At 33.8% G+C, this 72,089-nt stretch overlaps 3 protein-coding genes and 1 long non-coding RNA gene across 4 annotated transcripts; 3 read left to right on the forward strand and 1 right to left on the reverse strand.

Moving 5' to 3' along the window:
- Nucleotides 1–1,440: 1,440 nt before the first annotated feature.
- Nucleotides 1,441–3,090, forward strand: LOC134694275 (uncharacterized). The gene is made up of 2 exons (XM_063555278.1): nt 1,441–2,374; nt 2,549–3,090. The coding sequence occupies exons 1-2, from the start codon at nt 1,441–1,443 to the stop codon at nt 3,088–3,090; spliced, it is 1,476 nt and encodes a 491-aa protein (XP_063411348.1).
- A 3,279-nt stretch (nt 3,091–6,369) lies between these two features.
- On the forward strand, nt 6,370–57,290 carry LOC134695396 (uncharacterized). The gene is made up of 4 exons (XR_010102746.1): nt 6,370–6,524; nt 52,514–52,611; nt 55,338–55,415; nt 57,029–57,290. It is a non-coding gene; the product is annotated as an uncharacterized LOC134695396 (long non-coding RNA).
- On the forward strand, nt 29,852–34,301 carry LOC134694948 (uncharacterized). The gene is made up of 5 exons (XM_063556064.1): nt 29,852–30,277; nt 30,821–31,300; nt 31,652–31,778; nt 32,223–32,353; nt 32,857–34,301. Exons 1-5 carry the CDS (start codon nt 29,945–29,947, stop codon nt 34,024–34,026), a joined length of 2,241 nt encoding a protein of 746 aa, XP_063412134.1. The 5' UTR covers nt 29,852–29,944; the 3' UTR covers nt 34,027–34,301.
- On the reverse strand, nt 36,104–40,357 carry LOC134695105 (probable ATP-dependent DNA helicase RecS). Its single transcript, XM_063556297.1, has 3 exons — nt 39,843–40,357; nt 38,518–38,671; nt 36,104–37,114 (listed from the first exon to the last, which is right to left on the reverse strand). The coding sequence occupies exons 1-3, from the start codon at nt 40,171–40,173 to the stop codon at nt 36,172–36,174; spliced, it is 1,428 nt and encodes a 475-aa protein (XP_063412367.1). The 5' UTR covers nt 40,174–40,357; the 3' UTR covers nt 36,104–36,171.
- Nucleotides 57,291–72,089: the final 14,799 nt, after the last annotated feature.

Raw genomic sequence — 72,089 nt, forward strand, 5'->3', positions numbered from 1 at the left:
CCGCAATTTCGAAAATAACATATAACAAGTATGTATGTTATGATTATTTGAAAATAACATGCAAAGGCATTTTGAGGTGTTTTTATTTTTAATTGAGATACTGAATTGTCTGGATTTTCTTTCTGTTTTAGCCATGGCGTTGTCTGTTTTTTTTTTTTCTTTTTTAGCCACGGCCTTGTCTATTTATTTTCTTTTTAGCCACGGCGTTGTGTGTTTATTTTCTTTTTAGCCAAGGCGTTGTCTCTTTATTTTCTTTTTAGCCACGGCGTTGTTTGCTTATTTTCTTTTTAGCCACGGCGTTGTCTTTTTTTTTAGCCACGGCGTTGTCTGTTTATTTTCTTTTTAGCCACGGCGTTGTTTGTTTATTTTCTTTTTAGCCACGGCGTTGTCTGTTAATAATCTTTTTAGCCACGGCGTTGTTTGTTTATTTTCTTTTTAGCCACGGCGTTGTCTGTTTTTTTTCTTTTTAGCCACGGCGTTGTCTGTTTATTTTCTTTTTAGCCACGGCGTTGTTTGTTTATTTTCTTTTTAGCAACGGCGTTGTCTGTTTATTTTCTTTTTAATCCACAACGTTGTCTGTTTATTTTCTATCTTTGAGTTTGAATGTTCCTCTGCACGGTATATTTCGCCCTTCATTTGTAGTATACTGACATTTTCAAGAAAGACGTTATTCGTTTCTGCATTATGATGAAAAGAGATGGGGACATTATAATGAACACGCGAACACTAAAGCTGTGTTCATATACCAATTTTTCCCTTGAATTTGCTTATACATGTAGTTACTTCACATCAAAAGTGACAGTGTTAATCTCTGATAAATACGAATCGATATTGTGTGTGACAATGTTTTTGGTATTTGTCTTGACCAAAGACGCTAATGCACGGAATCCCCTCCCGAGTCCCATTTGTTTTAATTGTTATAAGAGTTCATTATTTTCACTATTTGATGTTTTCTTACGATATTAAGATAACAGTATTATATTTCCGTACTATATTCTTTACCTTTTTACTCGTCTATTTATTCCAACTGATATTTTATTTTTTCAAAAGATTTATTCCTAGAAATACTTTCTTAATAATGTGAAATATATTTTGTAGTGTCACAGACTATCATGTTGTCTTATATAATATGGAGAACTTGATGTACTGTAATTGTGTAACATTTAGTTTTTGACCTCATTCTTGATTTCTTGTTTTTTCTTGAAAATTTGCAGTTATTCAGCTGTTATCTGATAAGTAGTTGGGACAGGTCAGAGTGATCACTCTCGCTTTAAAAGGATAAAAATGTTTTTATATCTTTTCTTCTGAAAAATGCAATAAGATAAAATACTATCTATGTTTATATTTTACAGACCATATGAGGTCAAAAAAGGCCGCAACACTTTTCATTCTTTTAGTGAATATCTTAACTGCAGAAGCTATGTTTTTTATTCTTACAGAATGGCGGACAGTAAATTCTGTGCTGGTTGTCAGCGTAGTGATGAAGACATTCCAGCTGTATCTTGGTGCAGTGACTGCAGTGAACTTGTATGCAATACGTGTTCTAGAGTTCACGAAAGGATGTCCCCGCCTCATAAGGTAATACCAACGCAAGAGATACAACAACTCAGTTCGTCACTTCTTACATTGTCCAAGAACTGCGACAATCATCCAGATCAAAAGATTGCACTGTACTGCTGTCAACATGACAAGGTAGTCTGCGTGTCATGTGTTCCGATATCACATCAAAATTGCAAGTCTATCATTTCAATTGAAAAAGCTGCTAGAGGCGTGAAAGGTGGTACCGCTATTTCTGATCTAGAGAGAAGGATTTCAAACCTATGTCAAGTTACAGAGAACAGACGGAGTCAAAGTGAGAAAACACTTGTAGATTTAGAAAAGAGTCGTACCAAAATAAAGACAAGGGTGTCTGAAATCAAACGGAAAGTCATTGTTCATTTAGATACGTTAGAAGCAGAGATACATAAAGATATTGATTCTAAGTATTCAAATTGTACTGAGAGTGTGTCCCGAAATAAAGATAGCATACAATCCAGTGCAGACTCGCTGTCTACATGGAAAAGCGATCTACATTCACTGAAGCAACATACATCAGAAGTTCATTTATTCCAGGTGGTAAAATTTCTAGATGCAAAAGCTTACCAAAAAGAATTAGAAATCAGAGAAATCCAAACAGCTACTGTTCCGATACTTAAATATCATCCGTCAGAATCTGAGTCGAAAATTAAGAAACTAGTACAAGACTTGGGTACAATAACGGTTGAAAATGTCCAAGTACCAATGCCCTTACTAGATATCGATCAACAAGGTCAATTGCTAGTGAAAGACAAAAGAAAGTTATCACTGACTCATTCATTCAAGACCACGAAATTAGGTAATGGAGTACGTATAAATAGTGGATGCTTTATTTTTGATGATTAGTTACTTCTCAAGAAAAACATTGGCAACCAACTTTTTGTTTGTAAACTTGATGGATCAAACTCCAACGTGATTAAATTGGATTATACACCACATAATATCAGCTTATATTACAAAACCCATGCTGTAGTATCTGTTGAAGATAAAGGTATCCAGATCATCGACCTGACATCTTTGACGCCTGGAAGGATAATTCAAGCTGAAGGATACTGTAGAGGAATCACCAGTTTAAAGGACAAGATCTGGGTAAATAATGAATCTTACACTCTAACCATTGTGAATATCAATGGTAAAGTTCTTAAAGAAATACAAACAACATTTGATCCTTGTGATATTTGTGCCAATCAGGATGGTGATGTGTATTGTACTGACTTAGATAGTGATAAAGTATTCCTAGTTTCTTCAGATGGAAAAGAACGTGAGATATACAACAGTACTGACCTGGAACATGCTGAGGGTGTAGCTGTAGATGACCGTGGTGATGTGTATGTAGCAGGATGTGTATCAAACAACATACATAGAATATCTAATGATGGACAGAAACATGACATCGTCTTGACAGCAGACGATGACATCTATGGACCGACTGGTTTATCTTACAACAATGAAACAAGAGAACTGTTAGTCTTAAACAACCATTGTAAATCAATCAATATCTATAAAACCAAATGAACACTGGCAAATGAACACTTATAAATGACTGTAAGAATTGGTGATCAGCGGAAATATAAACAATAAGTTTTTATATCTTAATGACAGATAGGTTTATACAACCGAGTTTTCTAATTTTGCTTTTGCTTGATATCTTTTCCGATTTAGCCGAGAGTGATACAATACCTATTTAGATATGAAGTGTAATGAATATGAGACTTTTAATAAATAATGACAACTTCAAAAATCTAGAAAAATATATTGATAGTTTGTTTGTCCTAGTCGGAAGTTACTTTTCAAACTTGCACACTGAACGGCACTATAAAGGATGGGTATGCATATTTCGGTCACACATTCTATTTAAGTTCATGAAAGACTAAAATTGTGAGTCAATAATTTGAGACTTCTATAATTAGATCAAATATTTAAAAAAAATACCTGTCAGTGAATGTTTCCTCATTGAATCGTGTCATAGACATATATCACCAGAGGTTAGAAATAGAGAACAAAGGCTGACTTTTTTTTTTCTTTCATCTATTTAGCGGAATGTAATGTATAGGTTAGCGGGCGTTCAACAATTGAAGAAAAAACGAATACTGTATAGGCACCAATAAATGGCCTAGTCTTTATAATGAATTTCCCTCGCCTTACGGCTCGCGAAATTTAACATTCTCCCGACTAGTATTTTTCGCAAATAACACTCCTTAACATGATATATCCGTTTAAAATTAGACTTTTAAATCGTAACCGATTGGTAGCCCAGAGGTTTCATGGAAATGTTGATATCATTAACATATAACAGAATTCATGGACGGGTTCGATTCCCAGAGAAGGCATATGGAAATTTCAAAATGTATAGGTAAGTTATTAAAACAATTCCACTAGTGAGCAGAAATAGTCAATTAGTCAATTCAAACTTAATGAAAGAAGGCACACAAAGGAAGCAATGTATATAACATGGTGAGCTCATTTCAGCGACTGAGTTAGGAAGCGTTGATTCTTGAAAAAGAATCCACGGTACATGAATAGGCTGACGTCACCACAATGGTTAAACAACACTCAAGAAAAACAAATATGACAGACATAGATAAATGACAACCACTGAATTACAGGATCCTGACTTAGGAGAGATACATAAACAAGTAGTTTTATTTGAAACCAGTAGTCAATAGTAAAATATAGTAAAAGTCGTGGCGATCTCATTTTGAGGGATAAAATTATTGTAAGGAACTGCAATCATAAGCAGAGAACCCATCCTTTTAAAAGAAAACATTTTATTAGAGCGCCACTGATAATTTTACTGCAGGCATAATGCGCACCTGTCTCACAAAGTAATTACATTTTATATCGGTTCAAACTTTTTCAAAATATTGACAAATAAAGACTATTTTTTGCGTTATAATACAGATTTATGACTCCGCAGTTCATATCTTTTAGACAGGTAACAGACTTTGCCAGTTGCACGTTCTGGTACACTTTCAAGTAAGAGCAACATAAAAAGTATGTATTTGAGTTCACTTCTTTAGGTAGCCCTTACTTGGCCCAGTACCAGGATGTCCAACCACAGCGAAAGTAACTTGTTGAAATGTTAAACAGTCTAATGTCAAAAGTCGGTAATACCGCAGTCCCACTACGCCACGATCGCACTACGATCTGTGAAAAAAATGCAAATTTTAATGATCGTAGTAGGATCGAGTAGATCGCAGTTAGGTCGTATCACGATCGTGGTGAGGTCTTCAATATCTTGAAGATCGTGGCCATCTTTGAACATGTTCAAAACAATCGTGGTGCGGTCGTGGCAAATTAGGTCGTAGTAGAAGCGTAGTGTGAGCGCACTAAGATCGTAGTAAGATCGCAAATGTCGCTGTACAATCGTAGCGAAAGCGTGATTCTATTTTGATTGCACTACGATCTCACAGCGACGTTATCACGACCTCACTACGACCATCACGTTCTCACCACGACCCAAGTACGTTTCCACTACAACTATACAACGCTGTTCACGACCATAGTACGATTGTAGCACGCCCTTGCCGTCCTCATCACGCTCTTCCCACGACCTGACTACGTTCACACTACGACCATCATTCTCATTTTCATGTTTTACATGAAATATATAAAAAAAAATCCCTACATTTTGTTTGTCTGAATGTTATTATCCATTTGCTCTAACGGCTCAACCATGCTTCTCTTTTTTTATATAGATTAGACCGTTTGTTTTCCCGTTTAAATAGATTTACACTAGTATTTTTTTGGGCCCTTTATAACGTGCTGTTCGGTGTGACCGAAGGCTCCGTGTTGAAGGCCGTACCTTAGACGAGAATGGTTTACTTTTATAAACTGTTACTTGAATAGAGAGTTGTCTCATTGGCACTCATACCACATCTTTCTATATCTATTGACACATCTGTGTCATCTCTGCTATCGTTCACTAACATATGGTCATTTGATCTTTATGAAATAGGTTGTAATTTAGGTTGGATTGGTCGGTCCGACATCTCTGCTTGATTAGGATTCGTTACTTAGCTCCCTCTGCCTCTACATCAACCCCTGCCACCACGCCCACGTGTTCTGGTAGATTTTGGTGGCATGACTGTATTGTTTCCGAGAAATCTACGTATTAATCAGAAATAGAAGGAATGGAACTGTATTATATTTTTAACATGGAACACGATGTTGATGTTATTGCTGAGAACTTAGTACGATCGCGGTATGAACGTAGTATAATCGTGGGAAGAACGTGATATAATCGCATTAAGATCGTGTTGCAATCGGATAACTCGTGGTATGGTCGTGGTGAGAACGTGACGAGCGTAGAAAGATCTTGATAAGCGTAGTAAGGTCGCAGATTAAGCGCGGTGAGAACGTGGTATAATCGTAGCGGGATCGTTGTAGAAGCGTAATGAGGACGTAGTGGCATCGTGAAAGCAACGAAAATTTACATTTTCATGCCGCTCATACCGCGACCTCACCACGATCTAAATTTATTTTAGATCGCGGTGAGCGTGGTGCAATCGTGGACTAGTGGGACTGGGGATTTATATGAAAATAATGAGTCTATTGAAGAGTGAAATTGTCAATTTTGAATGCTATTTTTGAATAATTATTTCTAATTATACATCTTCAATACTTGCAAGAAAAAGTAATCAAAATTTCGTTAAGATTAAAATGCAAATATTACTATCGAATTTATAAACCAATCAAAATTATCAACTTAATAAAAATTACTATCCGCGACAAGGTAGAATTGTGATAATTTCTATGTAAATATAAGTCACATATGTAGATCTGTATCAACTATATTTAATCAGTATATGACGAAGCATTTTTATCAAACTATCTACCTGTATTATACCTGTTATAAGTATAACCACAACTATCACAGGAGGATCTGTGTATCAGGAAAACTAAAAAGAAAAAATAAAGATGGGCGTCAAAGTTCACGTAGAGTACTGGTATGTTATTGTTTTTTATTCACATCTATTGTTTTAAGATTTTTTTTAAATTAAACGGATTCAGCTGTGATATTGATTTTTTCATTCAAATAGTTTCAGGTGAATTTCAATTTAGTTTAGGAAGATCGATTGATTGGTGTTTGCTAAACGTCAAACGCAAATATGTCCTTATTGTTATTGACCAAGTTTTTATAGAAAATAATTCCCTTCCTTTATACAGATAAATGAAAAAGCAATGTGCATAATACCTGGCACTGAATCTATAATTATGTCGGTCTAAAACATATAATTATGTAGGTCCCATTTCTAAAAATACATGTAAAATTATGTTTATACTGAAAGAAATCGTCTGATAGGTCAAAATGTACCACTGATAAACATGTCAGAGCTTATGTAATGGTATCTTTTGAATAAATAAAGAAAGAAGTGTGTGTTACTATTTTGATTAAGCAACACGTATAGTATCAATGCGAGTATTCATTTCTATGTTTCGGAAATAAGTGCGGCATATGTTGTCTCTTTGAAACATTACTCATTTCCATTTTCTAATAATTCTATCTATATTTTAAAAATATTATTTATCAAATTTAAGTCGTTTAACTTGAATATCAATTTATCATAGAATCAATAGCGTATTTTGCTTGTTTATAAGTACAAGCACATACAAATGGAAAACTTTCATAAATATCGATATATAATGCATGACCTAGACTTCTTTTGTAATTTAGTAATTTTTAAAGGTATATAATACATTAAACACATATTGTATGATCTATTATAAAATGGTCTGTGAACATATAAAGGATTATTCAGTTAATCATGACACAGCAAGTTTTAATTTCACAAAAAAATACCTGAATAGGAAGTAATTCTATATTTTATATTTTAAATTTATATGTTTCCCGACACGAGAACGACCTCAGGGTTGCAATCAGTTAATCGATCTTCCGACCTGCAGTGAAGAGACAACCGTATCTCCTTTATATCGGGGATTTAAAATCCGATGTCTCGTGTATAGATAGTGCATCGCTCTCTGCACGTTATGAAACTACAGAACTCCTTGGGGCCTATTGCAAGGCTGGATGTTTGTGTCTATCCAAATATATCCCCTTGTTCCAGTGGCCTTCCGAATTTTTCGCATTTTTATCCAGATCAATCTCTATCACTGGACTAAAGCATTATAACATGTATAAATATGTCTTCGTTCAGGAATATGACAGTAGTTCTGGTCCATTCGTTTTTGATGCGTTTTGTTATTTGATTTTTGCCATGTGATTATAGACTTTCCGAATAGATTTTCCTCTAAGTTCAGTATTTTTGTGATTTTACTTTTTTCTCTTCAATTTACCCCCCCCCCCCCTTTTTCCTCCTTATTAAAACAGCTGGATGCTACGAAATAGCCAATAACTGCTTAAATTGATAATAATTTTAGCAATCTTCACCCGGCAGTAAAGCAGAAATAATTGAAAGATCTTGAAAAGTTAAATCCGATGACTCTTGTATATAGTATGAACCGTTTTACAACTCTGGAGATCCTAAGGTAGCCTGTTGCGTGGCTGAATTGCTATCTCTATCCAATACAGTAAACCAACTTATTTTAACGAGCGATTTATTCTCGTGACGTTCGTCAGTAAAATCATTACTCTGATATTAATCGCCGCAAATATGTAAAAATAGGATCTTTCATTATTTGACTACATCAAGTAGTTTGAAAATTGTCAAATTAAACCGTTGCGTTGTGAACTTGAAAGATCTCAACGCGAAAAAAAAGTATCCGCGAAAATAAGTTGGTTACAAGAACACACTCTTGTTCCAGTGGTATCCAAATTTTCCGCCTTTCATCGCGATTCATGTATACTACATGACTTATTCATTGTTAATTTGCTTTCGTCCTAAACATGCACGAAATATTTGCCACTGGTGAATCAATCGTTCATTGAAATGAACCACATATTTATGGAAATGCAGAGCTGTAACTTTAAGTGTAATCTATAAAATATCTTCATTTTCTAATTTTTATTTGAGTTCACCAAAGAATGTCCCCGACTCACAAGGTAATACCAACGCAAGAGATACAACAACTGAGTTCTTCACTTCATACATTGTCCTAGAACTGCGACAATCATCCAGATCAAAAGATTGCACTGTACTGCTATCAACATGACAAGGTAGTCTGCGTGTGATGTGTTCCGGTATCACATCAGAATTGCAACTTTATCATTTCAACTGAAAAAGCTGATAGAGGCGTAAAAGATGGTACCACTATTTCTGATCTAGAGAGAAGAATTTCAAACCTATGTCAAGTTACAGAGAACAGACGGAGTCAAAGTGAGAGTACACTTGTACATTTGGAAGAAAGTCGTACAAAATTAAAGACAAGGGTGTCTGAAATCAAACGGAAAGTCATTGTTCATTTAGATACGTTAGAAGCAGAGATACATAAAGATATTGATTTTAAGTATAAAAATGGTACTGAGAGTGTGTCCCGAAACAGAAATAGCATACAATCCAGCGCAAACTCGCTGTCTACTTGGAAAAGTGATCAAATCCACTGAAGCAACACACATCAGAAGTTCTTTTATTCAAGTTGGTAAAATTTCTCGATGCAAAAATTTACCAGAAAGAATAAGAAATCAGAGAAATCGAAGCAGCTACTGTTCCGATACTAAATTTTTTTCCGTCAGAATCTCAGTCGAAAATTAAAAAACTAGTCCCAGACTTGGGTACAATAACGGTAGAAAATGTCCAAGTACCAAAACTTGTACTAAATATAGACAAACAATATCATTTTCTCGTTAGAGATGAAATAAAGTTGTCGCTGATATATTCATTCCAGACCACAAAATTAGGAAATGAAGTAGGTATCACTAGAGGATGCTTTATATCTGATGATAGGTTACTCTTCTGTAGGTACAGGGAGAAACAACTTTTTGTTTGTAAACTTGATGGATCGAATTCCAAAAGGATTGAATTGGATTATGCACCACAAAATATAAGTTTATATGACAAAAACTATGCTGTAGTAGCTGTAGGTGGTGCAGATATCCAGATCATCGACCTCACATGATTGAAGCCTGATAGGAGAATTAAAATTGAAGGAAGCTGTAGTGGAATCACCAGTGTGAAGGACAAGATATGGGTAAAAAATCAATATAATACTATAACAATTTTGGATATCAATGGTAAAGTTCTTAAAGTATTACAAACAACATTTGATCCTTATGATATATGTGCCAATCAAGATGGGGATGTATATTGTACTGACATAGCCAGTAATGAAGTATTTTTAGTTTCTTCGGATGGAAAAGAACGTGAAATATGCAGCAGTCCTGACCTGAAAGGTTCTTATGGTGTAGCCGTAGATGACCGTGGGGATGTGTTTGTAGCGGGATATACATCAAACAACATATATAAAATATATAATGATGGACAGAAACGTGACATTGTCTTATCAGCAGACGATAGAATCGATCGGCCGACCGGTTTATCTTACAACAATGAAACAAAAGAACTATTAGTCGTAAAGGACTATCGTAGATCTATCAATATTTACAAAACCCAATGCACATATGAAGACTGGCTAATGAACACTAAAATGTGAGAATTGGTGATTAGCCGAATATATAAACAATAAGTTTTTATATCTTAATGACAAATTGGTTTATATAACCAAGTTTTCTAATGTTGCTTTTGCTTGAAACTTTTTCAGATTAAACTGTTGAACCATACCGAGAGTGATACAATACCTATTAAGTTATGATGTGTAATGAATACGAAACTTTTTATAATAAATAATAACACATTAAAAAATCTAGAAACATATATTGATATGGTTTTTTGTACTAGTCGGAAGTAACTTTTCAAATTTGCTCAAAGAGGAAGAGAAGAACAATGTAAAGACGGGTATGCATATTTCGTTCACACATTCTATTTTAGTTCATAAAAGACCGAATTGTGAATCAGTAACTTGAGACTTCTACAATTAGATCAAATATTTAAAAAAAATATCTGAATGTTTCCTCATTGAAACTAAACAAATTAAAATAGTACCAGTTGTTTAAAATAAAGACAAAAGGCTGACTTTTCAAAACCAATGTTTTTTTTTATTCTTTCATCTATTTATCGGAGAGTAATGTATAAGTTACCGAATGGCCTTCAACAATTAGAAACAAGAATGTGTCCCCAGTACACGGATGCCCCATACGCACTATTATTTTCTATGTTCAGTTGACCGTGTAAATGGGGGAAAATCTCTAATTTCGCATTAAAAGTAGAAATATCATATCATAGGGAACATGTGTACCAAGTGTCAAGTTGATTAAACTTCAACTTCATAAAAAAGTACCTCCAAAATTGTTTTTTGGTTTTTAACCAAAACTTTAACCAAAACTATAATCTGAAGCGGAACAGACGAAAGAACGGACGAACGGAATATCGAGAACTGCGTCTGTTTAATCTATAGTTCTGTAATGTTGAGCACTGGGTCTGTTTAATATATAGTTCTGTAATGTTGAGCACTGCATCTGTTTAATGTATAGTTCTCTTAGGTTGAGCATTGCGTCTGTTAAATTTATAGTTCTGTAATGTTGAGCACTGCGTCTGATTAATTTATAATTCTGTAATGTTGAGCACTGCGTCTGTTTAATTTCTAGTTCTGTAATGTTGAGCACTGCGTCTGTTTAATTTATAGTTCTGCTATATCAAAAACTGCGTTTATTTAATTTATAGTTCTGTATTATCGAGAAGCGTCTGTTTGATATTTTAAAAGTTCGGTAGTGTTTAACATTGTGTTTATTCAATATTCAGTTATGTTATTGCTTAAATTGAATTTGTTTTACCTAACATAAATGTGTTTAAGTAAAATGTTGTTTGTCTTTTGTCATATTCCGTATTTTGGATTGGCGTTGTCCGTTGTCTTTGACTTGTGAGTTTTTCATTTCCCGTTTGGTCACGTTCGCCTTTCTCTTTCGTGAAATTCTCTTTTTGATACCAGAAGAACAGAAATAATAAAAGAGGGGGGATACCATAGTGCGAATGAAATACTATATGTTAAAGAAAGACAGACTTCTCAATGGACAAACAATAAAAGACGAGGAGACGGATAATTTATAAACACAAAACACTACACACTACATGGGACATTACAGATTGAGCAACACAAACTCTACACCCCCCTCCGAAAAAACAAAACAATAATTGATTGATTGATTGTTGGTTGCTAAACGTACCAAAAAAAAAAAAAAAAAAAAAAGCCAGGATGCATTTGACAGGCTGGGAACGGTTGGGAACTCTAGGTAAATTGATGATACTCCTCAAAATGACAAGTTAATGGTCAGGATTCATAAGGCTATACCAAAATGACATACCTTTCGAGAGTTAAAACAAGAATCTAACAATGCTAAGTACAATCGGAATTCTCAATATGTAATACCGATTCGCTGTCAGGACAGTGGATGGTTTTTAACTAATTTCTATCAAGAAACCAGTTCGAACACGAAAGGAGGTGTTGATTACACGTAACACGTTCTCAATTCTTTTGAATTTAAAAACAATCAATTATAGTTATCACCCCTTAATATGTCTAGATGTAATTTTCTCCATTAGTAAACAATTGAAACATCTTAAGCCAATTACACTAAAAAAGTGAATAGACTGTTAAACAACCATTTTGCAAATGATAGCAAAATAACATACAATTCCTTTATGAAGATTAAACTGCAAGTAATAAATTGGAAAAATACCACAGCAAACATAATTTTTATTGAAATAAAATGTGTCACGTCAAATCTAATGATTTACTCCTCTAATAATGAAGTCTAACTGAAGGTGAGGGTGCCGATCTTTGTCGGATATTGGTCGGCAATGATGTTCTCCTGAAAAGATGGACTTGTTCATTCATAGTCTTAACGGAGCAGAACATAAGCACTGCCTGTTCCAGACACCGCTATGATGTATCTCCTGCTCGGCTGCAAATTGCACAGGAACATATCAAGCCTGCATCAGTTTCTAAGGAGTGAAACAAAGAGTAGGTAAGCAAGAGTGGGTAAGCAAGAGTAGGTAGGCAGCAAGAGAGAGAGATAGAGAGCGAGAGTAGAACAGAGCGATTGAGAGAGTGGGAAAGACCAAGAGTAGAACAGAGCGAAGAGTAGAACAGAGCGACAGTAGAACAGAGCGGGAGTAGAACAGATCGAGAGTAGAACAGAGCAACAGTAGAACAGAGCGGGAGTAGAACAGAGCGAGAGTAGAAAAGAGCGAAAGTAGAACAGAGCGACAGTAGAACAGAGCGGGAGTAGAACAGAGCGAGAGTAGAAAAGAGCGAGAGTAGAAAAATGCGAGATAAGGAGAGAGTTGGACAGAGTGGAACAGAGCGAGTGTAGGTAAGCAAGAGAGAGTGAGCGAGAGTACAACAGAGCGAAGAGAAGAACAGAGCGATAGAGAGAGTGGGAAAGAGCGAAAGTAGAACAGAGCAAAGAGTAGAGCAGAGCGGAGAGTAGAACAGAGCGACATAGTAGAATAAAGCGGAAGTAGGAGAGTGGAAGAGCGAGAGTGGAAGATCGAGGTAGCTAGAGTGTGAAAGCGAGGTAGCGAGAGTGGGAGAGGGAGAGAGTGGTAGGGGAGAGATTGAGAGTTGGGGTGAGATTGAGCGAGAATGGGAGAGAGTGATTGTGGGCAAGAGTGCGAGATTGGTAGAGAGCGAAAGGGAGAGTCGAAAAGGGCGGATTGAGTGAAGCGAGTGGACGAGAGAGAGCGCGTGGATGAGAGAGAGTGAGGATGTGAGATTTAGAAACTGAAGGGGAGTGAAGGCGATGCTGAGTGTTAGAGTAGGAGAATTAGCGAGTGTGAGTGAATGGATGCCTGAGTGTCAAGGTGGAAGACTGGGTCAGAAACCGGGTAGATAAGTGAAAGAGCGGGTGAAACAATTAGTTAGTGGATTGAATGTTTAGTGGGTTAAAGGATGAGAGTGAGAGGCTACGCAAGAGTAGGTGAACGATAGAGTGTTATGGATGAGTGAAACGGAATGCGTGAATAAATGGGCAAGCGAAACATTGAAGTGAGTAGATGAGACAGAGACCAAGGAAATGACAGGGGTTAAGTTGATATGTGGCAACATATTGAGTAAATGGAACAGTTAGAGAATTATGAGTGAAGAGTATCTTCATGAGTCAGCGAGAGAAAACGTGAGTTGTTAGTGGATGACCAAGCGATGAGTGAGCGAGAAGCTGTGTGTATGAACAAGCTAGAGAACGGGGATAAAAGTAAGTGGTAGAATGAGCGAAAAGACAAGTGAGAGAATTAGATGGATGAGCGGGTGAACGGTCAAACAAATGTTTGAGAGTGAGTAAGTGAAGGAGTAAGAGTAAATAAAACAATTGAATACTTTAATAGTATTTAGATTAAAATAAATTCTATGAAATACAATATAAACAATAAAAGAAAACCAACATGTGAATAGATGCCGAACAGATATAATGGTTTACATTTTTCAAATTGTAACAAGGCCTTTTTAACTTTTTTTAATATGAGCGTCATACGAAAATGTGGGATGAGTGTCATTGAGACAATCTCCACACAGTTCACAATTTGTAAAAGTAAACCACCATAGATCAAAGTATGGCCTCAAAACGAAGCATTGGCTCCAACCGAACAAAAAGCTATAAAGGGCACAAAACAAAAGTTTTGATTGAACATTCTGTCCGGATAGTCTACGAGTTGTATGCCGCAAGAAGTTTTGATTGTACATATATCCGGATAGTCTCCTAGTTGTGTGCCGCAAGAAAATGTGATGGTACAATCTGTCCGGATAGTCTCCTAGTTTTGTGCCACAAGACATTTTGATTGTACATTCCGTCTGAATAGTCTCCTAGTTGTGTGCCGCAAGAAGGTTAATAGGTTATATGTTCAATTCCTAGACAGGTCAAACAATAGATTTTAATACAGTTTTTGACATTTTTTTTATAGGTTATAAATTCCCAAAAGCCAGGTCAAATCAAGCGTTAAATTAGTCCAAGATACAAAAACGTGTTAAGAGAAATGTCTTTAGGTTTAGTGCAAACTAGCATACTAGCACAAAGCAAGGTTCATAATATAACATTCTAATGCAAAGTTATATAGAATTTCCCGTCTGCTTCAGGGAAATGCTTAAAAGATATTGACGAAACTTGATTTTTACAAACGCATAACTGGTATAAAGAGTTATCGCCATGACCCAAGGTCTATCCTTAAGTAATTGTTAGTCTTTCAATTTATTTGAGGTAAATTCATCTTTGTTAAGACAATCTGGTTGTTGTCGGTTAAGAACTGTTCAGTCTATGCCTAGACTTTCAGTATCCTTTTGATTTTAGTTGCAGAAACCAACATCATACGTATTTTTTTTCTGAAAAGTATCTAATAAGTATTGGAATAATTTCAAGCGAAGTGAACATGACTGAACGACTTGATTGTTCAGACATTCACATGATTTTCAGATAAAACTTGGTTTCCTGACACAGGTACATGTATTAATGCATAGTAATCCAGGAATTGAATATAATCTACTATCGAAGATAAACATAGATTGATTTGTTGATTACTGAGTTCCCTTTAATTTCTTATCTTTTGGGTAGATGTTCTCACTATACGCCGCTCTTAAGACACCGGTAATGTATCCCTGCCCATTCCCATTCCCATGAAATCACTGTTTATTAAAGATGTGTAATTTAGTATATACAAAGCTTGCAATCAATTTAATTATGGTGCAAAAAATAATATATTTCCCTTTTCTTGTCATATGTTTCGGGTAGATGTACGCCCTATATACAGATGATCACAGATCTGAACACGCAAAAATAAGCCGCTAAACGGTATGTTGTGTAACCATTAAGGCAACTATATAAGCGACAGAACATTTGTAATGACCCATTTTCTATAACTAATTGTACTCACAAACTGGTTAGCTGCAAGGTCTTTAAATATCTTTTTCTTTTTATCAACATTAATACAAATGCGATTTAAATTTAACCACCGATTCAGTCAAATCACCTTTGGAGCATTTAAATAATCTCCCTTTAATTGAATGGGTATTTCCACTGAAAACGAAAGTAATTTTAAGTTACCTTGATTGATAAAAGCAAAAGACAAAGTTTTTGTTTTAAACAAACTGGATAGGTAAGTTAAATCAAACAATCATATTTATAATAGAAAAGTAAAACTTCTAATGATAAAGATGACAATACAAATTGTTTGTTTACGTCGGTCACCAAGGTTGTTCAAAGTAGCTTACAAACCGCAATTTCGAAAATAACATATAAAAAGTATGTATGTTATGATTATTTGAAAACTACATGCAAAGGCATTTTGAGGTGTTTTTTTTTTAATTGAGATACTGAATTGTCTGGATTTTCTTTCTGTTTTAGCCACGGCGTTGTCTGTTTTTTTTTCTTTTTTAGCCACGCCCTTGTCTATTTATTGTCTTTTTAGCCACGGCGTTGTCTATTTTTTTTAGCCACGGCGTTGTGTTTATTTTCTTTTTAGCCACGGCGTTGTCTGTTTATTTTCTTTTTAGCCACGGCGTTGTTTGTTTATTTTCTTTTTAGCCACGGCGTTGTTTGTTTATTTTCTATTTAGCCACGGCGTTGTCTGTTTGTTTTCTTTTTAGCCACGGCGTTGTTTGTTTATTTTCTTTTTAGCCACGGCGTTGTGTTTATTTTCTATTTAGCCACGGCGTTGTCTGTTTATTTTATTTTTAGCCACGGCGTTGTTTGTTTATTTTCTTTTTAGCCACGGCGTTGTTTGTTTATTTTCTATTTAGCCACGGCGTTGTCTGTTTATTTTCTTTTTAGCCACGGCGTTGTTTGTTTATTTTCTTTTTAGCCACGGCGTTATCTGTTTATTTTCTTTTTAGCCACGGCGTTGTCTGTTTATTTTCTTTTTATCCACGGCGTTGTTTGTTTATTTTCTTTTTAGCCACGTTGTTGTTTGTTTTTTTTTCTTTTTAGCCACGGCGTTGTTTGTTTATTTTCTATTTAGCAACGGCGTTGTTTGTTCATTTTCTATTTAGCCACGGCGTTGTTTGTTTATTTTCTTTTTAGCCACGGCGTTGTTTGTTTATTTTCTTTTTAGCCACGGCGTTGTTTGTTTATTTTCTTTTTAGCCACGGCGTTGTTTGTTTACTTTCTTTTTAGCCACGGCGTTGTCTGATTATTTTCTTTTTTATCCACGACGTTGTCTGTTTATTTGCTATCTTTGAGTTTGAATGTGACGTATATAATTTTTCTGACGTCAGACACTCAAATCAATCCATGTGTTCGTAGATAGTAGATGTTTTTGTGTCCTGTTAAATTGTTCCTTTTAAAAGTTTTGGATTCTCATAAATTCTATGTATAACTTTTGGACTAGTTTGAATCTAGGTCTATTTCTGTAATTTATTCTGACATACTTTTGATTTTTTAACCCTGTATGCTTACATTGCCTATGTAAATTTTAAAATTGTTTGTATGCACATTGAACGACAAATTTATGTGACGTATATAATTTTTCTGACGTCAGACACTCAAATCAATCCCTGTGTTCGTAGATAGTAGATGTTTTTGTGTCCTGTTAAATTGTTCCTTTTAAAATTGTTATACGATGATGACTGATGTACCCATATTTTGACTATTTTATTAATTGTGACTGTTTATTTAACGCATCATTTAAATGTAGCGGAATTTGATGAGACTGTTATTAAAGTGAGAGGGTTAGCGCTATAGAACCAGGTTTAATCCACCATTTTCTACATTTGAAAATGCCTGTACCAAGTCAGGAATATGACAGTTCTTGTCCATTCGTTTTTGATGCGTTTTGTTTTTTTGATTTTGCCATGTGATAATGGACTTTACAAATTGATTTTCCTCTGTGTTCAGTATTTTTGTGATTTTACTTTTTCCTCTGCACGGTATCTTTCGCCCTTCATTTGTAGTATACTGACATTTTCAAGAAAGACGTTATTCGTTTCTGCGTTATAATGAAAAGATATGGGGACATTATAATGAACACGCAAACACTAAAGCTGTGTTCATATACCAATTTTTCCCTTGAATTTGCTTATACATGTAGTTACTTCACATCAAAAGTGACAGTGTTAATCTCTGATAAATACGAATCGATATTATGTGTGACAATGTTTTAGACATTTGTCTTGACCAAAGACGCTAATGCACGGAATCCCCTCCCTAGTCCCATTTGTTTTAATTGTTATAAGAGTGCATGATTTTCACTTTTTGATGTTTTCTTACGATATTAAGATAACAGTATTATATTTCCGTACTATGTTCTTTACCTTTTTACTCGTCTATTTATTCCAACTGATATTTTATTTTTTCAAAAGATTTATTCCTAGAAATTCTTTACACTCTTAATAATGTGAAATATATTTTGTAGTCTCACAAACTATCATGTTGTCTTATATAATATGGAGAACTTGATGTACTGTAATTGTGTAACATTTATTTTTTGACCTCATTCTTGATTTCTTGTTTTTTTTATTGAAAACTTGCAGTTATTCAGCTATTATCTGATAAGTAGTTGGGACAGGTCAGAGTGATCACTCTCGCTTTAAAAGGATAAAAATGTTTTTATATCTTTTCTTCTGAAAAATGCAATAAGATAAAATACTATCTATGTTAAACTTTATATTTTACAGACCATATGAGGTCAAAGAAGGCCGCAACACTTTTCATTCTTTTAGTGAATATCTTATCTGCAGACGCTATGTCTTTTTTATTCTTACAGAATGGCGGACAGTAAATTCTGTGCTGGTTGTCAGCGTAGTGATGAAGACATTACAGCTGTATCTTGGTGCAGTGACTGCAGTGAACTTGTATGCAAGACGTGTTCTAGAGTTCACGAAAGGATGTCCCCGCCTCACAAGATAGTACCAATAAAAGAGATACAACAACTCAGTTCGTTACTTCTTACATTGTCCAAAAACTGCGACAATCATCCAGATCAAAAGATTGCACTGTACTGCTGTCAACATGACAAGATAGTCTGCGTGTCATGTGTTCCGATATCACATCAAAATTGCAAGTCTATCATTTCAATTGAAAAAGCTGCTAGAGGCGTGAAAGATGGTACCGCTATTTCTGATCTAGAGAGAAGGATTTCAAACCTTTGTCAAGTTACAGAGAACAGACGGAGTCAAAGTGAGAAAACACTTGTAGATTTGGAAAAGAGTCGTACCAAAATAAAGACAAGGGTGTCTGAAATCAAACAGAAAGTCATTGCTCATTTAGATACGTTAGAAGCAGAGATGCATAAAGATATTGATTCTAAGTATGAAAATTGTACTGAGAGTGTGTCTCGAAATAAAGATAGCATACAATCCAGTGCAGACTTGCTGTCTACATGGAAAAGTGATCTACATTCACTGAAGCAACATACATCAGAAGTTCTTTTATTCCAGGTGGTCAAATTTCTAGATGCAAAAGCTTACCAGAAAGAATTAGAAATCAGAGAAATCCAAACAGCTACTGTTCCGATACTTAAATATCATCCGACAGAATATGAGTCGAACATTAAGAAACTAGTCCCAGACTTAGGTACAATAACGGTCGAAAATGTCCAAGTCCAAATGCCTGTACTAGATATCGAACAACAAGGTCAATTTATAGTGAAAGACAAAAGAAAGTTATCACTGACACATTCATTCCCGACCACGAAATTAGGTGATGGAGTACGTATCTTAAGTGGATGCTTTATTCCTGATGATAGGTTACTTCTCTGTCAATACATACTTTTTGTTTGTAAACCTGATGGATCGGACTCCAACGTGATTAAATTGGATTATACACCACACAATATCAGCTTATATGACAAAACCCATGCTGTAGTATCTGGTGGTGATGCAGGTATCCAGATCATAGATCTTACAACATTGAAGCCTGGAAGGACAATTAAAGTTGAAGGAAACTGTTATGGAATCACCAGTGTAAATGAAAAGATATGGGTAAAAAATAAACCTTACACTCTAACCATTGTGGATATCAATGGTAAAGTTTTTAAAGTAATAAAAACAACGTTTGATGCTTATCAAATCTGTGCCAATCAGGATGGTGATGTGTATTGTACTGACGGTAGAAGTAGTAAAGTATACGTCGTTACATCAGATGGAAAAGAACGTGATATATACAACAGTCCTGACCTGAGAAGGGTTGCTGGTATAGCTGTAGATGACCGTGGTGATGTGTATGTAACAAGAAGTTTATCAAACAACATACATAGAATATCTAATGATGGACAGAAACATGACATTGTCTTGTCAGCAGACGATGGCATCTATATACCGTTAGGTATATCTTACAACAATGAAACAAGAGAACTGTTAGTCTTAAACGACTATGGTAAATCTATCAATATCTTCAAAATCCAATGAACACTGGTTAATAAACACAAAATAACTGTGAGAATGGGTGATTAGCCGAAAGATAAACAATAAGTTTTTATATCTTAAAGACAAATTGATTTATATAACCGAGTTGTCTAATTTTGCTTTTGCTTGACACTTTTTCAGATTTAGCTGTTGAACCATACCGAGAGTGATCATCTACCTATTTAAATATGAAGTGTAATGTATATTAGACTTTTAAATAAATAATAACACATTGATTAAAAAATCTTGAAAAATATATTGATAGTTTTTTTGTACTAATCGGAAGTAACTTTTCAAACTTGCACAAAGAGGAAGAGACGAGCACTATAAAGACAAAAGATGGGTATGCATATTTCGATCACACATACATTTTCATTTCATGAAAGACCAATATCGTGAGTCAGTAATTTGAGACTTCTATAATTATATCAAATATTTAAAAAAATATATATATTATTGGTGCCTATACAGTCTTCGATATGCGAGTGACATGTACTAATTATTATTGGACACGCAACCTGTCCATGGATAGAAACAGATACATGAGTGCACATGGCAAACAGGTCTCCGATGAATAACATAGCTTCCCCCCTTTACGTCCAGATACATTTAATCATGACGCAGATCAATCCTCTGATGCTTTACCATTTTTCACTTTCCGTGATCCTCAGAGACATTGGAGGAAGGAAAATATAAAAAAGCCCCCCAGGTCGTTATAATTATTTGGACTAAGCCCCTTCTTTTTGCTACATGTACAACTATAACGGCAGAAACAGAGACCAATAAGAACAGACCTGAGCTGTGATGCTTTCATGTCTTATGCCGCATAGCATTTTACATTTAGGATTCGTTGCTGAGCGTTTTTTTACTATTCCCATCTCGGAATCCTCAAAAAGAATTTTTTTCAAGCCCAACAGTAATTCAATAACTTCTAAATGTCTTTGCATGAATAAGTATGCAATGCATATTTCAAAACATATTTTTTTTCAGGACTTTTAAATGATGATTTACTATTCAATACCTCTTTTGGAAAGGAAGAGGGGTATACAAGTAACTTTATTTTGTGACACAGTATATAATATAATAAGATTTGTATCCAACAAATTGTAGGGTTGTACGTTAAGCTATTATCTAGACCCTTATAAAATGTATGTAATAAGACATAGTTTGTTTATGTACTTTATACGTTTTTCTCGTTTTTCGTTTTTGATATAGATTATACCGTTTTTTTCCCGTTTGAATGGTTTTACACAAGTTATTTTGGGGCCCTTTTAGTTTATAGCTTTTTGTTCCGTGTTGAAGGCCGTACATTGACCTATAATGGTTTACTTTTACAAATTGTTATTTGGATGGAGAGTTGTCTCATAGGGACTCACACCACATCTTCCTATATCGATGTAAGATACATTGAAAAGGGGCGGATCAAAAACCTCTCTGTCTAGGGGGATGAGGTTCAGATTTAGATATTTGTATACAGACGATTTGTGCGAGCATTGGCAGTAATGGTTATGGTGTGTGTGAGGATAGGGGGAATGGGTTCAGATCAAAGAAGGTTTCTATAATTCTATATCTGTTAGTTTGTACCATTTCACTCTATTCTGTATCCTTTGATGGTTACATCTTCTGACATCAGACTCGAACTTCTCTTGAATTGAATTTTAATGTGCGTATTGTCATGCGTTTACTTTTCTACATTGGTTAGAGGTATAGGGGGAGGGTTGAGATATCTCAAACTTGTTTAACCCCGCCGCATTTTTGCGCCTGTCCCAAGTCAGGAGCCTCTGGCCTTTGTTTGTCTTGTATTATTTTAATTTTAGTTTCTTGTGTTCAATTTGGAAATTAGTATGGCGTTCATTATCACTGAACTAGTATATATTTGTTAAGGGGCCAGCTGAAGGACGCCTCCGGGTGCGGGAATTTCTCGCTACATTGAAGACCTGTTGGTGACCTTCATCTGTTGTTTTTTTATTTGGTCGGGTTGTTGTCTCTTTGACACATGCCCCATTTCCATTCTCAATTTTATAGTTGTCCTAAACATGCCTGAAATATTTTCCACTGGACATAAGACAACCAAAACACAATCAACATATTCTTATATTTCATCATTTCTTTATCATATTATCTATAAGATTGGTCCCGCCCCTTATCTACTTTTTGCACATTATTCTTTCTTTGTAAACCCAATTCCTGTCCTGATAATTGATGACTCTGACTAAAAAACATGTTTACTCCGCACTTTTGCGCCTGCCCAAAATCATGAGCCTCTGGCCTTTGTTAATCTTGCATCATTTTTAATTTCAGTTTTTTTGTGTAGAATTTGAGGTTGAGTATGACATCCATTATTACTGAACTAGTATACATATTTGTTTAGGAGCCAGCTGAAGGACGCCTCCGGGTGCGGGCGTTTCTCGCTGCATTGAATACCCATTGATGGCCTTCGGCTCTTGTCTGCTCTATGGTTAGGTTGTTGTCTCTTTGACACATCTCCCATTTCTATTCTCAATTTAAAAAAACATATTTATATTATAATAATTTACTGTATGCTTGGACTTATAAATGGTTGTCATTAGTCCCAGATCATGTAATAAAGTAGGTCTCATCAAAATACATTTGCACTTTAATGATGATTATATTATGTGTATACTATAGTATATATATTTAACAATGCCATTTTGGAAAAAAGGGAAGGGACAAGGCTTTTTAAAAACATATTAATGGTGCGCGTTTCTTTTTTTTTTTGTTTTTCAGTAGTGAGCCAGAAAGAGTCAATTTCTTTTTTTTTGTATTGCGAAGATCTTCGGGCTCTCTTCAATCTCTTTTTTTTATCGTTTTTAGATGGCAGAGGCACAAACCAAAGATATAGCGTCGTTTAGCCTAAATGATATAAATGAATTTATGAATGCAGATATATTAGAATGTGAGCTGTGTTATACACGTTTTTATGGAATGACCGCCTTTGTAGGACAATAAGCTGGTTACATATAAAAACTAGAGCGTCGAACAATAACGATTAAGGGACGATTACTTGCTATTATAGGGAAGGAATTTGTATTGATTGGTTTGTAACACTATTGGGCTATTCCGTGGTGGTCTTAATTCATAGATGAAGGATGGAGAAGAGAAGAGAGGGCATTATTATTCATGTTTATCTGTCGCTAATCATGGCTATTTATCAGCTATTACCAAACAACCATATTCATATATGAACTCCTTCTGTCACCCACCCCAACACATAAATAAATTGTAAATGGTTTTCCACTTAATATTTAACACAAGTTTAAATTGATCGATTGTTTGTTGCTAGTGTGTAACGCCTAGTGACACATGTTTCAAGTAATATTAAAACGAAGAGATGAGATATGATTGCTTATAAGGCAATATTCACCGGAGGTGAAATAAGAAGTGATGTGCGCAATTATAGACAATAATAAGGTCTTACAAAATGACAAAACCCTGATACTGTAAAGTCGTTTACAGAGCCGACATGAAAAGTGAGCAATTCAAACGAAAAAACTAACGACCTCATTATAGTATACTTAACAAAACAATTTACAAGCAACCACTAAATTACAGGCTCCTAAACTGGGACAGGCAAGTAAAGAATATGGCAAGGTTGATGTTAAACGAAGATGTGGTATGATTGCAAATGAGACAACTCTCCTCAAGAGACCAAATTACACAGAAATCAACAGCTATAAATCACCGTACGGCTTTTGACAATTAGCAAAACCTACACCGTATAGTCAGCTATAAAAGGTCCCGAAATCACAAAATTTTAATGTAAAACATTTCAAACAAGAAACTAACGGCCGAATTAATGTGCAAAGTAATGAACGAAACAAAGTAACAAACAGCAACAATTGAATAACCAGCTCCTGGTTTTGGACAAACACATACAAAAATAATTTGGCTGGGTTACACATATTAGCGAGATCCCAATCCCCCCTAACCTGGGACACTGGTGTAACAATACAGCAACATGTTTGTGAGCACCCAATTCATCGCGAAGCTTGGACAGTGGTATAACAGTAAAATTAAAGAACAAACCTGCACTAATCAGTTGCAATTAGATTAAACCAAAAGATCGGTACGAGACACATAAAAAACTAACATTCAGACAACAGAAACAAAACATGTACACCGACAATAGAGTATTTGCAATTACTAGAAATTTGCTCAAAGCTTAAAACGACTAGTACTGAACTAAATCTTGTTCTCGCATTCAGTATTAATCAGTACACAACGCGCGGCAAATAGTTTTTACAAAAGAAAACATTATGAGAAACGTTTAGGTTATGTTGTTTATAAATATAAGAAGATGTTGTATGAGTGTCAATAAGACAACGCTCCATCCAAGTCATAATTTGTAAATATAAACCGTATTTGTCAATGTCCGGTCTTCAACACAGATCATTGGCTCATACCGAACAGTAAGCTATAAATTGCACACAAAGAATAACTAGCGTAAAAACATTCAAACGGGAAAACCAACGATGTCTAATCTATTTAAAAAAACGATATACGTGCATACAATAAAAGTTTTTGAAAAGTGGTGGTCCAAACGTTTTGACTATCGAAATTTTATATAGAAATAATAGTTAGGAACGGAAGATTTTGAACTGTCTGTGCACGAAGTTGAACGAACGCAAGATTTAGTTAGAGGGGCGATATTGATTATTCTGACGTGTTTTTAATTCTTAGTCACTCATGTTTAGGAAAAAAAAGGAAAAAATCAAAACAAATACCAACCAATCACAAACGTTGTTGCAAATTTGACATGATGTCGTCAACAAATTTCCCATCATGCAATTATTGCATATAAATAAAACAAATCCTTTACCATTGAATAAAAAATATAACATTCAAATGAAAAGATTTACCAATTGAATAAAAAATATTGCATATAAATGAAAAAATATACAATTCAAATAGAAAAATATTGCAATTAAATTATGAAATATACCAATTAAGTAAAACATATTGCATTTGAATGACAAATTACACCATTTGAATAAAAAGTATTGCATTTAGACGAAAAAAAATAATTGAAAAATATATGATTCAATCAAAAAAAAATATTGCATTTAAATGAAAAATATAATAAAAAAAATTGCATTTAAATGAAGAAATTTACCAATTGAATGACAAATATTGCATATGAATGACAAATTATACAATTTGAATAAAATTTTGCATTAAAATGAAGAAAAAAAAATGCATTTAGATTAAACAAAATTGCATTTAAATGAAAAATATACCATTCAAATAAAAAAATATTGCATTTGAATGAAGAAATGTAACAATAAAATAAAAAATATTGCATTTGAACGAAAAATTATACCATATGAACAAAATGTATTGCATATAAATGAAAAATTTATATCATTCGAATAATACATTATTACATTTAACATGTTTAAATGAATAAATATACCAATTAGATAAAAAAAAATATTGCAATTAAATGAAAAATATGGAATTTTTGCAACCAATAGCATGCAACACTCTTGCCATTTTAACATTTATACATAACTTTTAAAGTCCCTATATTAATGCTTACATTGTATATATAAACTTACGACTGGATATTATGGTGGAGGATATTGTTCACTCATATTTTACAGAGGATTTATTGTGTTTTAAATTACAGATACTGTTATTATTTATCGGTCTCATCCAAGTGCTCCTTAACAGGAGGGAATTACGAAATAAGAAGAAGAAGGTGCGCCGCGGAAGTGAAAGCTATTTATATCTGCTAAACAAAGGACCCCTTACCGAAAAATAAGCCCTGCGGCAAACATTTGCCGCAAGTTTGCAGCAAACATTGCTGCAAGCTTGCAGCAAACGTTTGCTGCAAACTTGCCGCAACCATTTTACCATGCAAATGAAGTTTGCGGCAAGCTTGCGGCAAACACAATTATGCAAATTAGATTTGCCGCAAGCTTGCGGCAATTGTTTGCTGCAAGCTTGCGGCAAATTGTTGTGGCAAACTTGCGGCAAACTTGCAGGAACTACACATATACCAATGTCATGTGTGTAGACACATTCAATTTATTCTCTTTCAAATTACACAGTAACATTTAAAAAAAGTCAATTCCTGTCCTTATAGAAACAGTCATTGAAAGAATTCTTGCAAACTCATGAGATGTGAGGAAATACATACATGCATTTGAGTTTTGAAAAAGGGACATGATATACCTGTATTAAAAACTGAAAAAGGTAAAATCTCAATATGTATTGAGTATAAAGCTAGGTATAATTGCATTACAGAATTTAACTTAACCTTAATAAACATGATCATGATGGTGCAGTACATCAGTAACAAATTCCAACATATAATAGCTTAAAGTAAGTTTTTCAATCACACATACATGTATATATAGTTGCTTACTTAATTATGTATGATGATAACATTAATTATTTTATCAAAACATGCAGTTCCATGAATCATTTGTACTTACACAGTTACATACTGATTATCCCATATTATTGAACCAAAATGCCTTCTTGATCTCTTATTTGTGAAATGCATTTCCAAACATAACCAACATGACCTAGCCACAATTTCAAATTGTTAGCATCCAGGAAGTGCCAACTAGGCATGCCCAGTCAATATTGTGTAATTCCTGCAATGTTCTGGCAAACATATAGAATGGTCAAAGTTTTCTGCAATCTTGCGGCAAACATATTGAATGGTCAAAGTTTTCTGCAATCTTGCGGCAAACATTCTTTCTTATTTTAAACTTTCTGGCAATCTTTTGGCAAACATTGATGTTTCTGCAAACTTGCCGCAAGCTTGCAGCAATGTTTGCCGGAAGTTTGCAGCTAGCGGCAAACATCTGCAAACAATTTTTTCTGTGTTCCTGCAAACTTTTTGTTTGCCGCAAGCTTGCAGCAAGTCTGCTGCAAGTTTGCGGCAAACAATTCAGTTTCATAAGGGACAGCAATCATGTCGTGAATGATAACACATGTTTTTCTAACCAAAATGCAAAGAGTTGTACTCAAGTTATATGTAGATAATACCAGGATTACCTATCGAATTTGAAATACAAAAGACAGTGACACCTTTATGGACTTGCAATTTGTCGAATGAAGATCAATGTTAACAAGAGTTCGAGATTACTCTGACGTCCAACGGCTGTTTTTCCAGACAAGCTGGGGCCGTGGGACGTCAGAGCTCGTCCCATATCAAAAAGTGGATATTTGCCCACCCAAAATAGATGCGCTGCTTCGTCGCTTCTGGTGCCGACTGACGGCCTTGGAATTATTCAAATCGGGCATCAATCTGTTCATTTTTCATTTATCTTTTCATTTCAATGTAAGTTTCACCTACCTGCCAACCTTTATTTTTTCATATTTTAACAGTTTTCACAGAGACCCATCCATTTCTGCATTTTGACTTTTACTTTCAAATAGACGTCAAGTTACGAGAGAGTTCGTGGCCTCGAGACTCAAATATGCAAATATTTATATTTTTTCATCTCCTTTGTAAGAGATCGATGTTGAACATTTAGTAGCCAACCACAATTTTTCACCTCCTTTACAGGAGATTGGTATTAAACATTTAGTTCCGACCACGAGAACAATCGGAAGCTTTCGGACATTTGATAACTTGCATTGTAAATGAACGAGGTGTTACATTATGGTCATTTGCATAAATCATCACTGTTTTTCTCGTGGTCACAGGATAATCTTTGAAAATAAAAGGCAAAATGCAGAAATCGATCGGTCTCTGTGAAACTTACATAAATGAACAGATAAATGAAAAATTAACAGATTGATGCCCGATTTATATAATTCCAAGGCCGTAAGTCTGCAGCAGAAGCGACGAAGCAGCGCATCTATTTTGGGTGGGCAAATATCCACTTTTTCATATGGGACAACCTCTGACGTCCCACGGCCCCAGCTTGTCTGGCAAAACAGCCGTTGGACGTCAGAGTAATCTCGGACTATGTTAACATGAGGCGTACAAGTTTAACCTTTCTAAAAAGGAGTGCTTCGCATGTATTACAATCACCGTTTTAGAATCTAATGCATCCTGGGTAATATTTTCAAAAGTGCACACCAACACGTCGTATTTGAATAAAAATGTCATACAATGGAAATTCCACCAATGACATGACGTTATTTTCATTTTGGGGTACGAACAATGCAATTATCTATGAATATTTAGATTTTGAAAAGGCGAATTACAGTCAGGAAATGATAACCGTTGGTCGTATTTTGATTAAATGCCCATTACTGTACTCTGAATCCTCTAATGACTATTACAATTTTGTTTTAAATAAATGCAGTGCTCCTCAATACGATTGCGCAATTTTTCTGATAATGTATTAAGTTGTTGTGAGTTGAGAGTACGTCTGATTTTGGGCATCTGTCAAATTCCTGACTTGTAAATTCATGTTCTTATATATGATGCAAAGCAAACATGATTAACAGCAAAAATAAAGGGTATATTTTAAAATACGGAAATCAAGTTAATTTGTATATCTACGAAACAGTTTACCCAGTCTTTATTTTTCCGAACTCGGTTATCATCAATTGCAAAATAATAACCTTAATTTACCAATTTCAGTGCGTATAACGTTTGTTTCTTGCTTGACTAACATCAGGTTCACTCGAAAAGAAAAAAGATCCTGCAATAAAACATACTAGAGAGGTGGGCGACATACTTTCATTTTCGTTTGGTCTAATTTAAGTTAGCTTCTAAAAAATGAGAAAATTCTTACAAGCAGTATAGTTTACAAAATCGTAATTATAGAGTGAAACAAAATTTGCTGTTGTTTTATTGTTATCCTTATATGCACCTTTTGTTAAACCAGCTTATCGGGAAACCTTAGATATTACAAATTAGAGTTGTGATCTTCAAACAATTCATAAAGGCATATGTGTCAGTTCAATAACCTCGTCGGCTGTTGTTGTTGTGGTTAGGTTGTAGATCTTTGATGGTCTCTCTTAGTTTATTTACAACTTTATTTGATTACGAGACAGCTATCATGTTTGAAAAGTGGTTACATTTGTCCCAATCTAATTGAAATTAAATCTCTCACTCGCTATTTTTTTTATTCTTGGTCGCTGCGTGGGAGATCTAACAACATCCCATTTGACAGGGCGTCAGAGCTCAAAATCGATTGTCCAATCAAAACAGTTCTCCCAAAATCTTCACTGTGAAGTAGACTGGCACAGTCAGTCGCAATTTTTATCGACTTCCGTAAAAGGGAAATAATTCATAACAACAAACTAAACAAAATGGTAGCCCCCAGTACAAATGTAACAAATGGCTTCGGGTGGATTGTCAACACCTAGACGCCTTTGATATAAACAAATAGAAAATGTCCTTAAAATAGGTACCTTAAATGTTGCAAAACTTTTTTTACTCAGTATAATTTATGTTTAAATTTAAAAATTCTGTTTTTTTGCATTTAGAATGCAGAGTGTAGAGTTGACAGTTGTCACATGCATGACATACATGTACTGTGTATCTGAATGATGTGTAACAGTTTATTGATTCAGAAAGTAGCAATCACAATCATCCAACAGATTAAGTGAAAGGATGTCATAGACAATCTGAGAAAGCATCACCATTTGCAATTTCAAAACATATAAACACACATGTACATTAAATCAATATATAGGACCTGATGATTTTTTTCGCCACAATTTTTTTCTCCGCAAAATGTGAAATGGCGCCAGTGGAAACCCTTGGGCCATACATTTTCAAAATGCATGACAATACACTTTTAGGTATATGCTTTTATATAAAAACAAAATAATTTATTAACAATAAAAATCATATTCATAGATCTCGGCTATGATGTTTATATTGATTCATGGATATATTTAAAATAATTTATGTTAAAATTATTTATTACTATATATTCTCCTTTAGGTATCGATATACTATCCAAGTGGAAAGAAAACTTCAGTTATAACAGCAGAAGCTTATAAAACCATTTGCAGAGCTCTCGTAAGAGGGACTGATAATGTTAATATTGACCGAACAATTGTACAAACTTTATGCAAGTCTAACCCAATGCAAGTTGTACATGGAACTGCAGGGTTAATACAAGAAGAATGCAAGATAATCTGCAAGAGAGGCACCCAAACTTTATTTCAAAAGAAAGGCTATGATGATTTTTTCAAATTCAACTGGGACCATATGTACAATGAGTTAAAAATGATGTGCCCATCAATGCTGGCTATAATATCATCAATAGTTAGTGATATTCCACCTAGTGTTAATACCAAGCCTTTCATGCATATAATGGTAACTGCTGCAATTGGATTACATGGACGATCACAAGAAATGTCAGCAATACAATACATGGTTGGATTTCTTTTGACTCATGGAGGCTGTACACAAAGAGTATGTTCTTCATTATTTCTTATACAAGTTAATGGTTAATGTATTCATTATTATAAGAATTGTACAATATTCACTCTCAGTTTTAGGGGCATATCATGATGTACTTGCTGCTGAACATGACATATATCCACAATTCCATCATCATTATAAAAAAAGAATCTTATATTTGGATCTGCAAAGATATATTTTTTTCTAAACACTAAGTAGCTATATCATTTGTCTAACATTCTAAAACTTTAGACATTAAAATATATAAAAACATCTACACAAGATACAGAGGTACAATGTACATGTAGTTCAATTAAAACAATGAACAAATTACATGTTTCTACTTTGTTGGGCACTTTTAAGAAAAGTGTCTTGTTACATATAAAAGTGACTGCTAATTATTGATAATAGTTACATTATTCTTGATACAAGAACATGATGGATACATTTAGTCATCAGTTTATACATGTCTTAGATGCATATATTTGTATTTAATTATTTTAGGCATCTATGCTACCTATTAACTATAATTTATTCATTTTTTTATAATTATAGGATATTGAAAGACTAGCGAAAATCGGAGTTTGTGTGCACCCACAGACAATTCATAATAAGTTAGCAAGCTGGCAAGACAAACTTGACTTAGAAATACTGTCTATTCGAGATTCATGGGCAAATGGTGGAACTACAAAATACCAATTAATTGGAGATAACTGGGATAAAAACATCCTCCCATCTTACCGCACTTCTGATCAGAAAACACTTTCCTTACACTTGTTTAACATGTATGCCATTGTAGACAGAGTTCCAGCAGAAAATAATACAAGTGAAAGTTTCCTAGATGTGTCAGACCTTGACCTGTTAACATTCATTCCATCTTTAACAGAACAAAAACAATTGATGCAGGAACTCACTTTTATTTTTGCAACATCTGTTATTCAGAATGTGCCTCAGATTGGACGACTTTTCAAGAAAATATATCCAGAACATTTAAACCATACCTACAGTGACTATGCTGGATTAAAGACAGCCCAGGTATTTGTAACTCCTATTATTTTAATTATTAAACAACATACTTCATCAAACTATATCATTTGTTAAAGTGACTTTAAAGGTCATATTTCTCTTCATCTGACTTAGACATAGGACCTCAAGATAAAAAAAATACAGATAAAAATACCTTGTGGAGGTGGGGAAATTAACTTTTTCATTTTTTGACATATATAGACTCTTGATACATGAACATGTATTTGGCAAATGAATGTGATGTTTCATGTACCATTGAAGATATATAATAGTTTGTATGGGTATTTTACATTTCAACCTGTACATGATTTGTTTTCAATTTGTTCATGCCATTCATTATAATATATATATTGTTTTCAGTATCCTCTTGGAATATATGACTGTAATGAAAACAAGACACAGGAAGTCATTCAACTTTTAAAAGAACTGTCGGACAAGTATGTGCCATTGAAGGATGGTAAAATAGTAGAACCAGTCTTTTTTGGAGGTATGCAGGTTTTATAATTCTTCTGGCACCTCCATTTCCTCAACCCTTTAAAATTGGTGCCATGATTTAGTCAATAGTGCTGAAAGTGGCATTAAACACCAACAACCAATCAACTAACTATTGACTTTTTCAGTTTCAAGGTCACATCAAATTTAACCTGTTCTTTCATCATGTCCTGAACAGTACAGTGACAATAAATTGTAAGCCAGGGATCTAAAAATTCTTATTGAAATTTTTTTTTTTTTTTAAATTATTTATGAGCACATGCTTACAAATTCTACACTGGAACAATCAATATGTCTTTTCAATATGACCTACACACAACTATTTCGCAAAACAAATGATGTTGTAACTGACAATAGGCTTTACTCTTCTCCATTACAAATGATTAAGAATATTTTATTGTAAAATCTGAAAATTAAATCAATATTTATCATTTTAAAGGAGACAGACTAACAGATGAGCGAATACAGGGTGCTCAAAGTGCCATGGGCAATGCAGACACAGCAAAAGAAAAATTGGAAGGATTCATCTCTAAAACTGAGGATTTCCATAGGCTGATGAATTTCTTAGAGGTAAATTACTAAAACATTCTATAAACTGGCATATATGTACATTTTGTATGTACTCCAACATGTTCAATTTTACTAATATGCTAATCTGTAAGCATTGCTTTGGGCATTAAAATTTACTTTTCTCTGTCTACATTAAGTAAAATATTAATTTCCATTTCTGGAAAACTAGATTTGTATAAAAATAAGGAGATATGGTATGATTGCCAATGAGACAACAATCCACAAATGTTTAAATGTGGATGAAAGCAATTATAGGCAAGCATATGGCCTTCAACAATGAGATAAACCCATACTGTATAGTAGTCTTTCCTCATGATCAATACTTTATGAAAAATCAGAAGATAAGCAGACCAGATATTTTAATGCGTACATTCAAGTATGTAATATTTAAAATGTATAGAATTCAAATAAGAACAATGACTACTACCCATAACTATTAACAGAATGTACCTTTACTGAAAAAAACCTATTTTTTTAATTTGATGATCGACCTATGTTTGCAGGCTACACACAAGTTGACATACAACAGTGGAAGTGGAAATGACCCATGTACAGCCTACTACTATCGAAACCTACTCAATATGAGAAATGTGAAAGGCAAAGTTAAAAACTCTTATAGGCCATATAAGCTACTGTATTATACAATTTTGGATGCTGTTTTATTGTTAATGTTTTTCACATACTTCAACTTAGCTGATTTAGACTCAGACATCCCTATTCCAGAGAACTTTGAAGACATGGACAAAATAAAACAAATTGATTGGCTTGATACAATCTGTAGAAATATTCTTCAGCAATTCTTTTTTGAAAATAATGAAGACATATGTCATGCTGTTAGGGAAGTTCTGTCAGATCCAGAGCATGAAGTCAATTATTGGACTGCAAACCTTGAAGATGGACATGTGAAATGTCATTTTTGTGCAAGGACATATACTTATGTTGGCTCATTAAAGTCCCATGAAATGAAAGTACACGGTGTTCAAATAAAAAAAGAAAAGAAAAAAGCTACTGTAAAAGATCAAGATCAGCTACAAGACTATATTTTGATGCTCTTTAAACTAACACTCCTTCATAAAAACCTCGACACTGCAGTTGACATGGGAGATGGTGAGAGATGTGTAAGATCAACCAAGTATGAATTGCCCATTTATAACAAAACTAACAAAGTGAAATATGTTATTGCTTCTGTACACTTAACAAGTTTAATATCAGGTGTTCTTCCTGGTGATCAGTCTCAAAGCTTGATATCAAACAGATTTGTGAATGTACAGGGTGGTAAAAATAATAATATAGCTCTTGATGAGCATTTAGAAATGCTCAATCGTGACAGCAAGATCACTTGTACTGGACACCAAACGAAAGAAAGCATCATCAAACATTCTAAGGAATATGCTCACTTAATCAACTACATAAAGTATTTCGAGCTTATCAGCGGTACTAGAAAACGCAAGGGATTTCATCACTTGCCATCTTATTGTGAGGATGTGAGAAAAGTTGCTAAGGACTTATTGGAACACAGTGCACTTAAACATACAATCAATCGTAAAGTAAAATGTAAAGACTTAAAAATTGACAGAAATCCGTTTGAAAATTGTGTGTCAGGACTGTCATCTATGATTCATCGTCATAAACCGCCAACTCCATTTCGTCGTTTACGTGACAAGCATATTTAGTAGTTGTGTGATACCGTGTCTTAGTATAGTATTTTCTCACTGGCTATATATAGCTATTAAACCATGCCTTATCCTTGTCAAACTCTACATCTAGTCTCTGGTGGAACTTTTCTCATTGGCAATCAAACCAAATCATGCAAATCTTATTTCGTATAAAGATCAATTTATATATACAAGACCTTCTCACAAGCAGACATGTGCTTAAAATGTGTGAATATCAAGTTGGCTAGGAGCTCTATAAACCTCATGTTTACTATGCTTTGTTTGTCTCTAAATAAAATTTACTTGCTTAAACTTACTTTTGAGTATTCACTATTCATGCTACATGTATTATAATTTACTGATATAATTATTGTCTTGCAAATGAATAATATGAGATCTGATGTATATGTCAACGAGACAGCAACCCAATTATAACAAGAGTGGACACACTAAAATGTCTCACCTTTTCTAGTGTTCTCAATTGAATTAATGTTGATAAGTTTTTTCTACAAGCATTGATTAAATTCAATGTTCACATGTTTAAGGTGAAATAAACAATCACAGGCTGAACAATCATTCCAAACACCAAATTCAGTTAGCCTATTGCTAAACATTTGCTAAAAGTATCTTAGAAACAAACCTAATCAAAAATTTTTAACTTTGACCAATGAACCATGAAATGAGGTCAAGGTAAGATACATCTTACTATTATTCAATACACAACTATAAATAACTTATAATATCTGAAAAACTATCCCATTTAAAACTTAATATTGACCAACCACGAAAATTAGATCAGAGTCAAATAATACCTGCCAGACAGATGTAAACATCTTACAATTATTCTATACACCAAATGAAGTTCTATCCCTATTGTATCTGGAAAACAGACTAAATCATATCAATGAACCATGAAATAAGGTCAAGGTAAGATGAAGCATACCAGACATATTTACATGTATACACATTACATTATGATTCATTCCATAGATTGTAAACCAAATAAAGTTCTTGTATTCCTAGCTTATAGTATATCAAATAAAAAAAAACCAGCATTGACCAATGAAACAATGAAAATGAGGCGTCAGGTAGGTGATCGTTGGCAGCGTAAGCTCTCAACTTAAAAGCTTAGTGTTTCAGTAGTAGAAGACCTGGATGCTTCATACTTTGTATATAGATGTTACAAACTTTTTGTCTGTCTTATGACAAACATCCTAAACTTAAGGTCTCATTATATATCAACTTATCAAGCTGTATATTGTCCTGATGTTGAGCCTCTCAAAATTGTTGATAAATTTAACACAAAACTTTCAACAAATTCTTCAAATGAAAATAAAACACAAAAACTCAACATTGGACAATGAACCATGAACATGAGGTCAAAGGAAGACGTGTGATACCGGCTAGACAGGCATTTTTAGTGGTTGTCTTTTGTTAAGTGTGTTTCATATATGTTTCTCGCTTCTTGTTTTGTAAATAGATTAGACTGTTTAGATTTTCTGTTTGAATTGTGTTACACTGGTTATTTTGGGGCCCTTTATAGCTTACTGTTCGATGTGAGCTTTTGCTCCGTGTTGAAGGCCGTACTTTGACCTATAACTGTTTTAACTTTTTATACATTGTTACTTGGATGGAGAGTTGTCTCATTGGCACTCATACCGCATCTTCTTATTTATATGTACACCTTTTGTGCTTACAATCATTCCATATTCCACATATAGTTGACCTACTGCTAAATAGTATTTAAGATATAACTTGAACCTTAAGCTTGAAGCGAGGTTCTGACAGACATGTATCTAGTCGTTTTAAGGTACCCATCTGAAATGCTGACATGAAGCTTGATACAAAATTTCAGGAAGTTGCTGAGAGTGGCACAAAATTTTATGGGACAGACATATCAGTGAACTTTCTTTTGGAAAGGTGGTTTAATTACAACAGGTGCCTAGATATGAAAAGTTGCTGGCTGTCTCATTGGTAATGATAACCATTTTCCTTTTTCCATTTAGATACAACAGAAAGGCAAATGAATTTATCTGTCTCATTGGCATTGTCACACTCATACAACTCATTTGACCAAACAGTAAATTATATGCGGTTAACTTTGGAAAAAAATGGCTTTATTTACATGATTTATTTACTACTTTTGTCAATTCATATTCTTTTTTAATCATCACAAATGTCTAGATCTGGTAGTCCCATTAGTTCAGCTTCATACTCAGCCCAGTCATAACTTTCTGTGTTGGAATCAGATTCACTTTCACTTATATTTGATGTGTCTGTGAACATTATTTCAAGTGGTAAAGATTCACATATTCCACAACTACATTTTAAAGCACAAAGATCACAACATGTGTGGCTGGTTTCTACACTTCTCAATTTATCCATGTCGGATTTCTTTAAGAAAGGTTGAAGTAAAGCTGTTCTGCGGCAATCTTTACTGCTGTACACTTGTTTAACGTCTACATCAACATGCCTACTGTTGTAAGAATTGTACAGAATTAGTCCCAAAGAAGGTTTAGCATTTCTTCCAGCTCTACCCATCTGTTGAATAAGATCAAGTGTGGTTTTCGGTGCACCATACAAAATAATGTTTTGGCAGTCACAGATGTCAACACCCATGCCCAGTGCTGAGGTGGCTACGATAATTCGTAAAGAACTATCTGGCTTTTTAAGTTCCGTTAAAATCTTGTCTTTTCTTGATGTTGTACTCTCTGAATGATACATATCAATGTATCCAATATAACTAGGGAGTTCATTTGACATATATTTATACATTTTAGAAACGTCTATAATTGATGTACAATAAATTAATGTTTTAGGAAAATTTTCCTTCTCTTTATGCAAGCCATCTATAAGCCAGCACATAGCTATCTCCAGTTCAGTGTTAACTTTATTGACCACAATCTTAATGTTTTCCTTGTTGGGTGACATTGTAATGTCAGTCACATCTGGGCTTAGGTTTAGGGCATTCATTACACGCTTTCTTATTTTTAATGTACATGTTGCACTTAATGCGAGAACACTGGCAGTGGGACATATGGATCTAATTTCTCCTATGTGCTGGAACCATTTTCTGAATGCTGGTTTCCCATCAATATCTTCTCCCCTGAAATACAAATTTAGATAATTTAGCAACAGATATGTATAGTTTGTTCTTATTTCATAATGCAGTTACAACATTGCACCAGGCTAGGGGATGGTTTTGCAACAACAAACATGTTAACTCCATCTTATTATGTATGTGTCTAGCTGTCCCAAGTCAGGAGCCTGTAATTCAGTGGTTGTTGTTTGCTGTTGATCATTATATTTTTTTTTCATTTACAAAATGTATTGTTTTGTTCTTAAACAATGTTAAATAAGGCCTATTATTGCTTTCATTGCAGTATGTTTTTGTTCATTGTTGAAGACCCATTAGTCATTAACTATGTCATTTGTTCATTGTTGAAGAGTTCTTTCATTGGCAATCAAACCACATTTTCTTATTTTTATATTATAGGGTTATTGCATGAATATTGGGGAATATTGTCCCGAGTAGAATTTTATATTGCACGAGCTTGCGAGTGCAATATATGTTCTACGAGGTACAATATTCCCCAATATTCATGCAATAACCCTTTTATTGTATAGCAATATAATATTTGAAAGTGAAAATTGGTTTAAACTAAGATTTTGTTGTTGATGACGTCATGAATTTTGAAGATTTATTGCACTAGTGCAATATTATATTGCTATGCAATAATAAGAAATATTTTAGATATGCTTTGCATCTTTTTTGGTGAATAGCATTCAATTTAGTAATCATTTCACATTGGTAGTCGAAGCCATCTCATTTTCATGTTGCTTAATATAATTAGATGGTTGTACTTGTCTTGATTAGTACATATATTGCATGTTGCAACTTAATATTTGATCCCAATTGAAATCACCCAATCAAGGGCACCTACTATGGGAGCAACCACTTAACATCAAGAGGGGGGGGGGCTATGTTTTTTGTCAGGGCCAGACATTTTTGTTCGTGGTTCGCACAAACAATTTTATTTGATTTGTCAAAGCTATCAATCAGATTAATTTTTTTTCTAAATTTAATACCATCTGGAATCTGGATTCAGAAATTTTTTTTGTCATCTCCTTGAACAGAATATTTTTTTTCATCAAATTGGGAATCAGATTATTTTTTTAGGAAAAAAACATAGCCCCCCCCCCCCCTTTTGCAGTTAAATGGTTGTTCCCCAATGAAAAGCAAAAATGAGAATTGATAATATTGTGCAACTTTAAACTTTATTTTGTTATTATTAGCACTATACAAATTTGTACATGAACTAAAAATTATAACATTGAAACAGCTGATGAAGCCCACTGGTCACAATACACCTAATTAACAAGTAGATTTTTCTGTAAGATAACCAGGTTAAGAAAGATTTGTTTACTCAATTTACCGTCATTGTAAGCTTAAGTCATGTAAGTGTACATTTTTTTGTTGATTAAAAAGCATCATTTAAATTTTCTTACCAAGTTGCAATAGTGTGAAACTCATCAATGACAATTGTGGACACATGTAAAGTCTTTAAGACTTCTCTGCAGATAGGATCTCCAACCAGTGTCTCAGGAGATGCATAGATGATGTTTACATCCTTCATGTCCTCACTGATATCAGAACTTGAGCCTTCAACAGAAAATATTCATTAAAGATACAAAAATATGTGTCCATAGGACAAGACACCATGTGTATCATTATATTTCACATTTTTTTTATTTTAGTTTCCATGTGTTTTATGCAAAATCATTCAGCCTGATGTATTTTCTCATTTGAATTGTTTTGCATTGGTCAATTAATTAATGGCCTTGTATTTAGTTTACTACATGTATGTAGTATGTGTTTGCTCATTGCTGAAGGCCATATGGTGACCTATCATTGTTAAATTCTACATCATTTGGTCTTTTTGAGAGCTGTTTAATTGGCAATAATACCACATACACGACATACATTCTTATTTTCATATTTATATAAAAAATGAATAGAATTAAGGATAAATTGGTTTAGTTACTGTATGTCAATCTAGACTAATTATAAATTAAAATCTCCACGCTTGGTCATTTTTTTAAATCTTTGTTAGTAATCTCCATGTCATGGGGTGGATACGTAACTTCCTAAAAACGGGGATGTGCCAAAAATATCAAAGGTATTGAATTGTCTTTAATAGAGACCTAAATAGACTCTGTGATTTCTTATTGGTAATAAATGTTTCATCATTGAATTAGTCCAAACTCTTTTAATACTTTGTCTGAGTTGACTTTTTAGACAAACAGAGTAGACTTATTAGCAGTCCGGTACTCCCCAAGTTGTACAATTATTCCACCCAGTGGTTTGACGGTAAATTGACCCCCTTTTTTGAGTCCAACAAAAAATTGGTACGTGCCTTTTCCCCCTACATAACATGATTACACGGCTAGTATTAAAAGCAAAGACTTGTTGACACCGAGTCAGAATAATGTGTTTGGATATGGTTGCATTAGATAAAATAAATAGTCTCATATTCATTATGTACAAGATGTAAATTAATCCCAATTATCCTGAAATACAGGAACCACATGAGGGGTCCCAATCCATATAGAGCACTTAAATAACCCTAACCCCTAACAACTAGTATTTATTAATTACTATTAACCCATTCTCTAAACTATATGGGCCACTAAAGTAAAAGCAGGCCAAAACATACAAATGTAGACCCCCAATAAATAAGCAGAATCCCAAAATAGACAAGTACAAATGTACACATGTACAGGACCCCTTCCAAATGACTGTACATTTCTAGCTGAAGCAAATTTATAGTTACCTATATACACTGCTTTAAGATTTGGTATCTTCTGGAGTCTTTCAACCTGGTCCTTCATGATTGAAACTAGCGGGCAGCACACTATTATTTTACCAATGTCATTAATATGCAATTCACGTTGTACAGGAATACACATTTGAAAAGGCAAGGATTTGCCGAATCCTGTTGGTAAAACGGCCAAGCAATCATCTCTCGATATCATACATTTCAAAATTTTCATTTGTTCTGCTTTTAACTCCTTAACTCCGAACTGAGGAAGAATTTTAATTATCGCTTCATTTATTTCACTCGAATCACTGGACGTCGCCATTTTGTATGCCGAGCCGAACATCAGTAATAAAACGATCGCTGATTGGATTGAAAGAAATCTCGGAAACGATTTTCATTGGTCAGAAAAAGGTGGCAAATTTATTCAAATTTTGAGCTCTGACGCCCTGTCAAATGGGATGTTGTTAGATCTCCCACGCAGCGACCAAGAATAAAAAAAATAGCGAGTGAGAGATTTAATTTCAATTAGATTGCATTTGTCCAAAAAATCTCTAAAAACTAATATTTAGGATGTTAGAGTAAATATACGGTGGCTGAATGTGGCGACAAACGAAAACATATATACTGCTCCCTGAAGATAATTTGTCGTTTCTTAAAAATGCTTTGTCGTTCCCATATTTTACTTAGTAATCTTAGTCGTATGTCAAATATTGATGTTGTTTTGCTTTTGATAAATTCACAACTCGTATATATAGACTGATGAAGATTCAAACGTTGACATAATGATCCATTCGTCTCAACTCGACCGATTCCGAACCTTCTAAGGAGAGTAGCGGAATTGCCGGAGGATTGCCGATTGATAATGATATATATAGACACATGTCTATTATTGGAAACCAGGACTAGTATACTTAGAACAGGTAGAGATATCCAATCGTAGTTCTTATTTATCGTAAGACATGTAGAAAAATCAGTTCGTCCGGAACAAATCTAAACTAAGTTCATGTAACTTTTTGCATATCAAACCTGTACTGTAGGTTGTCTAGATATATTTTGAAGTTTCATTATTTTCTTTATTCGATGTCATACATATTATAACGGATATGTTTCCTATGTCGCAACAATTCCCTTCCCTTTTCACGAATTCGACCTACCGAATTGGACTATTTAATAGCTTTGTTTCATGAGCAACACGACGGGTCCCATGCCTGGAGAATGATCTGCTTCCCCTTCCGGAGCACCTGAGATCACTCCTAATTTTTTGTGGGTCCGTGTTATTTTTTGTACCCCTTTTATGACATTTTGTTTACGCACCATTATCTATATAATGGAAATTGATGCGACAGTTGCAGAATTTAGAGGTTTAGCGCTAACAAATCAGACTATTCTATTGTCTACATTTGACAGTGCCTGTACCATCTAAGGAATATGACAGTTGTTGTCCATTCGTTTGCTATGTTTTATCATTTGATTTTGCTATTTGATTAGAGACTTTCCATTTTGAATTTTCCTCTGAATTCCGTATTATTTTGATTTTATTTTATGCTGCTCAATTGGAATATATCCAAATATCCTTTAATTTATCTGTGTAGGTTGTCTTGTTATATTTTCTTTATTCAGTTGCTGACTTATTGACATATATTCAAAATATCCTTTAATTTATATTTTAGATTGAAGAGAATAATCAGTGTCCTCTTTGATTTTTTTTTTATTAATATCTTGTTTCTACTTAATAGTGCAGGGAAGCACTTATCTCCTTTTGTACCAGATCCTACGCTTCTGAACTGAACACAAGATATATGCAGATTTAAAGTTCACTTGCAAGGTTGATTCTTATCGAAATATTCAGAACTTATAAATACTGCTAGATTACTTACCGAACCTCATTTTCCTTTTCTAAAGACAATGAAACTCCAATTTTTTTTAAGTTTAATTTTTCTTACAATAAGCCATGTCTACGGGAAACTGGAAAACGACGGAATTGATTTTAAAATTATCTATAAAGAAATGTTAGAATTGCGAGAAACCGTTCAGAAATTAGATAATGTCGTTCAGGAACAAAGTGCCCGGATATACGATCTTGAAACAACAGACATTATACAAAGAACCCATATTCAAAGTCTAATGAACGATAAGAAAACAGAAATAGAATATCGTCGGAAACTTGAACGTCGTTTGAAAGTGATTGAAAATAAGTGTGTAAGGCAACATTCCGATCCGAATGAATATGGCGTGAAACACAGTGATATTTTTCAACATGAACATGTGGATGACCAGGAAAATACGGATTATAAGAGTGGAATATATGGAATCGTTAAAGAAATGGTTAATCCGAAATCGAATGCTATTTCTCGGAAAGGTAAGATTTGAACTCCTTTATTTTGATAATATATTGATATAGAATATAACTGTTGATTATAGCCTTTAGCTAGTATGTTTGAAAAGTTAATAATAAAATAACATTCAACTGAAAATAAAAAGAAAAAAGAAAAGAAAATATAATGACACTTTGAACATGTTAAATTGTGTGATTAGCAATTTTTATATTAGTTTTAGTTTAAAATGTTATGTTCGTTGCACAAAGCGGCATAGCTCGGTCTTTATATTACTAGTGATTTTGTTAACTGATCTTTGTAAGTGGTCTCTCTCAGAATAATTGTAACAATTACAAAGAAGGGAAGCTTTCGGGATATTCAAAATATTTTTTATGGATAATTTCGGGCTGTTGATTGTATACTCGAATGCTTGTGATCGAGGTAAATGATCCAAATTTATGCATTTACTACACGTTTATCTTTTTCAGAACGAATACTTTTACAACCAGATAACATGGCCAGTGATGGACTTGTTGCGTTCTATTCCTACATGTCCCATTCGGAATATAACCCAAGTACCCATCATACATTGATATATGACATCTCCGTTACCAATGTAGGAAGCGGTTACAACCAAGTGACCGGAATTTTCACTGCACCAACAAGTGGGGTGTATGTGTTCATATGGGTTACCAGAGTGTATGATGGTGAACATCCTACCGAACTCATGATTAACAACGCGGTTTATGGAGTCACTTTTCTCCGAGCAAAAGGTGGCGATGATGGATCTGTAAGTGGGACCGTTGTGGCTAGCGTTACTAAAGGTGATTCGGTTTTTGTTCGCATCCATTCGTCATATGCTGGTGATGGACAAATTCATAGTAACGAACATGGTCGTCCATCATTTTCTGGCTGGCTTCTACGTTGAATTTCAAGGAATATGAATTTGTCGAAAAGAAACATTTTGAAATAAAATATTGAATTCAAGAATAGTTTCTGAAATAGTGTTTCTCAATGTATCCTTTTCTTGTGAATATATGTAGCCAATTTTCAATAGTATTGTTTTGATTCAATGAGTCCCCAATGCCCTTTTATTTTGAGTATATAATACAAATTAAATGTCAAACTTGGGTCGGCTACATAAAAGAAGAAGATGTAGTATATTTGCCATTAGGCAACCATTTTTCAAAAAAGAAAGGCGATAGATTCCGAAGTGATATTCAATCACATAAGTCAAAAACAAACTGATAATGACAAAGTAACATAGAGAAAAAACCGTCTGAAAGAAAAAAAAAAGTATACAAAACACAGCGGAATTTAAACACAGACTGGAGTAAAATAAAACAACAGTTAAACACAACATGATAATGCCAACCCACGGTGATGTGGTTCATAAATGTTTATCGTGTCTCGTTTTTTATAAAAATTAGACCGTTGGTTTTCCCGTTTGAATGGTTTTACACTAGTCACTTTCTTTACCCTTAATAGCTTGTAAGGCTACGTATTGGAGACAATAATTTGACCTATAATGGTTTACTTTAGAAAACGTAGCCGCTTGGATGGAGAGTTGTCTCATTGGAACTCATACAACATTGATTGAACAACACGAACCCAACCGAAAATCGTGATTGACATCAGGCGCTACCGAAGGGTCCGCTGATCTTGCACCGAACGTCAAAAGACCATATGACACAAATGTAAACAATAAGAGATTATTGTACGACATTCAACAATGAGCAAAGTCCATTATATAGTTGACCTTGAAAATATATATCCATTTTATTTTTCTTAAAAAAGGACAAATTCAATTGACATTGAAGAGCTATTTAATCTGTGCACAACGTGTAAAAAATTATTTCCTAAGATTCTTTGTTTAACTTGGAACTTTAAATACCGATAGTTATTTTACAGTGGAAATGGTTAAAAAATCCTTAACATGTTTATCACTTTCAACTTTTTATGCTTTGCATATGCAGAATTCCGTTTTTGAACTGTATAGAACCAGTCTTCAATTAACAAGGGAAGCAACTTGTTTCAAAAGTGGGTAATAACAGAATCAAATTGGTAATTTGCAAATGGACTATAAGATAATGAATTTTTCAACAGTATTTCTCTCCGCGTTGTAATCAGAAAAATCAGGACTGATATGCATATTACCACTTATGCAAAGATTTCCAATCGTAGTACTGATTTATCGTAGCATATGTAGAAAAATCCGTCTGTTTAGAACTAATCTTAACTAAATTAGTTCTATGCAAATCAGCCCAAAGTTAAAGCATTGGCATTGTTATCTAAAGTTACGGGCGTCGTGACACATTTAAAGTTGTATGCATGTGCACTATACATGATCAGTGTGATTAGAGTAATTGTTCATATTACATATTATTGGTGTATAATGCATTCATCAAAGTTTTAAGAGTTCATCAAAACAAATTCTTCATCGTATAATTAATTTTATGTGAAAAATCTATCCTGTTTAATGCCACTTGCACAAGTACTTGTTTGTATTTCAAATAATACAAGGAAAAAATAATAAAAAGGCCACATAAATATAGATGTCTTTTTTAGCCACGGCGTTGTCTGTTAATTTTCTTATTCATCCACGGCCTTGTCTATTTTTTTCTTTTTTAGCCACGACGTTGACTGTCTATTTTCTTTTTTATCCACGGCCTTGTCTATTTTCTTTTCTATTTTTACCACGCCGTTGTCTGTTTATGATTCTGTTTTAGCCACAGCGTTGTCTGTTTTTTTTTTTAGTCATGACCTTGTCTACTTTTTTTCTATTTTTGCCACGGCGTTGTCTATTTGTTTTTCTTTTTTAGCCACGACGTTGTCTGTTTATTTTTTTTCATCAACGGCCTTGTCTATTTTTTTTCTATTTTTGCCACGGCGTTGTCTATTTGTTTTTCTTTTTTAGCCACGACGTTGTCTGTTTATTTTTTTTCATCCACGGCCTTGTCTATTTTTTTTCTGTTTTAGCCATGGCGTTGTCTGTTTATTTTCTTTTTTATTCACGGCCTTGTCTATTTTTTCTATTTTTGCCACGGCGTTGTCTGTTTATGTTTCGGTTTTAGTCACGGCGTTGTCTGTTTATTTTCTTTTTTTATCCACGACGTTGTTTGTTTATTTTCTATCTATAAGTTTGAATGGTCCTCTGTATGGTATCTTACGCCCTTCATTTATAGTATACGGACATTTCAAACGTTACTAGTTTCTGCATTATGATGTAAAGAAATGAGGACATATAATGAACACGCAAACATTGCAGCTGTGTTCATATACACATTTTCCCTTTGAATTTGCTTATAGTTACTTCACACCAAAAGTGACAGTTTTAAAATCTTTGATAAATACGAATCGATGTAGTTTTTGGACAATATTTTTGATATTTTTCTGCAGTCCCATTTTTTTTATTCTAATTATAGCTCTTTTTTTTTTCTTTAATATTTGATGTTTTCTTACGATATGAAGATAACAGTAGTTTACTTATATTTCCGTACTATCTTCTTTACAATTTTCCAAAATTTTTTAAGACATTTTTGCTCATCTCTTCATTCCAACTGTATAATATGATATATTAAGATTCTTCCTGAATTTATTTACACTCTTTATAATGTGAAATATATTTTTAAGTGTCACATCCTATCATCCAGTTGTTTTATTTAGTGTGGAGAACTTGATGTATTGTTATTGTGTAACATTTAGTTTTTGACCTCATTCTTGATTTCTTTTTTTTTCTTGAAGAAAACTTATAGATTTAGAATTTAGTTTTTTTTCAGCAGTTATTCAGTTATAATCTAATAAGGAGTTATGACAGGTCAGAGTGATGACTCTCGCTTTAAAAGGACAACGATGTGTTTATATCATTTCTTTTGAAAAAAGAAATAAGAAAAAATACTTTCTCTGTCTAAATTTAACCAAAAACTCTTTACAGACCACATGAGATCAAAGAAAGCCACAACACTTTTCATTCTTTTAGTGAATATCTTTACTGCAGACGCTAATTTTTTTTTATTCTTACAGAATGGCGGACAGTAAATTCTGTGCTGATTGTCAGCGCAGTGATGAAGACATTACAGCTGTATGTTGGTGCAGTGACTGCTGTGAACTTGTATGTAAGGCGTGTTCCAGAGTTCACACAAGGTAATACATGTACCAACGCAAGAGATACAACAATTGAGTTCATCACTTCTTACATTGTCCAAGAACTGCGACAATCATCCAGATCAAAAGATTGCACTGAACTGCTGTCAACATGACAAGGTAGTCTGCGTATCATGTGTTCCGGTTTCACATCAGAATTGCATGTCTACAATTCAGTTGAAAAAGCTGCTAGAGGCGTGAAAGATGGTACCGCTATTTCTGATCTAGAGAGAAGAATTTCAAACCTATGTCTATTTACAGAGAACAGACGGTGTCAAAGTGAGAAAACACTTGTAGATTTGGAAGAAAGTCGTACCAAAATAAAGACAAGGGTGTCCGAAATCAAACGGAAAGTCATTGCTCATTTAGATACGTTACAAGCAGAGATACATAAAGATTTTGATTCTAAGTATAACAGTTGTACTGAGAGCGTGTCCCGAAATAAAAATAGCATACAATCCAGCGCAGACTCGCTGTCTACGTGGCAACGTGATCTAAATTTACTGAAGCAACTTACATCAGAAGTTCATTTATTCCAGGTGGTAAAATTTCTAGATGCAAAAGCTTACCAGAAAGAATTAGAAATCAGAGAAATCCAAACAGCTACTGTTCCGATACTTAAATATAATCCGTCAGAATTTGAGTCGAAAATTAAGAACCTAGTCCAAGACTTGGGTACAATAACGATAGAAAATGTCCAAGTCCAAATGCCTGTACTAGATATTGAACAACAAGGTCAATTTATAGTGAAAGACGAAAGAAAGTTATCACTGACACATTCATTCCCGACCACGAAATTAGATGATGGAGTACGTATCTTAAGTGGATGCTTTATTCCTGATGATAGGTTACTTCTCTGTCAATACAGACTTTATGTTTGTAAACCTGATGGATCGGACTCCAACGTGATTAAATTGGATTATACACCACACAATAACAGCTTATATGACAAAACCCATGCTGTAGTATCTGGTGGTGATGCAGGTATCCAGATCATAGATCTTACAACATTGAAGCCTGGAAGGATAATTAAAGTTGAAGGAAATTGTACTGGAATCACCTGTGTAAAGGATAAGATCTGGGTAAAAAATAAATCTCACACTCTAACTATAGTGGATATCAATGGTAAAGTTCTTAAAGTAATACAAACAATATTTGATACTAAGAACATCTGTACCAATCAAGATGGTGATGTCTATTGTACTGACTTTATAAGTAGTAAAGTATTCTTAGTTTCTTCGGACGGAAAAGAACGTGAGATATACAACAGTCCTGACCTACAATATGCAACTAGTGTAGCTGTAGATGACCGTTGGGATGTGTTTGTAGCAGCATGTCTATCAAACGACATACATAAAATATATAATGGTGGACAGAAACATGACATTGTCTTAACAGCAGACGATGGTATCAATGAACCGTTGGATGTATCTTTCAACAATGAAACAAAAGAACTGCTAGTCTTAAACGACCGTGGTAGATCTATCAATATCTATAAAACCCAATGAACACTGGCTATTGAACACTGACATGACTGTGATATTTGGTTATTAGCCGAAAGATAAACAATAAGTTTTTATATCTTAATGACAAACTGATTTATATAACCTAGTTTTCTAATGTTGCTTGAAACTTTGTTAGATTTAGCTTTATTGACAAGTGAAACCATACCAAGAGTGATCCAATACCTATTTAAATATGAAGTGTAATGAATATGAGACTTTTTAATAAATAATGACAACTTCAAAAGTATATTGATAGTTTTTTTGTACTAGTCGGTAGTAACTTTTCAAACTTGCACAAAGAGGAAGAGAAGAGCACTATAAAGATGGGTATGCACATTTTGATCACACTTTCTTTTTTAGTTGAAGACCAAAATTGTGAGTCAGTAGTTTGAGACTTCTATAAAAAGAACAAATATTTAAAAAACCTTGGTAATGGTAATTTTACTGCATGCATAATGCGCACCTGCCTTACAAAGTAATACATTTGATATCTTCAATGAGTCTTTTCCAAAGTTTATAGGTCAAAGCATAGTTTTTGATACGGAGCCTTGGCTCAAATCGAACAGCAAGCTATAAAGAGGCACAAAAATGACTAGTGTAAAAAAGTTCAAACGGGACTACCAACGGTCTACGCTATATATAATTGAGAAACACTTATGAACCACATCAACAAACGACAAATACTGAACATCAGATTCCTGTTATATACGAATAGAAGTTGATCAATAATTAAGAATTGAATTCTTTCTTTTTATAACTTTATTTTGGCGTAAAATCGTAAGTCAAAGCATATTTGGTATGAAAGGCGGAAACTAAAATAATGGAATCGTATGAAACGTTTTTGCAATGTTCTAATGATTTAATATAACTTATAAATAATTCTAAAATTGATTAAAATGAAAAGAGTGAACGATGTGGTTTTTTTTATTTTTGTATTTCATGTCTTTGTTTTGGAATGAAGTGTGACCTACATGTTATCTGACCTAGTTCACATTTTGGTTTAGATGCCTGCTGAAGCCCGACTATAGGTATGGATTTATTTTGCTGTATTGAAGGCCCATTTGGGACCATCTGTTTTTTTTTTATTTTGGTCGGGTTGTTGTTGTTTTTACGCATTTCCAATTCTCAATTTTATCTTGACAAATAAACTATAATAAATTTAGAATGAAGTACGAAACATTTCGATAACATGCACCACTCGAATCTGCGCATGCCTGTTATTTTTTTGATAAGCGAACTTCCAGTCTTGACAATTATAGACTATTTTTATAATACTGACTTTTGACTCCGCAGTTGATATCTTTTGAACAGGTAATCGACTTCGCCGGTTGGACATTCTGGTACTTTTTTAAGTAAGAGTAACGTAAAAATGTAAAATCAACCGTTCAATCGGTACATATTTATTAGAATTGGGTAAACAACTCAATCCCCCCTCACCCCCCCCCCCCCCCCCCCCCCAAAGAAAAAGAAATAATTAAATGAAAAAAATGTACCGATTATGTATTTGATTATACTTCTTTAGGTAGCTCTTACCTGACCGAGTATCAGGATGTCCTACCACAGCGATGGTAACCTGTCGAAAAGTCATACAATCTGATGTCAAAAGTCGGTAATATGAAAAAAATCAGTCTATTGAAGAGTGATATTGTCAATTTTGTGCTTAAAATGTTACTGAAGTTATTAAATTACTTTGAAAGCTACATTTGAATCTTTATTTCAGAGAAAGATAACCAAGTATACATCTTCAAAACTTGCCAGAAATTTTCTATCAAAATAAAATGCAAATATTACTATCATATTTATAAAACCGATCAAAATTATCAATTAAATAAATATTACGAGCCGCGACAAGGTCGAATTGTTGTAATTTCTATGTAAATATCAAGTCACATATTTAGATCTGTATCAACGATATTCAATCATTATATGACGAAGCATTTTTTCAAACTATCTACCTGTATTATACCTGTTCTAAGTGTACCCACAACTATTACAAGAAGATCTGCGTATAAGGAAAACTAAAAAGAAAGGCAAAGATGGGCGTGAGAGTTCATGTTGAATATTGGTATGTTATTGTTTTCATTCATATTTATTTTTGTAATGTAATTGGTTTTTATTCACATTTATTATTTGATTTTTTTTTAAATAAACGGAATCAGCTGTGATATCGATTTTTTCATTATTTAGTTTCAGGTGAATTTCAATTTAGTTTAGGTAGACCGCTTGCTTTGTGTTTGCTCAACGTCAAACGCAAATATTTTCTTATTCTTCTGGGCAAGGTTTTGATAGATAATACTTCCCTACACTCAAACAGATAAATAAATTAAAAACAAGCAATATACATAATCCCGGGAATTGAATCTACATCTGGGTCTTGAAAATGTACGTAGGTCCTATTGCAAAAATCAAATGATTTTTATACTTGAGGTAATCGTATGATAGGTCAAAATGTACAACTGATAAAAATGTCAAAGCTTACATGTATGTACTGGTATCATTTGAATAAATAAAGAAAGAAGTGTGTGTTACTGTTTGGATTAAGCAACAATTATAGTAACAATGCGAGTATTCATTTGTATGTTTCGGAAATAAGTGCGGCATCTGTTGTCTCTTTGAAACATTACTCATTTCCATTTTCTAATAATTCTATCTATATTTCAAAAATATTATTTATCAAATTTAAGTCGTTTAACTTGAATATCAATTTATCATAGAATCAATAGCGTATTTGGCTTGTTTATAAGTACAAGCACATACAAATGGAAAACTTTCATAAATATCGATATATAATGCATGACCTAGACTTCTTTTGTAATTAAGTAATTTTTAAAGGTACATTATACATTAAACACATAGTATATGATCTATTATAAAATGGTCTGTGAACATATAAAGGATTATTCAGTTAATCATGACACAGCAAGTTTTTAATTTCGAAAATAATACATGAATAGGAAGTAATTCTATATTTTATATTTATATGTTCCCCGACATGATAACACCCTCAGGGTTACAATCAATTAATCGATCTTCCGACCTGCAGTAAAGCGACAACAGCATCCCCTTTATATGGGGAATTGAAAATCCGATGCCTCGTGTATAGATAGTGCAACGCTCACTGCACGTATTGAAACTAAAGAACTTCTTGGGGCCTATTGTAAGGCTAGATATTTGTTTCCATCCAAATATATCCTCTTGTTCCGTTGGCCGTCCGAATTTTTCGCATTTTTATCCCAACCAACCTCTGTCACTGGGCTAAAGCATTTTAACATGTATAAATATGTCTTCGTTCCAACATACATGAATTGTTTGCTACTGGACGTAACAAAATATTAATCAATAATTCATTAACATGGGCTACTTTTACATGTAGTGACTTGGATATAGAGTTTTCTCATTGCCATTCATACCTCATCTTCTTATATCTACATAATGATTTAAATGGAAAATCCAGAACTTTAAGTTTAGTCTATAAAATATTTTCAAGTTCTAATTATTTACATAACATTTGAAACAATTATACATATTTTTAAAATTTTTACAAATAAAACCTGAATGGGAAGTCATTCTATATTTTTTATTTTAAATTTCTAATTTTATTCAAAATACATGTTAGAACATTATTAGGGGGGTTAAGACATGTTGTCATATCTGTGTCTTCTCCCGACAATCAGGCATCGTGGTGACTAAGTGGTTTAGAAGCTATACCACTAGGCTGTGAACACTCAGGTTGTGAATCCGTACATGGCAGATGTTTTCGATTCCAATTTAAATTGGCAAGAATTTTATGCTGAGGGTCCGTGGTTCTCTTCAATTTACCCCCCCCCCCTTTTTTTCCCCTTTTCTCCTTATAAAAACAGCTGGATGCTACGAAATAGCCAATAAGTGCTTAAATTGGTAATAATTTTAGCAATCTTCCGACCGGCAATAAAGCGGAAATAATTGAAAGATCTTGAAAAGTTAAATCCGATGGCTCTTGTATATAGTATGAACCGTTTTACAACTCTGAGGGATCCGAAGGTAGCCTGTTGCGTGGCTGAATTGCTGTATCTATCCAATACAGTAAACCAACTAATTTTAGCGGGCGATTTGTTCTCGTGACGTTCGTCAGTAAAATCATTACTCTGATATTAATCGCGGCAAATATGTAAAAATAGGATCTTTCATTATTTGACTACATCAAGTAGTTTGAAAATCGTCAAATTAAACCGTTGCGTTGTGAACTTGAAAGATCTAACGCGAAAAAAAAGTATCCGCGAAAATAGTTGGTTACAAGCACACCCTCTTGTTCCAGTGGAAGCCTTTCATCGCGATTCACATATGCAACATGACTTATTCATTGTTAATTTGCTTTCATCCTGAACATGTACGAAATATTTGCCACTGGTGAATCAATCGTTCATTGAAATGAACCACACATTTATGGAAAATGCAGAGCTGTAACTGTAAAGTGTAATCTATAAAATATCTTCATTTTCTAATTCTTATTTGATTTGATTTAAGATTTTTAATATCATATTTATCATGAAAACAATGTATGGAAGTAATATTTTGCGAACGCATATGAAAATATTGCCATTTTTTTCTGATTAAAAAAGTAATGATTTCCTTATTATATTTATTAACTTCATGCACTGACAACAATGAGATATTTTTATCTCCATTTTAAAAATACTTATGAAAACATGTATGTTAACATCTCATTTCATATATTTTACAGTAGCGGGTGAGGTTACGCAGGCAAGTATGAGGCGCTTCGTGGGCGCATCCTTGCCGAGGTACCTGGTGCTGACGTCGTAGGGTCAAAGGGTCGCAGAAGTACGTATAGTTTACAATATAGAAATATAGGAAAATATATATGACAAAAATTATATACAGTGAAACCTGTCTTAACCAGACTATGTTTTAAGTCAAGTCATATAAAGTTTTATTTGTAATGAACCTGATTATAAAACCAAACTTCTACCAGAACCGAACACACTCTCAAGTCCCGAAGCGGTTGGGTTCAGAAAGGTTTCACTTTCCCTTAGATTTACAATCATGCAATGTCCGGAGATGTGAAGTGCAAGACAAAATCCTAGACCTAAGCAATTATTCTTGGAATTTTACACAAAAGGTTTCTTGATATTTTTGGTTTTGTTCTGTCAAATATTGACAAATTGCTTAAAGGCGTTCTCCTTCATTTTGTTTGCAAGACGAGATATTCCGTTGGTGCAGACATAATAAACTTACTAAACTAGAATGATAACGACGTAAACTATAAAATACAACTTGCGAAGAAAACAAAATAAAACAGACACGAACCAACAACAACCACTGAACTGGAAACTCCTGGCTTGTGACATGCACTTAAAACATTATTGTGGAGTTAATATCAAAAAGAAGATGTGGTATTGTTGCCAATGAGACAACTGTCCATAACAGACCAAAATGACACAGAAATTTACAACAATAGGTCACCGTACGGCCTTCAACAATGAGCAAAGCCCATACCGCATAGTTAGCCCCGAATTGACAATGTAAAACCATTCAAACGAGAAAATTAACAGCCTTATGTATGTAAAAAAAATAATCACGTTATTGTGAGCACTCAACCCTCTCCCTAACCTGACAAATATTTCAAGTATATCTTGAACGTACATGAATTAAGTATTAGATCAATTATCAAATGTTTTGCAATTTTGCATCCGATGCTTCATGTAAAGAGAGTACCACAGTCTTTGCACGTTTAGAACCCTTGCAACAACTCTTTGAGGGGTCAGTAAGTGGCCTGTTGCAAGGCAAAATGTCTATCACTAGGCTGTCCAATATACTCTCATTTTCTAGTGCCAGTCCAAATTTCCCTGACCAGCTTCCCAGATGTGAGTAAAAGTTCATGCAAATTAAGACAAACAATTGTCTTTTCAGACTTTTAGACTTTTCTAGTGATTGTGACCTATAATTGTAAACCTCGAATTATATGTCAGTTACCTTAGTCTCTGGTGGAGAGGGGTTTTACTGGCAAACATAACACACTTTTTTTATTTCTCTAATTCTATGGAAATATATATCCCTTTCAGAACCCAATTGCAAACACAATTTAATCAATTTATTGTTGCCTGTGATCTCAGATGATGATTGGCTGAGTGAAATGGTCACAATCTAAGTATGGGCCGTAACTACATATGAGGCAGGGGAGGCAGCCTCCCCTGCCTTTTTTACACCAAAATTTATTTTTGAAGTTATAAAATGACATATTGACAATATATACCCGAAGAACTTGAAATTATATTATAAACAACACAAGTTTACAGTTTTAACAGTGTTATCACGATACGTGATATATCTGTCATTTTCCGGAATTTTTAACGAAAGTGAACCGTTTCAGTATTTTTTTCGTGTGACCGTCCGTCTGTTATTCAGTATTCATTTGAGAACACATATGAAACTTTGCTTTCGACAATTTTGAATAAAACTTAACTATTCACATTTATTTAGGGGCTCCATTAAGCAGAGGAAGTTCCCTTTGTATTGTGAATCTCCTATGATATCGGAAATTCGTTACCGGCTGAATCAGCTGTTGGGTCATTTTTTCAACGTCTCCCGGCCGATCGTACGAGAACATTATGGCCAATCCCTTAGTAGTTATAAACACTCCCATTCGTTAAAGCAGAGAATTTCTAAACTAAGTATATACTACTTTAGAAAGTCCCTGGTTGTAGCTATATACATGTCTGTTCAGCTTTCAAGTCCTTTCAACAATATTGAAATTCAAGGTCCTCGACAAAAAAAAATATCTTGCTTTCTATGATCTTGCTTTATATGTTTTTTTAGCTTTACAAGTTTGATTTCTAACAAAAATATCTTTAAATACAGATAATAATTGTTGTATAAAAATTGCTTCAAGGATCCAGCAATACTGATGTTTCTTAAAGTAAGGAAATCGAAGGTAAACGGGTGATGTTTAGCCATATTGAGAACAAAATCTGCGGTCACAATTTATTTAATGTTAAAAATTATAGGTCAAAATACGGCCTTCAAGACGGAGCCTTGGCTCACCCCGAACAGCAATTTCAGTTTGTTTTTGCATAAAAATTGTTTCCAGGTTCAAGCAATACTGGTGTTCTTAAAGTAAGTTAATCGAAGGAAAACGGGTCATTTTTAGCCATTTTATCAGCGGCCCCAAACCCCTGTCTCTCCTGAATTCGAACCGTAGTTACGGCCCTGACCTTTCTCAGCTACCTGATATTATCAAAATGTTCTAATAGCAATTGACAACTTCGTGGAAAGTACAAGGCACTCAAAGGGGATTTTTAGTTTAGAAATTTTATCTTTTAATCATTAGAGAAACTGAACATAAGATAGTAACGTGTGGATTATCGGATTTATCAAATCTCGATAGTTTTAATTTATCATAAACTTTTTAGTCCAAGGCTCGGGGAGGACTTTAAATTTGATAATTTATCTACATGTATCACGATTTGATAAATCTGATAACTCACTTTCATCAATGTAATACTCTAAATTTATACACATGATATATATATTTTTTTATTTTTCTTTAGCTTCATTTGAAATTACGATCAATGATAAAGAGTTTTTTTTCTAAACTGAAGTTGAAAGGTTGGCCAATCGAAGAGGATGTAAGTTAGATTTCTTTTATCATGTTTAGTAGTCCAAGTTTGTGTGAAATAATTTTTAGCGTTGGACTTCACTGGTCCGTATGATTAAAATATTTGGTAGCCTTAGATATAAATAAAAACTGAATATAGGTAAACCGATAGAATTAGGAACTGAAGTCATGTAAAAGAGAGTCAAAATATACCAAAGAGAATATTCAATAACGAAAAACGATGAACAGAGTGAGACTAACAGTACTTGTTATTCAAATCAGAGAGAACCGAAAACCGAGTAACACGAATACATGCAATAACAAGGATGGTCGCAAGCACTTCAGACGGGTAAGCAGATCCTGTAGCTCCACATGCAAATGTCCTGTAGATTACAGATGATTTTATGCACTAATGTCTTGGCCATTTACAGTCTTTTCATTCTATTCCCGATTTAAAAAAAATACGTAAATGTAATTGTCACCAAAAAATCTATATCAAATATTTATCTAGATTGGCCAGAATAATGAGCTAGCTTAATTGATACTTGTTAGCCATGGACATATGAATAAATATATTTAAAAAATCAGAAATAATTTTGATTGTTACAGAAAAAAAAATGGATTTCAATGTTCACTGTCTTCTAAAGGAATAGACCAATTAGAAAGCATCAGACGAAAAAAATGCCACACATAGAAAAACGTGACTAAATACATTATTTGCATACAAAAAAGACGCATAATGGCAGTTCTGCAATGTTGCTTTTCGTTTCACAAGTAACCCTCTTTAAACATATCCATCAGTCTATACACAAACAGTTGAACGGTAGTAAAAAAGACGCATAATGGCAGTTCTGCATTGTTGCTTTTCGTTTTACAAGTAACCCTCTTTAAACATATCCATCAGTCTATACACAAACAGTTGAACGGTAGCTGAACATTTAACAAGTATAAAACGTATTTACACTTTTGGTATTTAGCTGAATCTTGCCTCTGAATGACCTAAGATCTACTCCGAATCAACTTTTGACGTCAAGCAACAATAACTTTTAAATTGTGACGTCAAATATTTAAAATTATGATGTCAAAGTTTACGGGAACCTGTTTGATTTTACGTAATGGCGGACAAATTTCCATACAAGTGTATCATGTAAATACGTCTATTAGTGTATATATATAAAGATTGTATGTGAGATGATATAAAACTATTCAACTGATGCATTCATTGCAATTTGATTTTATTTTCTGTGTTTTAACACCACTTTTGTGTTATTTCGTGGAGGCCAGTTTTTATTTGTGGAGGAAGCCGGAGTGTCTAGAAAAAAACAACCGGTCTTCGATAGGAACACTGACAATCCTAGTCAGTCAATTAAGATTGAAGTGGAGTGCATCTTATTGCAATTTGAATAAAACAAAACAAAAACTCATCATTTCAGAGCACAATAAAAATATCCCTCCGTTTTTAAGGAGTTCTTGTTGTCTTTTTTTTTCTGTTTTAAAATGTTTTGTGTCCGGCCTTTGTGTTGTTTTTTGCCATAATATGGTTAATTTGTTTTTGACTTTTAAGATTAAATTTCCCTTTGACATGTTTGCCTCTCTTTATCAATAAATTGCTGAAATACGACTTATATTTTTTTTATGTTTCAGCTGATTGAGGTTATACGGCAAGCTGATCGTGGCATGGAACCAAAAGAATTATCAACGTGCAGGAAAGCTAGTTGTGTCATTTGTTAAACCGGGGTGTGATTAAAAAGACGGACATCAAAATATTTGTAAAATGTAAAACAAAAATTTTACTCGCATTTGCCATTTATGTAGCTCATTGAAGAAATAAAATGTAAAAACCAAAGACTTCAACAACCGAAATAAAAAAAGTGGAACTCTTAATAAAAAAAACAACAACAGAAAATTTAATATTTAATCGTTTTATACTAAACTGAAACTTTACGATACAAGGCAATAATTGTGTTTAAAATAAATTAGTTGAAGGCTATGGGGAAATAAATTATTTTGATAAGTGATAAAGTAGTATTTTAAAATGAAGCAGACAAAAATAGGAAAAAAATAAAATATCAATTTATCCGTGAATATCTTTTATTTACCTTAAAAATTTAAAAATATTCAGTTACTTATAGTAGAGAAATAGGTTGGTGATAATTTAAGTAAACAACCACCACATTAAACAAAACTAGAATTAGTTCAAAATCTGAGCAAGACGAAAACATTCGTCATTAAAGCTGAAAGTAAAATTAATGAAATGTTCGACAATCTTTTTGAATCGCCATGGTTAAAGTTTTTAAGGAACGTTTTTAATGATACTGGCTTTTCCTATATTTGGACAACTCAGCTTTTTCCTAGCGCAGATTGGCTTATCCCTTCGATAAAGATGCGCCTACATGATCAATTTAGACAAGAATGGCATTCACTTATGTTAAATTCACCAAAATCTATAAATTATAGATTATTTAAGGAGACATTTCAGTTTGAATGTTTTTTAAATATATTGGAAGATAAAGATATATATACGCTGTGTAAGTTTAGAACCACAAATCATAGACTTCCTATAGAAACAGGACGGTGAAATGGTATAGAAAGGGAAAATAGAAAATGTTTGAAATGTAATAACAACTGTATTGGTGATGAATATCATTATATTCTTGAATGTAAATTATTTGAAAATGACAGAAAAAAACTAATTGATAAAAATTTGTGGCAAAGGCCAAATATTTTGAAATCCAAAGAAGTAATGAGTTGTAATAACAGGTTTAAATTAGAAAAACTATGTAGATTTATACGCCAAATAAATAAATCATTTGTTCTCTAGGCAATAGCATACTCCCTATTTTGTATATTCTGTACATACTGATACATGTGTATGTGTGTATTTAACGATAGTTAGTGTATGTTTGTGTGTATGAATGTCTATGTATAAGATGTTATTATAAATAAGTTTGTTTTCATTGCTATATGTATGTATATCTCTGTACCGTTGTACCTTATGGTTTTTGAGAATAAAGATTATTCATATTAATAAAAAGTAGAGTACACCGTTCATATTTTTGATTTTTTGAAGCTATCATTTAATCAATAAATGAAAACAGTGGTAAAAAGCGATGCAGCCACAGTTTGATGTACACTTGAAGGATGATAGGTTTCTTAATCAATCACCAATAAGATCGTTCTGTATTGAAACTAAAAATTATTAAAGACATTAAAATTGAAAGTATTTGTGTTTGTTTCTTTAGTTATATTATGTTTAGCGTTGATTGCGTCTGTTCTGTAATGTTGAATAATGCGTCTGTTTAATATATGGTTCTGTAATATTGAGTACTGCGTCTGTTTGATTAAAAGTTCTGCTTTTTTTTATCATTATACCAGAAGAACATAAATGACGATAAAGGGGGGAAACACATGTACCATAGTGCAAATACAATATTAGCTGATGAATATGTTGACGAAAGACAGACTTCTACGTAGACAAACAATAACAGTCTTAAGACGAGGAGACACATAATTGTCGACAAAGCACTACAAACAACATCGTAAATAACTCCCCCCCCCCAAAAAAAATTCCAACACAACAAAACAAAACAAAAAAAACAGGGATGAACTCATGATCAGCTGCTGTGGAAAGGTTTGGGAACGGTTGGGAACTTTAGGTCAAATGATGACACTCATTAAAATGACAAGTTACCAATTAGGATTCATATGGGCATACGAAATGACATACATTCTATTGGCCTGTCGAGCTGTAAACAAGCATCTAGCAAAGCTAAGTCCAATCGGAAGACATTCTCACTATGGAAGACCGATTAGCTGTCAGGACAGTGGATGGTTTTTGACTAATTTCTATCAAGGAACCAGTTCGAACACGGTATGAGAGGTTGATTACATGTAACACGTTTTCAATTCATTTGAATTCAAAAATAAATCAAGTAAAGTTATCACCCCTTAATATGTCTAGTTGTAATTTTCTCAATTATTAAACAATTGAAACATATTAAACCAATTACACTCAAAAAGTGAATAGAATGGTTAACAACCAGTTTGCAAATGACAGCAAATTAACGTCCAGTTCCTTTATGAAGATTAAACTGCAAGTAATTAATTGGAAAAATACCACAGCATAAACAATTTGTATTGATATAATTTGATTCACGTCCAATAAAATGTTTTGCTCCTCTCCTAATGAATTGTAACTGAAGGTGAGGGTGCCCATCATATACTGGTAAGCAGTGGTGTTCTCCTGAATAGATAGATTTGTTCATTCAAAGTCTTGACGGAGCAGAACATAAGCACTGCCTGTACCAGACACCGCTATTATGTATCTCTTGTTCGGCTGTTAATTGTGCAAGGACATATCCATTACATCAGCTTCTAAGAAGGGAACCAAAGAGTAGGTAGGCAAGAGAGATTGTGAGGAAGCGAGAGTGGGAGAGAGTGGGACAAAGCTAGAGAGCAAAAAATTAGGAGAGTGGTACAGAGCTAGTGAGCCAAAATATGAGAGTGTTAGAGTGTTTGAGTGGGAGAGAGTGATAGTGCGAGAGACCGAGAGAGCGAGAGTGGGAGAGAGCGAGATTGGTAGAGAGCGATAGTGGGAGAAAGCGAGAGATTGCGCGAGAGTGGGAGAGCGGGGTAGCGAGAGTGGGAGAGTGGGAGTGTGGGGATGAGAGAATGTGAGGCTGGCTTAGAGAGCGAGGATGTAAGAGTGAAGACGAGAAGGAGAGACACAATCACTAATAACGACATCTCTTTCTTCGTTTTTGCTTTAAGAATATATTTTCATCATTTTACCCATTTTGAAACACAAAACGCATGTAAAGTTATTGACGGAAACTTTAAACGGAGAATATGAGAAGTCCTTGCGCACGCAAAACTCATGATACGCATAGATTGTGTCTTAATCTTTAGGTGACAATACATGTTGTTTACCACAGCTGTACTTTCTTTTTTTCTATTGTTTTGAGTTGAGCTACTGTTTAAAGGGACCAACTTGTAGGATATTTTTAATGTAAAGATAGTTTATTCACAAAACAATTTTCATACTTGATGAAAATAAGTCTTTCCTTGCGTTTGCTTTTGTTTTACCTATTTCAGTCTTTCCTTGCCTTTTCTGTTGTTTTACCTATTTCAGTCTTTCCTTGCTTTTTATTTTGTTTTACCTATTTCGACGTGTTAAACGATGTTTTAAGTAAGATATAAGCATCTAACAATCCATTCTGTATAATATTGAAAATAATAAACTGTTATTGGCTTATATCCCTTACTTAATTATCTGGCCTTTTATCAAATTTCACAAAAACAATCGAAATGATATACATGTATTTCATTCATATGTGTAATTAGCAAAGTGGAAACTGGCATTTGAAAAACCTAATGCACTACTATTAAGAAAAAAACAATATACCAAAGAAAAGCGTTCAAATATTGCCCTTTTTAGCTCACCTGGCCCAAAGGGCCAAGTGAGCTTTTCTCATCACTTGGCGTCCGGCGTCCGTCGTCCGTCGTCCGTCGTCCGTCGTCCGGCGTTAGCTTTTACAAAAATCTTCTCCTCTGAAACTACTGGGCCAAATCAAACCAAACTTGGCCACAATCATCATTGGGTAAAAATGTTTATCAGGTCAAGATCTATCTGCCCTGAAATTTTCAGATTAATCGGTCAACCTGTTGTTGGGTTGCTGCCCCTGAATTGGTAATTTTGAGGAAATTTTGCTGTTTTTGGTTATTATCTTGAATATTATTATAGATAGAGATAAACTGTAAACAGCAATAATGTTCAGCAAAGTTAGATTTACAAATAAGTCAACATGACCGAAATGGTCAGTTGACCCCTTTAGGAGTTATTGCCCTTTATAGTCAATTTTTAACCATTTTTCATAAATCTAAGTAATCTTTTACAAAAATCTTCTCCTCTGAAACTACTCAGCCAAATTAATCCAAACTTGGCCACAATCATCTTTGGGGTATCTAGTTTAAAAAATGTGTGGCGTGACCCGGTCAACCAACCAAGATGGCCGCCACGGCTAAAAATAGAACATAGGGGTAAAATGCAGTTTTTGGCTTATAACTCAAAAACCAAAGCATTTTGAGGAAATTTGACATGGGATAAAAATGTTTATCAGGTCAAGATCTATCTGCCCTGAAATTTTCAGATGAATCGGTCAACCTGTTGTTGGGTTGCTGCCCCTGAATTGGTAATTTTGAGGAAATTTTGCTGTTTTTGGTTATTATCTTGAATATTATTATAGATAGAAATAAACTGTAAACATCAATAATGTTCAGCAAAGTTAGATTTACAAATAAGTCAACATGACCGAAATGGTCAGTTGACCCCTTTAGGAGTTTTTGCCCTTTATAGTCAACTTTTAACCATTTTTCATAAATCTAAGTAATCTTTTACAAAAATCTTCTCCTCTGAAACTACTGAGCCAAATTAATCCAAACTTGGCCACAATCATCTTTAGGGTATCTTGTTTGAAAATTGTGTCCGATGACCTGGCCATTCAACCAAGATGGACGCTACGGCTAAAAATAGAACAGGGGTAAAATGTAGATTTTGGCTTATAACTCTGAAACCAAAGCATTTAGAGCAAATCTGACAAGAAGTTAAAATGTTAATCAAGTCAATATCTATTTGCCCTGAAATTTTCAGATGAATTGGACAATTGGTTGTTGGCTTGCTGCCCTCCAATTGGTAATTTTTAAAGAAATTTTGCCGTTTTTTGGTTATTATCTTGAATACTATTATAGATAGAGATAAACTGTAAACAGCAATAATGTTCAGCAAAGTAAGATCTACAAATAAGTCAACATGACCTAAATGGTCAATTGACCCCTTAAGGAGTTATTGCCCTTTATAGTCAATTTTTAACAATTTTCATTAATTCGGTAAATTTATGTAAATTTTTACCAAATATTTTTCTCTGTTACTAATGGGCAAGGTTCATTATAGATATAATTGTAAGAAGCAAGAACATTCAGTAAAGTAAGAACTTCAAACACATCACCATCACCAAAATACAATTTTGTCATGAATCCATTTGTGTCCTTTGTTTAATATGCACATAGACCAAGGTGAGCGACACAGGCTCTAAAGAGCCTCTAGTTTATATTCTAAAGGTTAAACCTGAAACCAAATAGGGGGTACAGGCACCTAGATACTAATTTACTTAGGGTGTAAGTTGTAGTCTGTTTACAAAAAAATGAAAATGTTCATGTGTTCAAAATGAACGAAGTGGTTCTCATTGCGATTGTGAAAGTTTTCATTTATTAGGTTGTTATTTGTGAGTTGAGTAAAATCCTATAATGAAGAAAACAAGCCCTTTTATTTAACATCAGATTGGATGAACGTTAAAATGGCATTTGATTCACAATACTTCGGAATCATTTATTTTCGTGGATTTAGGACACCTTACATTTACATGAATATCTAATTTCGTGGTTTTGTCAAAGTTTGCATACAAGCCTATAGGAAATCTGTCATTGGTTGAAAATTTCGTTTCATGGTGTTACCCACACCAACGAAATGCACGAAAAATGGTATCCCATGAATAATACGGTATCCACAGTATTTCATTATTGATGTAAAATCCACGAATTATAGACATTAAAACAAAAGGATTGCCTATATACATTATTCCCCATACAAGATTGCAGTCAGTCAAGGGAGGCAAAAATTTTCTCTTTCAGAAATGAACATATGACTATGTAATATATTAAGCATGTTGCGATTCGAGAGTGAGAGGACAAATATTTTAATATGAAGAACATTCGGGTGTCTGAAATATCCATGTGGGTGGTCTAACTCATCTTCTTTTGCATTAGATAGCTACCATTTGGTTTTCAAAGGTGGAGGAGGGGGAGTTAGGATGAGAGAAAAAAGGCAGGACATGATTTTTGAGAAAAAATAAGGCAGGGTGTCATTTTATGTAAACAAATCAGAAAACTATACTAAAAAAACTAGACCAAATAGAGTGATAAATTAAAACGCAGGACAGAGATTACAACTAAACAAATGCAGGACAATTTTTTTTATCCAAGCCCCACCATCCCCTCTCCCAGTAATACAAACGGTAGCTCCTTAATGAGTAGTTTTAAATGTTTTCTTGTATAGACTCGGACTACTCAGAGCTTGACGTAATATGACATATTTACACCTTTCATTGTTTGAGACTATCACAGATATAGTTCTTGTCTTACATTTTGTAGTTATTTTCTTTGTTCAGTTGCTGTCCCATGGACAAGGGAGGCAACCATTTTCATGTTTGGACGTACCGTAAAGCGGGTTGTTTTCTCTTATTTTTCGCGGAAAGAACAAAATCGCCAAAATGAATTCCGCCAATTTAAAAGCGCACATGTAAAATTATTGATAAAAGTTTAAATCCTCCAAATTTATAACCGCCAAAATATTTTGTATACCTTATTCAATGAAAATCACGAAATTTTCTCCCGCAAAAATTTCCCGCTATACGGTATATCCAACATATCCTTTTATTCATCTTTATAGGTTGAGGACTTTAGCCATTGTCCTGTTTCATTAATTTTATTTCTATTTTCAATATCTTGAGAAGAATTTTTCTGTGCCCCTTAACTGAAAACTAGAAAAATGAATTAAAGTTCATTTACAAGGTTGATTCTCATCGAAACATTTTAAGAGAGATAAATACGGTCAGATTTTACTCCCAATACTTTTTATAGAAAATGATTCGCTCGATATGTCTCAGTTTTGTTTGTCTTTGTCTTACAATAAGCTATGTTTACGGAAACCTGGAAAACGACGGAATTAATTTAAAAATAATGTATGAAGAAATGTTAAAATTGCGCGAGACCGTTCAGAAATTAGACAAAATCTCGTTCAGCAACAACGTGTTCGTATTCCCGACCTAAATGGATCGGCCAAATAAATGATTAATCCTAGAATAAATGCATTTTTGCGGAAAGGTAAGGTTTGAACACCTTCATTTTTGATATTTTGATATGGGATGTAACTGTCGATTCAAGACTTAAAACTAGATGTCTGTAAAAGCACATCATAAAATTATTTATAAGCCGAATCAAAATTAAAAAACAAACACTATATATTGGTACTATGAAGATTTTAAATTGTGTGATTTTAATATTTTTGTTAGTTTTAGTTTAAAATATGATATTCGTCGCACAAAGAGACATAACTCGGGCTTAACGAGGGATTTGTTTTTGTGATCTTTGTTATTGTTCACCCTCAGAATAATTGTAAAAATTGACAAGGAGGGAAGCCTTAATTATATTCAAAATAACTTAAAAGTAACATTATAATACGGTTTGTATTTTGTTTAGTTTTGATGCGGACAGGTGTTTATCAACAGTGTTTTCGTAAATCCTCACATAACTATTGCTAAGTAAGCCAGAATGCCTAGTTATATGTTTTTAATGATAATTTTGGGCTGTTGACCTCATACTCGAATGATACATTGATAGTGTACGAGGTAAATCATACACTTGCTTGTATTAACTACACGTCTTTCATTTTTCAGAGCGTCTACTTTTATTAATAGATAACATAGACAGCGATGGATTTGTCGCGTTCTATTCCTACATGTTAAAACCAGAAATTTACCTAGTGCCCATCTTACATTAAAAAAGTCATTTAGATATTTTAAAATACTTAATCTTTTCTACCTCAGGCATAGATTACCTTAGCTGGATTTGGCAAAACGTTTAGAATTTTGGTCCTGAACGCTCTTCAACTTCGTACTTTATTTGGCCTTTTTTACTTTTTTGGATTCAAGCGTCACTGATGAGTATTTTTTAGACGAAACGCGCGTCTGGCGTATATAAAAAATGTAGTCCTGGTATATATGATGAGTTTATATACTACGTCCCTGTTACCAATGTAGGAAATGGGTACAACCACGTGACCGGAATCTTCACCGTACCAACGAGTGGGATGTATGTGTTCATATGGGTAACCTGAGTTTATTCCGAGGAACCTTCTACTAAACTCATGATAAGCAACGCCGAGTATGGGACCACCTTCCTCCGGGCAAAAAATGACAATGATGGTTCTGTTAGTGGAAACGTTGTGGCTAACATTACAAAAGCTATTCGGTATTTGTGCGCGTCCATTCCTCTTATGCCGGTGATGAATATATTCATAGTAATATACATGGTCGTCCATCAATAAGAAATCAATATTTCAAATAGAAAGGCGAAAAATACCAAAAGGATATTCAAACACTAAAATCAAAAACAAACCGACAATGCCATGCCATGTCAAAAAATGTAAAATTGACCAAAACACAAAAATCAGTTACTTTTTTATTTATAAAGGAAATAAACTTTATGTGAAAAATATATCATGCTTAATGCCATTTGCACAAGTACTTGTTTGTTTTTCAAATTATAAAAGGGACACATTTAATAAAAGGCCTTATAGATAAATATAGATGTTGTGCCGTGTCCTGTTTTTTTTATATTTATTTAGATGAACAATATTACAATAACATAAAAAGTCGTAATAATTTGCTGAGTCATCAATATGTTTTACAAGTTCAATTTTACTCAAAAGTATTTCAAATAATACAAGGGAAAACTTTAATAAAAGACCTCATAGATAAATACAAATGTTGTGCCGTGTCCTGAATTTTTATATTTATTTACATAAATAAAATTACAATGACATAAAAAGTCATAATAATTCGCTAAGTCATCATTGAAGTTTACAAGTTTAAATTTACTCAAAAGTACATTGTATTTGATCTTCAAGTCGTCAAACTGGAATCAATATTTAAGATTCATAAAAGCAGAGCTGTGGTGTAGTGGTTATAGCAGTTTTATGTGTAATTTTGATGATACCTTTGTCAATACGCCTGATTTCGACCAAGCGATGCTTGTGGGTTTTTTGAAGAGAAATAACGATTTTAATTTTTATTTCGCTAATTTCATTATGAGTATAGCAAGATTTAGTGTCTATAAAAGAAGAAATTTTATATTGTTTGATTCCCAATTTCAACTCAATTTAGTAGACTATTTTGAAACATTGTTAAGAAAATACATCTCTCACTACTTTTATCTTTTTAGTTGATATGTAACTGTCTGCTTGTGACACCAGGTACTGTCTATTACATGTTCATTGTATATATTTGAATAACATTTTATCAAGAGAAAACAAGGTGCATCGGACTACAAAAGCAAAGGTTCCTGGTTTGATTCTCGCTCCGGGGATAAAATTTCAGGGTCTGAATTTTAAGCCCTCCCTTGACACCAATTGCGAGTATGGTCCAGAGGAATCGATGATAGTCCGTCGGAAGGGGACGATAAATGGCTGACCCGTATTAAGAGAGAGCCAATACCTCTTGCACGTTAAAAACACCCTTGTATATTTCGAAAAAGAGCAGGCTAATGCCGCTACAAGGCAGCACTCGCACCCGCAATTATTGAAAGGGATTAATATTACTTTCCCAGTCCACTATAAAAAAATATGTTTAAACTTATAATTTAAAATGACTGTCCACTAGACCAGCATTAGAAATGACGGTAGTGATGGTGAATAAATTAAGAATTCACATCAAATTGTCCCTCTAGAATCAGTCACTGGAGTGTGTAAATGTATTTTGATTGTACATTCTGTCAAAATAGTCTCCTAGTTCGGTGTCCCAAGAAGGTTAAGAGGTTAAATGATTAATTCCTGGACAGGTCAAACAAAATGTTTTAAGACAGTTTTTATTTTTTATTTTTTATGGGCTAGTTCCCAAAACCAGGTCAAATCAGGATTCAAATAAGTCCAAGATACAAACACGTGCTCTTTGACATGTCATCAGGTTCAGTGCAAACTTGCATAATAGCACAAAGCAAGGTTCACAATATAACATTCTAAATTATATGTCTGTAACATGTGCCGACGGACGTTAAGTGCGCACAGTACATTGTAAGTCTTGTTGCTTCGCATAACGGTGTGGAGCTATTAGTTTCAGTCGAAATACACGCCATCTTGAATATATTACTTATCACGTATAGATTATGATTGGTTGCATTATAATTAGGCTGAGATACAGCAACAGCTATTGGCTTAATTGAGACTTTTTTCGTCCAGGATAAGACATCAAATGCCGGAAAATAAACTATGTGTATTTCAATTCGAATAAGCTGTCATTAATTCATGTGCATTTTATTATGCATACATTTCACAGTTGAATACAATATTGAAATATCAATTGTTAATACGTGTGTTATGCATTATCTGGGTCATAAACCAAGGTCTACCCTTAAGCAATTGTAAAACTTTCAATTTCCTTGAGGTATATTCAGCACGGTTCAGTATATGTCAATACTTTTCAGTTACCTTCTGTGTGTACTAGTATACATCAACATCATAATTAATTGTCTGAAGAGCATCTTATCAGTACTGGAATAATTTCAAGCGAAGTGAACATGATTGAACGACTTTATTGTTCAGACTTTCACATCATTTCAGATAAAGCTTGGTTTCCTGGCACCGGTATCAATGCACAGTAATCCAGGAATTTAATGTCCTTTTATTCACTACTCATTTTATCGAAGATAAACGTAGATTGATTTTTTTAATAAATTAGTTCCCTTTTCTTTTCATATCTTTTTGGTAGATGTACGCGCTATACACCGCTCTTAACCAGCCGTGAATGTTTTCCCTGCCCCATGTCAATGGACTCATTGTTTATTAAAGATTTGTAAGGTAATTAATACAAAGCCTTTGATAAATTTAATTCTATTGCAATAAATAACATAGTTCCCTTTTTTTTAACATGTCGGTAACCAAGGTTAATTATAGTAGATGTCAAACCACTATTTTTAAAATAACATATAACAATTTTTGAAAACTCATGCAAAGGCATTTTGAGGTGTTTTTATATTTAATTGAGATACTGAATTGTTTGGATTTCGTTTTCTTTTTTAGCCACGGCGTTGTCTGTTGATTTTCTATCTACGAGTTTGAAAGTTTCTCTGCATGGTATCTTTCGCCCTTCATTTGTAATATACAGACATTTTCAAGAAAGACGTTATTTTTTCCTGCATTATGGTGAAAAGAAATAAGGACATATGATGAACACGCAAACCCTAAAGCCGTGTTCATATAGCAATTTTCACTTTGATTTTTTTTAATAGAAACTGTTAATCTAAATCAAAAGTGACAGTATTTTTCTCTGAATACGAATCGATGCTGGTTTTTTACAATATTCCTGATATTTCTCTGGACCAAAGACGCTTATGCAGAGACTCCCCTCTACATTGCGATTTTTGTATTCTTACTTGGGATCATTATTTGCACTATTTGAAGTTTTCTTACGATATTAAGATAACATTATTATATTTCCGTACTATCTTCTTTCCAATTTTCTTAAATTATTTAAGACATTCTTACTCGTCTTTTTATTCCAACTGTAGTATATGATATTTTATTTATTCAAAAGATTTACACTCTTTATAATGTGAAATATATTATGTAGTGTCACAAACTATCATCCAGTTGTCTTATTTAACGTGGAGAACTTGATGTAATGTAATTGTGTAACATTTAGTTTTTAGCCTCATTCTTGATTTCTTTTTTTTTCTTGAAAAGAAAAACTTATAGATATAAAATTTCTTTTTTTTCTGAAGTTTTTATCTGATAAGGAGTTGAGACAGGTCAGAGAGAACACTCTCGCTTTTAAAGGATAATTTTTTTTTGATATCGTTTCTTTTGATGAATACATGAGATAAAATACGGTCTATGTCTAAGTATGTCCATGCTCTTCAAATTTTTACTTGTTTGGCTTTATAAATATTTTGACATGAGCGTCACTGATGAGTCTTATGTAGACGAAACGCGCGTCTGGCGTACTAACTTATAATCCTGGTACCTTTGATAACTTCTATCTATACCGTACCTTGACTTATAATGGTATACTTTTATACATAGTTATTTGAATGGAGAGTTGTCTCATTGGCACTCATACCAAACCTTCCTATATCTATCTATGTCCAGCTCGGACTTCTCTCTCTTGAACTGAATTTAAATGTGCGTATTGTTATGAGTTTACTTTTCTGCATTGGCTAGAGGTATACGGGGAAGGTTGAGATCTCATAAATATGTTTAACCCCGCCGCAATTTTGCGCCTGTCCCAAGTCAGGAGACTCTGGTCTTTGTTAGTCTTGTATTATTTGAAATTTTAGTTTCTTGTGTACTATTTGGAGTTCAGTATGGCGTTCATTGTCACTGAAGTAGTATATACATGTGTTTAGGGGCCAGCTGAAATACGCGTCCGGATGCAGGAATTTCTCGCTGCATTGAAGACATGTTGGTGACCTTCTGCTGTTGTCTGTTCAATTATCGGGTTGTTGTCTTTTTGACACATTCCCCATTTCCATTCTCATTTCGAAATTTAACCAAAAACTCTTTACAGACCACATGAAATCAAAGAAGGCCGCAAACATTTTCATTGTTTTAGTGAAAATCTTTACTGCAGATCCCATGTTTTTCTTTTCGTACAGAATGGCTGACAATACATTCTGTGCTGGTTGTCACATTACAGCTGTATCTTGGTGCAGTGACTGCTGTGAGTTTGTATGTGATGGCGTGTTCTAGAGTTCACCAAATAATGTCCCCGACTTACATTGTCCTAGAACTGCGACAATCATCCAGATCAAAAGATTGCACTGTACTGCTGTCAACATGACAAGGTAGTATGCGTGTCATGTGTTACAGAGAACAGACGGAGTCAAAGTGAGAGAACACTTGTACATTTGGAAGAAAGTCGTACCAAATTAAAGACAAGGGTGTCTGAAATCATACGGAAAGTCATTGTTCATTTAGATACGTTAGAAGCAGAGATACATAAAGATATTGATTTTAAGTATAAAAATGGTACTGAGAGTGTGTCCCGAAACAGAAATAGCATACAATCCAGCGCAGACTCGCTGTCTACATGAAGAAGTGATCAAAATTCACTGAAGCAACACACATCAGAAGTTCTTTTATTCAAGTTGGTAAAATTTCTCGATGCAAAAATTTACCAGAAAGAATAAGAAATCAGAGAAATCGAAGCAGCTACTGTTCCGATACTAAAATGTTTTCCGTCAGAATCTCAGTCGAAAATTAAAAAACTAGTCCCAGACTTGGAAACAATAACGGTAGAAAATGTCCAAGTACCAAAACCTGTACTAAATATAGAAAAACAATATCATTTTCTCGTTAGAGATGAAATAAAGTTGTCGCTGATATATTCATTCCAGACCACAAAATTAGGAAATGAAGTAGGTATCACTAGAGGATGATTTATATCTGATGATAGGTTACTCTTCTGTAGGTACAGGGATAAACAACTTTTTGTTTGTAAACTTGATGGATCGAATATTAAAAGGATTGAATTGGATTATGCACCACAAAATATAAGTTTATATGACAAAAACTATGCTGTAGTAGCTGATCATCGACCTCACATGATTGAAGCCTGATAGGAGAATTAAAATTGAAGGAAGCTGTAGTGGAATCACCAGTGTGAAGGACAAGATATGGGTAAAAAATCAATATAATACTATAACAATTGTGGATCTCAATGGTAAAGTTCTTAAAGTATTACAAACAACATTTGATCCTTATGATATATGTGCCAATCAAGATGGGGATGTATATTGTACTGACATAGCCAGTAATGAAGTATTTTTAGTTTCTTCGGATGGAAAAGAACGTGAAATATGCAGCAGTCCTGACCTGGACGGTTCTTATGGTGTAGCCGTAGATGACCGTGGGGATGTGTATGTAGCAGGATATACATCAAACAACATATATAAAATATATAATGATGGACAGAAACGTGACATTGTCTTTTCAGCAGACGATAGCATCGATCGACCGACCGGTTTATCTTACAACAATGAAACAAAAGAACTATTAGTCGTAAAGGACTATCGTAGATCTATCAATATTTACAAAACCCAATGCACATATGAACACTGGCTAATGAACACTAAAATGTGAGAATTGGTGATTAGCCGAAATATAAACAATAAGTTTTTATATCTTAATGACAACTTGGTTTATATAACCAAGTTTTCTAATGTTGCTTTTGCATGAAACTTTTTCAGATTAAATTGTTGAACCATACCGAGAGTGATACAATACCTATTAAGTTATGAAGTGTAATGAATAGGAAACTTTTTATAATAAATAATAACACATTAAAAAATCTAGAAACATATATTGATATGTTTTGTTGTACAAGTCGGAAGTAACTTTTCAAATTTACTCAAAGAGGAAGAGAAGAACAATGTAAAGATGGGTATGCATATTTCGTTCACACATTCTATTTTAGTTCATAAAAGACCGAATTGTGAATCAGTAACTTGAGACTTCTACAATTAGATCAAATATTTAAAAAAAAATACCTGAATGTTTCCTCATTGAAACTAAACAAATTAAAATAGTACCAGTTGTTAAAAATAAAGACAAAAGGCTGACTTTTCAAAACCAATGTTTTTTTTTTATTCTTTCATCTTTTTAGCGGAGAGTAATGTATAAGTTAACCGAATGGCCTTCAACAATTAGAAACAAGAATGTGTCCCCAGTACACGGATGCCCCGTACGCACTATTATTTTCTATGTTCAATTGACCGTGAAAATGGGGAAAAATCTCTAATTTCGCATTAAAAGTAGAAATATCATATCATAGGGAACATGTGTACCAAGTGTCAAGTTGATTAAACTTCAACTTCATAA

The sequence above is a fragment of the Mytilus trossulus genome, chromosome 13, assembly GCF_036588685.1.
Source record: "Mytilus trossulus isolate FHL-02 chromosome 13, PNRI_Mtr1.1.1.hap1, whole genome shotgun sequence".
NCBI lineage: Eukaryota > Metazoa > Mollusca > Bivalvia > Mytilida > Mytilidae > Mytilus > Mytilus trossulus.

Excerpts from the sequence above, each read along its gene's own strand:
- LOC134694275 (XM_063555278.1), top strand. The coding sequence starts at position 1,441 with ATGGCGGACAGTAAATTCTGTGCTGGTTGTCAGCGTAGTGATGAAGAC. Across the intron at positions 2,375-2,548 it reads ATTCAAGACCACGAAATTAG|TATCTGTTGAAGATAAAGGT; the intron begins GTAATGGAGTAC and ends CCCATGCTGTAG.
- LOC134694948 (XM_063556064.1), top strand. The coding sequence starts at position 29,945 with ATGCAAGTTGTACATGGAACTGCAGGGTTAATACAAGAAGAATGCAAG. Across the intron at positions 31,301-31,651 it reads CTGGATTAAAGACAGCCCAG|TATCCTCTTGGAATATATGA; the intron begins GTATTTGTAACT and ends TATTGTTTTCAG. Across the intron at positions 31,779-32,222 it reads AGAACCAGTCTTTTTTGGAG|GAGACAGACTAACAGATGAG; the intron begins GTATGCAGGTTT and ends ATCATTTTAAAG.
- LOC134695105 (XM_063556297.1), bottom strand. The coding sequence starts at position 40,173 with ATGTTCGGCTCGGCATACAAAATGGCGACGTCCAGTGATTCGAGTGAA. Across the intron at positions 38,672-39,842 it reads TCTTAAAGCAGTGTATATAG|GCTCAAGTTCTGATATCAGT; the intron begins GTAACTATAAAT and ends TTTCTGTTGAAG. Across the intron at positions 37,115-38,517 it reads TTTCACACTATTGCAACTTG|GGGAGAAGATATTGATGGGA; the intron begins GTAAGAAAATTT and ends TTTGTATTTCAG.